Source organism: Pygocentrus nattereri, chromosome 20 (genome assembly GCF_015220715.1).
Source record: "Pygocentrus nattereri isolate fPygNat1 chromosome 20, fPygNat1.pri, whole genome shotgun sequence".
Taxonomy (NCBI): Eukaryota; Metazoa; Chordata; class Actinopteri; order Characiformes; family Serrasalmidae; genus Pygocentrus; species Pygocentrus nattereri.
In genome coordinates, this window is record NC_051230.1 from 27,288,011 (window position 1) to 27,360,099 (window position 72,089).

The 72,089-nt window shown below is 38.2% G+C and overlaps 4 protein-coding genes across 4 annotated transcripts in view; 2 read left to right on the top strand and 2 right to left on the bottom strand.

Moving 5' to 3' along the window:
- The first annotated feature begins 13,827 nt into the window (after positions 1–13,827).
- LOC108411917 (chemokine-like receptor 1) lies at positions 13,828–18,446 on the top strand. Its single transcript, XM_017683718.1, has 2 exons — positions 13,828–13,909; positions 17,320–18,446. The coding sequence occupies exons 1-2, from the start codon at positions 13,903–13,905 to the stop codon at positions 18,270–18,272; spliced, it is 960 nt and encodes a 319-aa protein (XP_017539207.1). The 5' UTR covers positions 13,828–13,902; the 3' UTR covers positions 18,273–18,446.
- Positions 18,447–31,090: 12,644 nt separating this feature from the next.
- LOC108411919 (major histocompatibility complex class I-related gene protein-like) lies at positions 31,091–41,469 on the bottom strand. Its single transcript, XM_017683720.1, has 3 exons — positions 41,319–41,469; positions 34,029–34,289; positions 31,091–31,526 (listed from the first exon to the last, which is right to left on the bottom strand). Exons 1-3 carry the CDS (start codon positions 41,377–41,379, stop codon positions 31,225–31,227), a joined length of 624 nt encoding a protein of 207 aa, XP_017539209.1. The 5' UTR covers positions 41,380–41,469; the 3' UTR covers positions 31,091–31,224.
- A 9,137-nt stretch (positions 41,470–50,606) lies between these two features.
- Positions 50,607–59,138, top strand: LOC108411924 (BOLA class I histocompatibility antigen, alpha chain BL3-7-like). Its single transcript, XM_017683726.2, has 6 exons — positions 50,607–50,684; positions 52,787–53,053; positions 55,791–56,063; positions 56,404–56,697; positions 56,790–56,894; positions 59,037–59,138. Exons 1-6 carry the CDS (start codon positions 50,615–50,617, stop codon positions 59,042–59,044), a joined length of 1,017 nt encoding a protein of 338 aa, XP_017539215.1. The 5' UTR covers positions 50,607–50,614; the 3' UTR covers positions 59,045–59,138.
- Positions 59,139–62,330: 3,192 nt separating this feature from the next.
- The window catches only part of LOC119261872, a 10,474-nt gene continuing 715 nt past the window's right edge, over positions 62,331–72,089 (bottom strand). The window contains exons 2-4 of the mRNA XM_037531891.1: positions 71,287–71,456; positions 70,327–71,091; positions 62,331–62,669 (exon numbers count right to left, since the gene is read on the bottom strand). Of these exons, the coding sequence (XP_037387788.1) occupies positions 62,331–62,669; positions 70,327–71,091; positions 71,287–71,456 (1,274 nt within the window). The remainder of the gene's footprint in view (positions 62,670–70,326; positions 71,092–71,286; positions 71,457–72,089) is intronic.

Sequence of the window (72,089 nt, forward strand, 5' to 3'; positions counted from 1 at the left end):
TTTGTTTTTACTGGAATTCTGTGAAGCTGCTTTGTGACAACATCACTTGTAAAAAGCGCTATACAAATAAATTTGACTTGACTTGACTAGACAAATCTCCATTTGGTGTGAAAAAACTAGTGCAGATACACACAAAACTACCTGAGCAAAACAGTACAAAGCTTATGTGTCTGCATCTTATAGCAACAAAGACCAGGAGCACACTAAACAGCATTGAGCACATGGAGAACGCAGGCCCCTCAACGAGTTTTGCTGGGTCCCTCTTCCAGTGCCAGAACTTTGCATGATGATTGGTCATCAAATGGTAAGTGTCAAGCCTCTAATGAAGACTGACACCACAACCAACCTATAGCAGACATAGGAAGCAAACAAGGGAGGAGACATACCGGACAAGCAGAGGGAAAGAAAGAGAAAGAGGGGGCGAGAGGGCGCGAGAGGGCGCGAGAGGGAGGGGGGGGGGGGGGGGGCAGACACCCCTTTATCCAGACTGGACACATAACAAAAGCTACTTTTATAATGAGAGAATGGAAGGAAGTGTAAATATTGTGACCTGCTTCCATCGTTCTGCGCCTTTACATTCTGATTTATTGCCATCCGATATTTACTGCACGTGTTTACTAGCAGTTCAGTAGTTTTTTTTAATGTTTGTTTGTTTAATATTCAAATAAAGGTGTTTCCAGCCAAGGCTCCAGCAGGAACAGAGCAGCAGTAGGTTTAGATAACAGGAATTTTCCAGGGGTAAACACTGGATCCGTGGATTGAAAGGTTTATGCAGTTCTTATCCACAGCATTGGTTGATTTAGTGTAGTGGTTAACACCTCTGCCTTCTATGCTGTAGACTGGGGTTCAATCCCCACCTGGGTAAGCACCCTACACTGTACCAATAAGAGTCCTTGGGCAAGACTTCCCACACAACACTACCTTCGCCTACCTGTGTAAAAATGATCAAATTGTAAGTCGCTCTGGATAAGAGCGTCAGCCAAATGCCATAAATGTAAATGTAAACAGCATCTCAGTTTCAGACAACTGAGCCAGACAGTTCACTCCAGGCTTAGTGTGTTCTACTAACATAATCCATGTGGGATCTGTTCCCACTGAGTCAGGCAATGATTCAAAATAATAATAAAATAATGAAAATAATGCTTCATTTAAACAGCCCAGAGACTCGAGCTGAGACACAGTGATTTATCAGCTAAATCAAAGCACTGGAAAGAACCCCAAAATATGGCTTAAACATTTACAGATGTTTAATTTGTTTTAGATGTGATGTGTAAATAATACTTTTAAAATATTGAAACTTTAGTATGAAAATGGATATTTTGTAGTTTGTAATATAGACGAATAAAAAAACCCTTCAAAACATTGTGTGTTCTAATACACAGAAATGATGCACTGTTGTATAAGGTGCTTAGTTCTGTGTTATATGCTTTTCTATGCAGTATTGTGTGTGTTGTGTGTGCATGTGACGTGATCGTAGCTAGAACATTCTGTACTGCTTACTTTTGCTTTACTTTTGTAGCCCTACATGTTCATGTCTGTCACACTCATCACTTGCCACATATAGACTGGGCCTAACCATGGCATCAGTCCAGCCTATATAATGGTGACCATCCACTGTTTAATGGGCTGCCCAAATGTCTGGGTACCTGCATAGCAAGAAATTATAATAATAAAATTTTTTAAAAATCAATTTTCCAGACATAAGTCTGCTTCCTGGTCCCAACTCTCAGAAAGGAGAAATAATTTATAATTTGACTAAATTCTTTAAAGTGGATATATTTAATATTTACAGTAATTGTCTTTTTTGCTTTAACTTACTTTGCTTTAACGCGTAAAAAGTTACTGACTTTCAGATTCAGACAAGGCCAAGACCTAGACAAGATCGAGACCAAGACAAGGCCAAGATCAAGACAAGACTGACCTCACTCAGAGATTGAGACAAGACTGAAACTAAGACAGGACTGAGACCAAGAAAAGACTGACCTCACCCCAAGATCGAGACAAGGCCAAGCCTTATATATATATATATATATATATATATATATATATATATATATATATATATATATATATATACACACACACACACACACACACACACACACACACACACACACACACACACATGGGCGGCATGGTGGCGTGGTGGGTAGCGGTGTTGACTCACAGCGAGGAGGGCCTGGGTTCAATTCCCCGGCCGGGCGACCAGGGTCCTCTCTGTGTGGAGTTTGCATGTTCTCCCCGTGTCTGCGTGGGTTTCCTCTGGGTTCTCCGGTTTCCTCCCATAGTCCAAAGACATGCAGTCAGGCCAATTGGACGTGCTAAATTACCCCTAGGTGTGAGTGTGTGAGTGTCTGTCTGCCCTGCGATGGACTGGTGACCTGTCCAGGGTGTATCCTGCCTTTCGCCCGAAGACTGCTGGGATAGGCTCCAGCACCCCCCCACGACCCTGACAGAGAAGTGGCAAATTCGGTATGAATTCACCAAATTATTCAAAAAACAAAGATTCATTGTGTTGCTATGCAGTCATAGTGTTCTGTTAATGAACTAAACTGTATGGCAGAATAATTGTTTATTGACATTATTATTAAACTACTTAATATTAGTACACTATGTTACAATGATTTTGTACTGTTGTGGTACCCAGATGTTTTCAGGGACTTTTTGGAGTCAACAAGCCTTTTACAGTAATACATCACAGTGAAATCATAATAAAGAGCACAGCATTGACGGGAAAACTGATATAAAGTAGTTGTCACGATTGGCCCCTCCCAGTCATCCATGTGCTTTTGTTTTGGTTTCAGTCTTCCATGTGCTTTTGTTTACTTGTCCATGTGCTTTCTTTGTTTTGATTCTTCCTTGTCCTGCCCCCTTGTTTCTTGACTCCACCCCTGATTGTAACCACCTGTTTTCCACCTGTTTCACGTTAACCATCGTTATCCCTGCTGTATTTGAGCCCTGTGTTTTCCCTAGTCCCTTGCTGGTCTTTGTTTGAAGTGTATTGTTTGAATTGTTTGATGTGTAGTTCTGTGTTTCTGTTTATTATGTCTGTACCCTGATCTCTCCATGTTGACTCCTTGACGCTGGACTGTTCTGACCCCAAATCTTGATTTGATATCTCCACATATGCGTCCACCTCATTAACGCTCCTCATCGTTACAGTAGTGCTGTCAAAATTAACGCATTAATTGTTGAGATTAATTTGAAATATTTAATGCTTTAAAAAAAATAACGCAGTTAACACAGCTGGTTGTTTACTTCCTGTGGTGGCTGACTTATGGCGAGGTGACACCACCAAACCCTGTACCAGTGCACAGGGAGGGCTCGGTGTGGGGGTGGATTTGGACCTGGGCTTAGCCCTTGGTTCCTTTTGCTCTCCAATCTCCAGACTGGAGTTAGCCAACAGCTGCTCCTGCAATGACAACTATTTGGGTATGATGCACTTCACTGATAAAGAATGATATCTACAGTTTGCTCTAACTGTGAGTAAAACTGAAATATGAAATCATGCCGAGGCATGTACTGGTCATCTTCTGGGTGTTGCAAAAGACTGGAAAATCATGGAAAAGTTAACTACACTTGTCAGTGCTTGTGATGCCCTGCATGGCCCACAGTCTGAAAAGAACAGTCCCAGTTTCATTTCGTGACAGTGGATTAGAAAGTCTTCTGGCTAAATGTTGCAATTTTGAATTGACACTTCAAAAAGCTGTCAGATATATTCACAGAAACTGTATCATCAGAATCCCTGGTTCCTAAAAAGTGGGATATAAAATCAATCTAAAATAAAATATAAAATGAATAATCAAGGATAAGAATAAGCCATTTTAATCCTAGATTGATGTATGACATCTAAGCTATCTAAATCTGCACAAGCATATGCGTTCATTGATTAAATATCAATATATATATATATATATATATATATATATATATGTGTGTGTGACTTATATATGTAACTTTAGAATGTGAAATGTGTTCTGATTGTAACAGAACTACTACAATAGACACAGAAGGATATTTCACAGGAGAAAGTATTGTTTACAGTACAAACAGTTTTCAACAGTAATGAGAATCACTTTAGTGTTAATATATATTTAAATCAAATATGTAAATAATATGGGAAAATGCCTATGAATATACATAGTAGCATATAGTTGTAGTGCAAGATAATATGCAAACGCTGCATGTGTTAGTGTGTACGCATATCTATACTTTCACATCATAGCTTGAACATTTTCCAGCCACAAACCTCAATGCATCAAAACCACTGCAGCTAAACACAGCTCCTTTTTTCATTACCACATTACCCCAGATAAGCATCAGCTTAGTTGGATATATAAGAATTTCTTATCCGTCTAACAAAACATCCTTTTGCCTCTGTGATTATTATTTTTACATGCTTTTACACAATAGTAAGTGGCAAACTGTCCAAACCATCTCCAAGCTTTGAAGGGGAACTCTTTCTGTGTAATTTGGAGTGGTGTGAAACTCTTCATTCTCTCATTCTTCATTCATTCTAAAAGCTCCATCACAAAGTTATTACATGAAATGTACATGTTACATAGATGCTGCCTTATGTGCGAAACACTGTTTTATGATAGTTTTATCATAACGTTTTGGCTTAAAATGTGTGTTAAAATCGATTTATTTTAACTTATTAATAGTGGAGAGACGCATGAGCGGCAAGTCAAAATAATCCCCAAAGAAAAATGATCATGATTATTTTACCATGATCATTATTGCATATAAAACATATTAGACAGTGGTTTCCAGTCTTGCCTTAGACAGACTGTGATTTCTCTGGATTCTCGGGATCTTTTCAGAATATTATGTATGGAAGATGGTGTTCAGAAATGTGCTTTTTTAATTGTTCTCTCAATTCTCTCATGAAGTTTGCCACAAAAAAAAAGTGAGCCAAGACCCATTGTTGTAAATGTCAAACCAACATTGTTCTCTGGCTAAGGCAAGAGGCCTCTTCCAGGTAAATCAGACCATATATATATATATGACAATGTGTTTATGACAATATTACACAAATACATGACTATTTAGTCCACAAGGAGTGCTATTTAGTATCAAATAGGCTCACTAGAGCCTCGGTATGAAGAGATCAGATCTCTTCATATATTAAGAAGGTGAACCCAGTGCTGAATCCAAAACATTCAGGCCTCATTCACCAAAATATGGAGGTGGAGGTTTTAATATCATACCAAACAAAGCAGTAAGAATATCGTGGCTTGTGCTGTATAATAAAGCCTACATTTTAAAATGAAATGAGTTTTCTGCTTTCACATGCTGACTCAGTGGGAAAGGTTAGTAACCTACAAGTACACTGACCACCAGGCGTTTGTGTACACATGTATTTGTTTTTTTGGGTTTTTTTTTTTTATAAATGAGCCAGTGTTTCAATGTTGGAGCTACTTAACATAGTGTTAAAAAAGGTAGAACAGTGTTACAGTACAAATATCTGTGACCATAAGTAAAGACAATTATATTTTTAAACATTCATTTAAAAAAATCCCTCTTAGCTGCCATGACTACTTTATTAACCTAAACATTAGCAGTTTTAAGGACAGTATTAAGTGGGTAATGATATTGTAATGTAAGGGTAACAAGTTCTACTAACATAAAAAAAGCTATGTTCTAGTTACTACTATGTAATAAGTTTGTCATTATAGTTTAAAAACTTGGTAATAAAATGGTAAAATTAGTCACAAATGTACTAATTCATGTTAATATCATGTTTAATACTGAGTAATAAGTTAGTAATTATAAAGTAACAAACTAGAAATAAAATGGTAACTCTCTGCTAAGTTGGACCAACCCAAAATGACATAATAATGTTCTAGCTTTTAATGAATAATAAGTTAGTTGTTGTGGTAACTACTTGGTAATGAAATGGAAAAATAATTATTCCCTTTATTTACACAATCAAAAATATTAAATGTCTATTTTCCAGTTGATATAAATTATTTTTATCATTGTTGTCCAACACATCACCCCATGTCTTTAAATTCCTTAAGGGAGTTTATAATGTGAGGGCGGCTACCACAGAAACAGTGCAGTAGTCCTGCTGAAATGGTGTAGTTTTAATGCTGTAGAGTATTAATTCATTTTTTTTTCATTTTACCTGTTATATACATAAACGATCAGTTGCAATGAGATGTAGTAACAGACGCCCCCAAACTTCTGAGGGTCAGTGTATGAAAAGTTCATCAGAACCATGAATAAAAGAGACAGTATCATGATTAATTACTCAAAGCTGCAAGACTAAATCACAGAGAAGCTTGTGGTCTTAATGAAGAATACACAACACACATCCCCATCTCTTCATTCTGCCTTCCTGATCTTTTGATTTTCTTTCTGCAGAACTGTAGAATGTCGAATTTCACCAAGTCAGTCATGTTCCTGAAATAACAGAGAACACAAATAGCCGATACGCTGTTATTCATGTTAAAACTGTTTTATAGAGAAATGCATGCTAAATAAGCTGCATATGCTTACATGCAATATCAATAGGCACTGAATTTTCTAATAGGATTGAGGAACGATGTCCTTTAACAAACAGCCATATGTGAAAAGTTACACATCTTCTACAGAAAACACACTTCTTCACATTTACTATACATTTAAAGTTTATTTACTAATTCACATGCATTGTAGATAATATAAAGGTGCATACTCTATAAACCTTTTGTCCATGTACACCATTTAACTATTTTTTTTAACTGTTACCTTTTATTCAGAACACTTAGACAGTTCTGAAAGTATGTATCCTACTCCGTTAATAGCAGAAACCTCTGGGGCATTTCATCGTAATTAAACCAACATGAATGGGTAGAACAACATTAAAGCCTTTAATGAAAAGGGAAAAAGCAGCTATTATGAAGTATGAACTCTTAACTCAAACAGAGGCATTTAAGAGGTGTTTGTGCATGTAAACCTTTCCATTTTACCTGTTATATACATAAACAATCAGTTGCAATGAGATGCTTTCATCAGTCACCTGTTTCTTCAGAAGTGTTGCATGACCTTGATAATAGAAATGTAGAAATTAAGTTCATTTGATTGATAGCATCATTCTGCCTGTAAGGACTTGTTTACTGCCTTTGGAATGTGATGGTTTGATTTTTGTCTAAAGGCTGTTTTGACTAACCCTTAGAAGTTGTACGTAGGGCCTACAGGGACTTCAGTGCAAACTTGTTGAGCTTTAGAAGTGTGTAATAGAAGCGCTGACAGGCCCAGATCATGTAACAACACTGAAAAAAATGATACTTTGGACCAACTTTACTATAACCATAAAAAATTACTCTAATGTGTTACATTTAAATTTATTAATTTTTCTCCAATTATATTTATGATTCAGTCAAAATCCTATATTTAATTTTTTTAGCTGAAAAAAAATACTTGCAATCAAAGTAAAAAGACTACTTATTATAAAGACCACATACTCATTTATTAACTTTGTTTCAACTTTTTTTTTTAATTTAGGAAAAATTATATTTACTATTACATTCAAGTATAGTTTTTACTTTTAAGTAAACTAATTAAATTACTCTCATTTTGTTACATGCAATTTTATTAATTTTTCTCAAGTTAATTTCCTGAGTCAGTACAAACTACAATTTCTTGCTTAATCAATGTATTTTCTTTAATCACAAAACTTACGAAATGTAGGGCAACATATTCACAAACAAAAGCTACATTTGATATGGATAGATGTTTCACTTTTCATCAATTTAAAACAATGTTTGGTTTGGTTTACTCACAACAAATAAAAGACAAGAATATTTTCCCCAAAAGACCATAATATTATTCTTTATTATGTCTTAACATTTACCAACTTTTCTGTAGATACCAAAAGATAAAAAGATAAAAACACTAAAAAATCATAATAATAATAAAAAAATAATCAAATAAGTAAAATATCACTATGATAAAAAAAATGCATTTTTAAGCTAGTAAAGCTCACCACCAACACAACCTACTAAATAAAAAAAACACAGAAACAAAATACACTAAAGAAAATGAATTACAGCCTTTTCAATGTTTCTTCTTTTAAGTTTTTGCAATATTTCTATAACCTTAAGCATATACACCAACCAGTGCAACGTGTGAAACTGTTCTGTACATTTCTCCTTGCAAACTTGAGATTTATTCTATTAAGAACTAAAAAAACAGTTCTAAAACAGTGAAGAGCTGTTAACTTGGCTCTCCATTGGTGAACTGACCAGAACGTATGAATGGTACATTACAAAGTGAAGGCAAATAATAAAACTGAACCAAGTTAAACCAGGTCAAGTGCTAGGAGTGCAATCTATGAACAAAGGTTAGCACTTTTGCTGATTTGTGAATTTAGCATATTCACATTTTCAGTGCCACAATACTTCTACTACAAAGAATTATGTAAACAATGACCTGTTCCATTATCCTAAAATGTATCTAAATACAAGCAACAAACAAAACATTCGGTATCCAAATGTCTTTCTTTGATAAATCCAATATTTAAAGCTTGGCACTAAGACTGCACACTTTGCGTGTCATTTTCTTTGGTTCTATCTCCATGAAGATCTTCTGCAGTGCATCAAAAGTGTATTTAAGCTCACCTGGATGGCTCAAGTTTACAGCATAGATAAGACCAAACAACATGGCACATGCATGTGCAACTGACGGCAACTCATTAAGGACTTCAACACCTTCAATTCCAATCCAAATATCATGTGCTGGCTGGAGAGGATCCTCATCCTCCCTGATGACAAATACTGCCATTGCACACCTCTTTAGCTCTGTTTCAGCTTCCTCCTTCTGAGCAACCTGATGAAAGAGAAAACATTTATCAGAAAGTTGGATCGGTCTCTCTCTCGGAAGCTGGGATAGGCTCCTCTCCCCTCATTACACAATCATGATGTTAGCCCATGGATTATGCTCATATACATGGCCTCAGGTCCTAAACATTTTGCATATTAGCATATGCTTGCTATTGCCTGAATGTACTGTGGAGTTCCGTGTCTCCCACTGGTTCTTAATCAAGAAGTAAACTAAGTATTTCTAAACTAAGTAGGAAAAATAAGCATTCTCCTAAAAATAGACGTTCAAACCCTGTTTAAAAGAGTTGCCTGCAAGAGGTGAGCTTCTCTTTCCGAGCGACAAAATGGCAGACAGCAAACCTGGACGAGGTCACGTGGCATTAAAACCTAAAAATATTGATTTTATATATTTTTGGACAAACTGAACAAATCAGGCTTGAACCAGAAATCATGATTTTATATTAGACCTAACGTTATATAAAACACACTAAATAAACGACACCACCATTTTTCTTGCAAAGACCATGTGGACCGTCACTGACGAACGGCCTCCACGAACCCCCCCCCAAACCGCTAATCACAGGCATCACCCCAAAATATTCTGTTAAACTGAGTCAAAAAGCGCAGTCACATATATAAACACACAACACAAGGTTTAAAAACACACTTGACCTTTTTTTCATTTTCTTTAGCTAGCTAGATGCACACTAACTTACGTTTTTGAAAATACCCTGGTATAGCTAGCTAGCTAGCATTAGCGTTAGCTAGCTAACCCGCTAGCAAAATGTAGAGGCAGTTTGTAAAGTAACACTTAACTGCCTGTCATGACACATGCTGGCTTTATGAAATTCTTTGTGAATTCTTACCTTGTTTAAAACAGCCGTCCAAAACTGACGAGCTTCACTTTGAAAGCAAAGTAATGGCGCCCGCCAAACTCGACGAGAACTGAGCCGATGTGACGTCATGTGGTCACGTGACAAATGTCTGGCTTGAAGTGAAAATATTATTTTAGCAAAATTATTTATTTTACGTTGTTTTCTGAAGAGTGGTGTTTGCTTTTGGGCAAACCGAACAAAACGGGTTTTAACCAGAAATCAATTAGACCAACATACAAATGCACTTCAAATAAATGACATGGGTGTTTCACTTTTTTTCAGTGAAGTTAAACATTTTGAAATAACGATGCCACCGTATAATTTCATTAGCCATTCTGGAACCATAACTTCTTTAATACAAGCTGAACATTGGGGTGGATTGAAGTAAACTTTTGGAAGTGAGTGCATTTACTGACTGCAGCGGATTGCAGATAAATCAGAACATGCACACAAAATTTTGACCAAATATGTTTTGACCTGTGCGATGGACTGGCGACCTGTCCAGGGTGTATCCTGCCTTCCGCCCGAAGACTGCTGGGATAGGCTCCAGTACCCAGTACCCGCGACCCTGATGGAGAAGCGGCTTAGAAAATGGATGGATGGATGGATGTTTTGACCATCCCACCTATACAAGCTTGTTGGAGATGCCACTCCAAAACTATAATGACTATCATAGCCCCCCTCTTCTGGAAAGACTTTCCACTAGATTTGGAGTGTGTTTGTGGGAGTTTTTGCCCATTCGGTCAAAAAAGCATTCGTAAAGAAAGTTGCCACAAACTTTCCTAGCATTTACTTTTCTAAAATGTTATATGCTGCAGCATTAATATTACCCTTCACTGGAACTAAATTGCCCAAACCCTATAAACCAACCTCTTTGTTATTGGTACTATACACTCCAGTAGGTGGCATTCTCCTGTCATTGAACAAATCCAGATTCTAAATATAAAATAGCAAAGAATCATTTCTCTTCATTATCTAGAGTACATAATATCAGGATCATAAAGGATTCAGAGAATCTGGAGAAATCTCTGTATACAAGGGACAACTGTATATGTATGTGTCTGTGTAATAAATAGTGATTCTATGTTAGGGTTAGTTTTTGTTTAACCATTTTCAAACCTCTCCTCGAGGAAGCCCATGATTATATGTAGTTAAAGAGCAACTACTGGGTTGACCAATTAGTGCTGCATTAAATTGTGCTCATGATATAATTGATGATATTAAGAAGTCTCTGTGATGTTGAAATTTCTCTGTTTCAACATTTGATCTCTTGTCTTTGTAGTATTTTGCTTTAGAATTTGACCTCCATGCTTTGCCCATCATTGCATTCTATTTTTATTCATATTCTGCACAGTGTCCCAACTTTTTTGGAAATAGGGTTGTATTATTATATTATTATTATATTATTCATATGATAGCATCATTTCCAACAGAAATTAAACTGTAATTTACAACCCAATAAAAACACAAAATTAAGTCAGGTAAACCATGTCCTGTACCACTACCTGCTTAAGAAAAGCACATAGGTGCCAACAACAGTGGGGTATTGGGTTGCTGTCTCCTCCAAAACTAAAGAAGGGGAGCAACCCCCCACCCACCCACTAACACAAAGCCTAGAAAGCCCCAAAAATGCACAGACAGGCTGAAAACAACTGCCATAGTGAAAATACATTTAACAGACAGTAGGGATTTGAAGTATGCAGAGCTTCAATGGCAAACACAAAATATGTGATGTTTTCAATACTTGTATTGTCCATGTCTTTTAACTAATAATTAGTACAGATCCTCTTTTGTGGTACAACATACACGTATGACCTCTAAGTTTAGAAGAAGTCCTTGTAATTACTGCGTAAGAAGCCTTAGTATGTAAGAAGGCTGGGAAGTTAAGGGGTTAACTCAGACTGTGACTCACTAACATTAACTGTAATGAACTACTCAACCGGAGATTATGGCATTCTAAAACTTATCAAAGGTTTTGAACATCATCATATTTAGGGAAGTTGTGTCAGGGCTGCTTTTAAATGCTTCCAGTGTCAACTTCTTGAGAAATTGACTAGACTGGTTTAAAATACTTTCTTTTTCCTGTCAGACTGATACTGAGTGGTGCAGTAATGTATGTAATGTAGTTTGCTTGCTTGTTTGTGTTTTCAAGGACTGATTTATAATGTCAAAATGATAAACAACAAAAATATTTTTAATTAAATTTTAATTTTTATGTGCTCAGGAGCACTATATGTTAAGATCTTAATGATTACTGAACTAGTAGTAAGCAACTATTAATGCCCTAGTAAACAGAATCATATTTGTAAGCAAGCATAAATATGGCATAGATGTTTTTATATGAAGTTCTCCAATTTGTTATTAACTATTTTTGACTAATGAGTAAAAAGTTATTCATTGTCTTGTTTTCACTACTCATTCAGTGTGGGACTTGTGGACCTCAGTGCTAAATATTGACATCAGATGTGGGTAACAAACACACAGAAAACAAACAAACAAATAAAAGAAGTAAAAAGCATTTTCACTGTGAAATTTCAGCAAAATTGAATAAATCTATTTTTAAAGCATCTAATAATATTAAATGCATTTCTTTAACTTCAGTTATTTTAGTATTTACTTTAATGGCTATTGCTGTTATTGCAATGGTAAAATACTGTAACCTAGTACTTGAACTAGTAAACTTTTTGACTTGCAGTAAAAGGCAGCATTTCTAAGAAATTCAATGACTGGAAATCTACCAATTTTTCCATCAGTTATGACAAGTTCTTCTGAAGTGCTCAAAAAAATCAAGTGATAAAGAGCTAAAGTAAATCATCACTTTGCACTACTCTTCATTTCATATAATTGTGACTTTCTAAATAAAATAAGGACTTTCTAAATAAATAAGGACTTTCTATAGAACACTGTGCTCAGTAGAACTGACTGAACACAACTAATTACTGGCACTGACTTCATAGGACACTGTACACTGTTCCAGTGTTCCACTCCACCTCTTGTTCTTGACTGTGCAGTCTATAATCTATATTCTTTCTGTGCAATAATTCTTAAGATGTGCAATATCATATGACTCTATAAGCTATCCAAAGAATATGCAATAACTAACTGCTACCTCACTTGTCTATTGTCTATTGTCTGTTTAGAATATATAGTTTTATAGTCCTTTTTCTTTATATTTACATTTTTAAATACTTTTTTTCCCCCTTAAATCTGCACTTTATATATTTTAGCCTTATGTTTAATTGTTTTGCATGTAGAAAATGCAGTTGGACTGCTGCTCAATTTTGTTGTACACTGTGCAATGACAATAAAGGCATCTTATCTATTTTTACCTGCTGCAGGTAAAACACGCTTTAACATGTTTCTGTTAAAGTTCTGTAAACCTCATTGCCTGTTTTTTCAATAAAATGTTACATGCATGTAAATGTGCATTTATTGTAGTTTAGCATGGCCATTGTTCATTTCCAGACATTGTTGCATTTATTTTATTATTTATTATTAAAAGGCAGCACTTTTAAGAAACTAAATGGTTGTAATTTTACAGATTTTACCATCATTCAGGAACTAAAAAGTCAACCAAGAACCAATTTCTATGTTGTGATAAAACTCTTTGAGTTAGCTACCTATAAGGGTAAGAAGAGACTGCATTTAACATTTATCATATCTTGCTGTGGTTGGCGAATTTGCTTAGCAAACAGGTGAGTGTATGTGCACTTGGTCTTTTTAGCAGTGCTGCAATGTAAGCCACATTAAGAAGGAGGTTATTTGATGGTAAGTTGAGTCAGCAATAATCATTTATTGTGCTAACTAATTTCTTTTTACAGTTGAATACATGTGCATGTTATCAGCTATTTTATAAAATGTTCTCTGGCTAGCTTTCTACTAATTACACTTTACTGCATAATGTATATACTGCATAATAAGTAATTTAATGTGATATTTTATTTTTTAAAAATTCATAGCATGCCACCACAATGAAATCTCTAGGTCTTATCTGGCCACCCTGTTCTGAAAGTTCTAGCTTTGCCCCTGCTACTGCTGAACTATTTCTGCTGTACTGGCCAGCAGACATGCTGCAACAGGTATAGGTGCGTCACATCTTGTACATGAATTCCGAGAACTAAACCTAGCATTCAGAGGAACAGAGTGTTGTGCAATTCCTCACATAGAAATAGTTTGTCCTAAGCAGCAAACGCACTGGACATCTCAGCAGCACTGGAACAATGAGAGGTAATTCCGTTTTTATCCTAATACAAACCAGAGAAAGGCTACGGAGACCATACAGCAATCAGACAGCAGTACTGCATGCTTTATCTGCTGTGCCTGTTTTGTGAGATGTGCTGTTTCTCAAACTCCTCAATTGAATTCAGATATTTTGTTCAGATTTTAGAATGTGTTTTAAATTCCGTCATGTGGTTGCGAGACAGCAGACTCTATCTTTGTCTTTGGAGCACTTCAGGCAGTAGCTTCTGCTCCCTTAGAACAGTCACATAATATGATCGTTCAGCCCGAGACTGAAGACTCAGAAATTAAATAATAATGTTTGTTCATATAAATAAAGCATTGCCAGTGGCAGCTGAAAGTGCTTTACAGACAGGTGATAACACTTAACATTAACAGAAGAGTATTCATTTAAAATGATATAAGACAATGACAGATCAAATAAAAAAATAAATACCAAGAGGCATTAAAAGTTAAAGAGATATGCTTTTTAATCTTCTTAAAAAGGAGCACTGAGCTTGATTAATAAAAAATTGAATTGAGTTCCACAGTTTAGAGGCAGAATAACTGAGTTTTCTGTATTTTTACAGAAGGTCTTTGCAGAAGGCTACTATCTGCAGATCTAAGATCACATGTTGAAACATAAACAGACAGAAACTTTGTGATCTAAGTTCTAAGTTCTAGGTTCTTTACCACCATTTGGAGCCTTATAAGCTAATAGAAGACCTTCAAATTCTATCCTGAATGATACAGACAGCCAATGCAGTTCTTTTAAACTGGAGTGATATGATCTCTCTTTTTTTATTATTGTTGCGCTGCTGCATTTTGTATGAGTTGTAAGGGATGTGCTTTTATCTCAGGAAATCCAGTAAGAAGAGCATTACAGTGATTCTGCTTGTAAATGATGCTTAAATATGTTTCTCTGTGTCTCTCTGAGATAGAAAAGGCAGAGCTCAGCAATATTTCTCACTATTTTAGTGACCGTGTTTACGTGTGAGATTAAGCCTCAGAGTCTACAATCACATCCAGGTTTTGTGTTTCATCTTTGGTATATGAAGCTAATGAGCTGAGATTCTCATAAAGCAGCTTTACCTGAATTTTCATACCAAGGATTAGTATTTCACTTTTTGTGATTTAATTGTAGAAAGATAAACTGTCAACAGTTTAATTAGCAGAAGGAATGAAAATATAATAGTACAATGTATGATGATTTGGATGAGCTTGCATTTCTAAAATGTATGCAGAAAGTTCACATTCATCTCACAACTTCTTAAACTGCTCCTTTTTGGCAAGGCATCTTATATAGAACATCTCAGTGTACAACCCCATTTCCAAAAAACTTGGGACGCTGTGCAGAATGTAAGTAAATTTAGAACGCAATGATATGTAAATCATGTAAGCCATATTTGCAAAAGACACTACTACAAAGACAATATATCACATATTTATTGTTTTTTGGAAAAATATATGTCTATTTTAAATTTGATGCCAACAACACGTTCCAAAAAAGTTGGGACGGGGTCGGTCATGTTTACCACTGTGTTTCATCACCTTCTCTCTGTAAGCATAACACCACCCAGTAAGCGTTTGGGAAATGAGGAGACCGTCTGCTTCTGAAAGTGAAATGTTTTCCCTTTCTTGTTTGCTACAGGATTTCAGCTGCTTAACAGTTGTGTCTCATCTGTCATATTTTTCATTTCATAACGTGCTAAATGTTATCAGGGGCTGACGGGTCTGGACTGCAGGCCTGCAAAACTGTTGCACCATTTGAGTCCTCCTCCTCTTTAATTCTGAAAGACTCTCAGCCTCTCTGAGATGCTTTTTATACCCAATCATGTCCTGACCTGTTGCCAATTAACCATAGGGTGTTTTTTGGAATGTGTTGTTGGCATCAAATTCAAAAGGAGAATATATTTTTCTAAAACAATACAATTCCTCAGTTTCAACGTTTGATTTGTTGTCTTTGTACTGTTTTCAACGAAATGTAGGGTTTTAATGATTTGCACATTGTTGCATTTTCTTTTTATTTGCATTTCGCACAGCATCCCAATTTTTTTTGGGAAATGGAGAAATGGACCCTTCTACCAATATTAATTAATAATATCCAATAATGGCAAAAACATTCTTTGCTGTCAATGTAAGTTAATGGAAAGAGATTTTGTGGTAAGGAATTTTGAAGTATGTCTGCTGGTCCAGTCATTATAAAATATTCACATAATATAAATGACAGATAGATAGATGTTTTTCAATGGACAGCGATGATACAGTAAGTTTACTTGCAATACCATTATTTTTCACAGCTCTATTTGAGCCTTGACTAATTTAAAAATTATATATATATATATATATATATATATATACACACAGATATATAGATATAGATCATTCTCAGCGCTGCAGTAACACATGGTGGTGGTGTGTCAGTATGCTGGATTAGACACAGCAGTACTGATGGAGTTTCTAAACACTGTGTCCACTCACTGTCCACTCTATTAGACACTCCTACCTTGTCAGTCCACCTCGTAGATGTAAAGTCAGAGACGACAGCTCATCTGCTGCTGCACAGTTTGGGTTGGTCATCCTCTAGTCCTTCAGCAGTGGTCACAGAATGCTGCCCACAGGGCACTGTTGGCTGGATATTTTTTGGTTGGTGGACTATTCTCAGTCCAGCAGCGACACTGAGGTGTTTAAAAACTCCAACAGCCTTGTTGTTTCTGATCCACTCAGACCAGCGCAACACACACTAACACACCATCACCACGTTAGTTTCACTGCAGTGCTGAGAATGACCACTGAAAAAATACCTGCTCTGTGAGGGCCAATAGGGGTCCTGACCACTGAAGAACAGGGTAACAGAGTATCAGAGAAACAGATGGACTACAGTCTGAAACTGTAGAACTACAAAGTGCACTTATATAGTAAGCGGAACTGATCAAATGGACAATGAGCGTAGAAACAGGGACAATGTTATGCCTGATTGGTGTATATATACATACTGCTGTCAGTATGAATACAAAAAACTACAGTCATACTGCCCTAGTAGTACCATAGGTCATTTCTGTAAACAAACATTATACTTTTTCCCTTTGATCCTTTTCTCTTTATTTTTTTAATAAATCATATACATCCCATTTGCTTAGAAGATAGATTGTTTCATTTCATTATAAAATACATAACTAAAAATATAAAAGTCCACTAGATTGTTCAGGTTTTCCCCTTATTGGCAAGATTATCATAGCAATTATATCTGACTGTATAATATAATAAATATATATCAGAACATCTTTGGCTAAGACTAAATTATTTTAGGCTTGTGGAAGGTCTCAAGTCTTTCTGAGCCATGGGGCCAAAATTTCTTTACTGACCTGAAATGAATGCTAGAAAAGTCAGCACTAAAACTGTCTGTGTTTGCCTTACAGAAACAAACTCGACTATGAGTTCATCATGCACAGATGTGAAGTGTGTCTTCTATTCTGTGGCAAATATGATCATCTTCATCCTGGGGATTGCTGGAAATGGTTTGGTGATCTGGATTGCAGGTTTTAAGATGAAGAAGTCCGTCATCGCCACCTGGTACCTGAGCCTGGCCATATCTGACTTTATAATGTGCTCTACCTTGCCCTTTGGTGTGGTCCAGAAGGTTACAGATGAGTGGATCTTTGGGCGCTTCATGTGCAAATCCCGGTATTTCATCAAGCTTCTCAACATGTACAGCAGCATCTTCCTCCTCGTCATCATCAGTGTGGACCGCTGTGTGCTTGTTATGTTTCCTGTGTGGGCTCGGAACAAGCGCACCATCAGAAAGGCGGCTGTGATAGTCGCGCTAACCTGGATCGTCTCAGCAGCGCTTAGCTCACCTGCGGCCATTTTCCGAGACATTCAGCACAAAAAGAAAATAAGATGTGAAAGAACGGACATCAATGAGCAAAGCCATATTGCCATAGTGTCATGCAGATTCATTTTTGGATTCGCGATCCCGTTCCTGATCATTGTCGTCTGTTCTGTCATCATCACGCGAAAGCTGAAGTTCAACCGGATGACGACGTCCACAAAGCCATTCAAGATCATGGTGCTGCTGATAGCTGCTTTCCTCATCTGCTGGTTGCCTTTTCATCTTTATTCCTTTTTGAAAATACATTATAGTGACGCTAATTTTGTCAAAATCCTAAGAGTATTTGGCCTCACTTTTGCCAACGCCAACAGCTGTTTGAACCCGCTTCTTTATGCGTTCATGGGGAGAGACTTCAAGAAGCAGTGTTATACGGTTTTGTCCAACATTGAGAATGCAATTGAGGAGGAGGTGGAGGGCAATGACAGAGTCCAAGGGACAGCTGGCGACACTACCGAGGAAAGTTTAAGTTTAAGTGTTTGAAACAAACAGTTGAAAGGAAAACAACTTCTTACACTTGTAAAAGTGCCTCAAACTGTAGGTACAAAGTGACTACATTTCATGACGAGGACTATGCGTGAAGCTAAAACTGTAAAGGCTTGTAATGGCTTACTGTTGGTGACAGACACATGAAATCAGTAAGGCTTGATTTCTAAAGGGAAAAAAATGGACAACACTTAATATCAAGGGTTGCAAATTAATTGAGACTTCCATATAGAGATTGCTATAAGTAATATCATACTCCTTATTTACATATTAGTTCATTGTTTGTTAGCATTAATTAATGCTCAGAGCCCGTCGGCAGCTCTGCACATCTTCTCCGATGATAGTTTGTTGAGTGATCCAAGAGTGGGTTTTCATGGTTTTGCTTTAAAAGGATCATTTTGGCACCTTAGATTTTAGGAATAAGATAATAGTATAACAGATACTGTCAATATGTACATATACCATTGGTGCTTATATGGGTGATATCCATACATGTTTCTGAATAAGTAGGTTGCCAGTATGCCCAGTAATGAAGATGCTATTGCTCATGGTATCTCTCTAATGCCATATTTGGCTGTCTGATATGTCTTAGGCACATTCAGATTTGGGTCACCAAGGTTTCTCCTGTAATTAACAGTGAAGTGCATATAGGCTGATCTTAATTATGAAGAGTATTGTTAATATATTAATATCAAAGATAATTGATTTTACTGAGGGGTCTCCTAAAGTAGCAATCAAGGCGCATAGAGTATGATGTAAGGAGCCATTAATGGGGAAAATGTAAAGACAGCTCTGAGTATAGTGAGACTTGTGGATTTGAAGGAAAGTAAGGCTCCACAGTGGAGGAAAAATGTATCACAATAGATCAATTAATAGATAACTAACAGGATAAACATATACACACTAGTTAATTCTTGTGTTTCTTATTGCTGAGTCAACACATGCATCAGTTCATCAGCAGTGCAATTAGAAACAGTCGATACACAGTTAATTGATATTTATCAATTTATCTTTAAATGTAGAATCTTAAATTAATTGCATGCTCAACGTTTTGAGCCTCCAACAACAATGAAAGAACTTCACCTTCTTCATCACATTATCTGAATATATCTAAATGTCTTCATGTATGAAGTACATATGTGTGTGTGTGTTTGTGTGTGTGTGTATATGTGTTTGTGTGTATCACTACTGTACTTGATTGATATGGAAAATTATTTTTTTATTATTCAGATTCTTAATGCACTACACTGTATTTATTACTTATTTCTTACTGCATTGTGAAAACCCAATTCCAAAACAGTTTGCCAAATGTAAATAAAAATATCAGTGATTTATAATCTTCTTTGTCATGTACTTAGCCACAATATTTACTGCTTTATCATTGTTTTGTTTTAAATATACAATACGCGCGTGCCCATGAACTTTCTCTCCTCAAACAGCACTTCATTAAAAAACAAGATTCCTTCTGAGATGGATATTACCTCATGGGCTTGGGAATACTCGCCATGATCAATAAACACTGTGGAAGTCATGTGTTAACAATGTGCAGAAATGCTGCCCATTTGCTCCATCTGCAATGGAGTGATGCACAGTGAAAATGTGTGTTGTGGTGTGATGAGCTTTTCAGATTGTTACCATCAGTGGTCTGGTGTTATATGTTTATTAGTGCCCATGGCATGGGTAATGTGCACAACTGTGGAACATCATTAATGCTGAAAGATTTTCTCAGTTTTCCTTCTAGCCAGAAGTCTTTCCATCACATAATCACACCAGACATTTTCTCCTCTTGGGCTCCTACTTATGGATGGCTGTAGCATCTCTGGGATTCAAGCTCACAACATGCACAGTTGTTTAGTTGAAGTTGCTCAGATTGTCCTTAGATGTTTAACTGCTTAAAATCCCAGACTTTTTACATATTAAGGCTTATTATTCCTCCTTGATCTTAGTGAAGTATTTGACACAATAGACCATGTGATCTTACTAGATAGACTCGAAAACATTGTAGGGATAACAGGAATAGCTCTTTCCTGGTTCAGGTCTTACCTCACTGATCGCTATCAGTTAATGTAGTGCTGCTCACTATTAGTACCTAGCTTTCTCATACAAAGCCCCCCCCCCCCCCCCCCCCCCCCCCCCCCCAGCTTTGAAACAATCTTCCTGTTAGTGTTCGGGACTCAGACACAGCTCAGTTTTTAAGTCTAGACTAAAAACTTACTTGTATAGTCAAGCCTTTGGTAATTAGTCTTCCCTGTGAGATCTAGACCTGCCAGAGTCTCTGCTGTCTGTTAATACTGTAATCTACGATCAGTCACTCATTACAGAACTGACTCTGTCTTTTTTTCCTTGATGAGTTGAATAGCTTCACATCCTTTGTGTCTGATGCTTCTGCCTCTTCTGCATTGATCGGGCGCCCATTGCTTGCCAGCTTTCTGGACCGGCTTGACCACCATTGAGCTTCTTGCTGTACAACACTGTGCAGTCCTCACCTCAGATGCTGCTGCCACTGCATAATCATAAACTAATCAAATTAACCACTGCCCCACCTGTTTTTCCCACTTTGTTCTATGCTACTTTATACTAACAATGTGTGCTATCCGGTGTCGACCAAAGGAGGGTGGGTTCCCCTTCAGAGTCTTGGTTCCTCTCAAGGTTTCTTCCTCTTGCCTTTAGGGAGATTTTCCTTGCCACCATCGCCACTGGCTTGCTCATGGGGGCTTGGACCCAGACTTTCTCTTTTCTTTTTCTTTCTGTAATACTGATTGTTCTGTAAAGATGCTTTGTGACAACACCTGTTGTAAAAAGCGCTATAAACAAACTTTGCTTGCTTGCTTCGATGCAAACTGGCTACTCTTAGATTACTTTCAGCCTGGTAGTATTACTTGGTAGTATATTTTGTATTATAACTTATCTTAACTTTGTAAAATTAAAAAAGCTACGTCAATAAGCTTATCCCAGCAGTCATTGGGCAGAAGCAGGATACACCTTGGACAGGTCACCAGTCCATCGCAGGGCAGACAGACAGACATACACAATCACATGCAATTTAGCACGTCCAATTGGCCTGACTGCATGTCTTTGGACTGTGGGAGGAAACCAGAGAACCCAGAGGAAACCCACGCAGACACGGGGAGAACATGCAAACTCCACTCAGAGAGGATCCTGGTCGCCCAGCTGGGGAATCGAACCCAGGCAAATATGATTTTATTGTGTACATTTGAATGGGCATGGGCTAGTAGGTGGTTGACAGAACAGGCATTAAGTAGTCATTCATTCTTGGAAGGGGAGTGTGTTCTGTTTGAAATGAAACCAATGACATCATTGAACCATTTGTCTATTTATACCAGGCATTTTTTTTTATTCATGAATAGTTGTTACTGTAAAAAGCATGACTGTCCAGAACTCTGGCATGATGAAATACTTTCCACTGTTTTAGTTTTTCTCATTTGGTTTCACACTATGACTAAATGGAAATTTTAACTAGTCTGTGATCTGTTCCCTGTGCTCATACTCTACAGTCCTATCCCTTTCCTTCACTACTGATTCAGTGGTGCACTGTTTTCGCAGGAAACTGACAAATAATGCCCATACAGAGCTCTCGGCACACCTGCATGGTTTATGCTGTGGTAACTGCAGACTCCAATCAAAACACAATGTGACTGATCATCACAAGCACACCTCACCAGCATAAACTCGCTTCACCAAATTTTCCACTCAGCTCTCCTTTTTGCCTGAAGCATATGACATTACAAATCGACTCACATATAATGGAAAACATAATTGTATGTACAGATTGTGTGTACATAATTGTGTGTACAGTTGTGTGCAAAAGGTTGAGCACCCTTGTCAAATTCCATCTTTCCATATGAAAATAAGTAAACTCACTGATCGCTATCAGTTTGTCAATGTAAACGGTGAATCATCTGTCCTTGCAAAAGTAAAGTATGGTGTTCCACAAGGCTCTGTTTTAGGACGCACATTATTCACAATATATATGCTACAACTGGGCACCATTATCAGTAAATACGGTATAAATTACCACTGCTATGCCGATGAAACTCAGTTATATATATAAAGCGAACCGGATGATAAAATTAAACTCGCTTCACCAAATTTTCCACCCAGCTCTCTTTATTGCCTGAAGCATATGACATTACAAATCAACTCACATATAATGTAAAACATAATTGTATGTACAGATTGTGTGTACATAACTGTCTACATCTTTCGATATGAAAAGAAGTTAACACAATTTTTCACATTTTAATAAACAAGTACTGATTATTTGCTGAATTTAACATTGAGCAAAAAAACATGGCCTACATGCCCTGTTCAAAGGTCCTAGCGCATTTTATATTTTACATTAAAGTGTGTTCCCTGTAAAGGAAGTGTTAATGTATTTTACTTACAAAATCAACCAATTACTGGTGGTTTATATTTTGCATATGATTATATATAGACGAAGGTAAGAATGTAAATAAGTTTTGCACATTTTTGAAGGTTGAGGATTATCCACAAGGGGGAGATATGAGGTATTTTCTCCTCATTACTCAAAGAGAAAGCTCTCGGTAGCAGGATCTCTAAAATGCATGTGTCCATTGTTACCAAATGTGTGTTAAGGAAACGATCAAAAACATTAAATATCCACCAGATATGACCTGCTGCAACTAACAGGCTAATAGAATCCTGCAATAATATTGAGTCAGTCATTTTTGTATTATAAATTCAGATTTAACTGAATTAACATATTTCATCAACACATTTGGTATATATTATCTAATAATGTTAAATGAGTGTAAATCTAAAGTGTAGATTCCTTCTTTGTCTGAGAGAGATGTTTTTATTGTAGCGCTATGCTGAATTTCACTATAAAAGTAACGATAATCATTAATGATTCATCTACATAGTAATGTACATTATTTGTAAATATTTACTTGCACGGTCAAAGCTTCATAGAGAGCAATCAAAATTAATCGCAGGTCAAGATTTGTTAATCAGTATTCAACAATAAGTGCTGCTACAGAGCTGGATTTAAAATAAAACCTAAATTAGCACTAAAGCTTAATTTAATCTTGTGGGTGTATCTCACCCTCAGTGTACTATTCCAGCTGCTTCAGTTACCTGGAAAACAGAAATGCCCAAACATTCACCATAAATGTTGAGCTGATGTTCACATGAGCACAGTCCAGGTTCTCAAATCCTTCACTCTAATCTTCAAAAATCATCACCTTTTCAAACTCACTCATCCATGTCTTTATGGACCTTGCTTTGTGCACTGGTATGCAGTCATGTTGGAATAGCAAGTTCGGGCCATTGCCGAACTGTTCCCAGAAAGTTTGGAGCATGAAATTGTTCAAAATCTTTTGATCTGCTGAAGCATTAAGAGTTCCTTTCACTGGAACTAAAGGGCCGAGCCCAACTCCTGAAAAACAAGCACACGCCATAATCCCCCTCCACCAAACTTACACTTGGCACATGAGAGAAATTAAGCTTCTATCTTCTGACCTGAGGGTGGTCAACTCCCTCCATTGTTTGTCCTATCTGCTGATCTGAGATGGTCAACTCCCTGCATTGTTGGTATGGCCCTTTGATTGATGATCATAAGGTCACACAATAACCTTCCAGGGTGGCAACCATCAAGGAGTGTTGATGTTCGCCATCCTTGCAGGGAGTCGGCACCTCTGTCCTTTTGATAAGGTAATCATCATCCCCCTGCTTAACCCCCTCTTCATCACCCTCATCCCCCTCGCTTAGCCCTGCTTAACCCCCTCTTCTTCATCACTCTCATCCCCCTCGCTTACCCCCCCTACAACTCATTTTCCTCACCTTTATCCTCCTCCCACAATTTCCAGTGTATATAAGGTCCTCCTAAAATATTCCTAATCAGACTGGCTGTGATAGACTGGCTGTGATCGACTGAGCTGTACCCACATTTCCTGTGTGTCAATAATGTCAATTCTACCCTGAAGGCCTCCTGACTTCTGAATCTTGAAAGCTGAATTTCTAACACACGGTACAGTCAGACAAATACCGTTCTCCTGGCAACCACCAAACCTGGACTTGTCCATTGGTTGCCAGACAGAGAAGTGTGATTCGTCACTCCAGAGAACATGTCTCCACTGCTCTAGAGTCCAGTCGCCGCACTTTACACCACTGCATTCAACGCTTTGTATAGTCCTTGGTGATGTAAGGCTTGGATGCAGCTGGTCAGCCAACGAAATTCATTCCATGAAGCTCTCTACGCTGTTCTTGAGCTGATCTGAAGGCCACATTAAGTTTATAGGTCTGTAGCGATTGACTCTGCAGATAGTTGGTGACCTCTGTGTACTATGCATCTCAGCATCCGCTGATCCCACCCTGTCATTTTACGTGGCTGACTACTTTGTGGCTGAGTTGCTGTCGTTCCCAATTGCTTCCACTTTGTTATAATATCTCTGACAGTTGACTATGGAATATTTAGTAGTGAGGAAATTTCACAACTGGACTTATTGCATAGGTGGCATCCTATCACAGTACCACGCTGGAATTCACTGAGCTCCTGAGAGCAACCCATTCTTTCACTAATGTCTGTAGAAGCAGTCTGCAGGCCTAGGGGCTTGGTTTATACACCTGTGGCCATGGAAGTGATTGGACCACCTGAATTCAATGATTTGGATGGGTGAGTGAATAGTTTTGGCAGTATAGTGTAAGTTAGGTTGATGGCTTCAGGGACATTACAAACAAAACAAGCCCTGAACATCTCCCAAGATGGTGGCATGACCTCTTATATATCAGTGTGCCCCATCTGGCCAATCATGTAGCTGCATGTAAAGGAACAAAACAAGGAAAACACATAGAATGCCTTACACAAGACATACAACAAGTGTATTCCAACCAGGGGTCATAACACTTGGTAGTACACTCTTGATAAAAAAAAAAGCCTTGACTCCTAATGGTTTATGCTGTTTTGGCTGGTCAGAATCCAGATTGAAACCCTGTAGAGACGTTTTGGTATCAAATTGAACACTCTGGAAGAGGAAGCCCCCCAAAAGCCTCAGAAATAAACTGATTTTGAACATATTCATACTGGAGGGGTACATGTAAAATTAGAATGCAATGATATGAAAATAATGCAAAGCATAGGAAGACAGTACAAAGACAACATATCAAATGTTTTTTGAAAAATAAATGCCCATTTTGAATTTGATGCCTACAACACTTTCCAAAAATGTTGGGCCGGGGCCATGTTTACCACTTTGTTTCATCACCTCTACTTTTAACAACACCCTGTAAGCATTTCGAAACTGAGGAGACCAATTGCTGCTGTTTTAGAAGTGAAATTTTGTCCCATTCTTGCTTAACACAGAATTTCTGCTGCTCAACAGTTTGGGGGCTCGTTTTTTGTATTTTTTGTTTCAGGCCAGTTTAGTGCGAACTCTTTTAATATGGAGCAATGCTGTTGTAATACATGCATCATGTGGTTTTACATTGTCTTGCTGAAATACGCAGGGTCTTCCCTGAAAAAGATGTCATCTGGATGGCAGCAGTTTTTTTTTTTGTTTGTTTTTTGTTTGTTTCTGGGCCCATGCAATGATTCCCATTACAGAATCATGTCTGTTTTTAATGCAGTGCCTCCTGAGGGCCCAAAGATCACAGCCAGCAAAATGCAGCAAAAGAGATATTTCTCCAGGTTTTCTGAATCCTATAATGTTATTATATAGAATAGACAATGAAAAGCAAAAGTTCTTTGCTATTTTAACCACTGCCATGTGTTTTTAGCATTACACAACTTTACCAGCCTGTTGTTGCCCCACTTCCAACTTTTTTGGAACGTGGCATTGGCATCAAATAAAAATGGGCATATATTTAAAAAAAAAAAACCAATGAAATCTCTCCATTTCAACATTTATTATCTTGTCTTTGTACTGAATTCAATTAAATACAGCCTTTAAATGACACTGTAATAAACCATTCTACACCACTCAGAATGACCCTAAACTAACAGGCTGTATTATCCTGAGGATTTATATAGTCAGACAGAACATCCTCATTCATTACAAAGGTTCAACAAAATGAGCAGATGAATGATTCATCATCAAGAGTGAACTCAGATCTCTCTCCTTCACTGATCTTCGCAGTGCTTCAACGATCTCCACAGTGATCACTCATTAGACTGTGATTAGATAACGTGGTGAATGTCTCATCTGTGTCTTAATGCTCTAATATTTTCAGTACAGTTGTGAGGAAAGTGGTCATGGTCTTAAAACTATGAAATTTGGTCAGTAGAGGGAGCTGTGCACTCACTGTTCCACCTCAAACTCCTCCAGTGAGCACAGCCATTGGCTTAAGAGTGAATGCTGTTGTCCAAGACCTCTGGAATAATATTGTGTGGACTGATCAGTCAAAGGAGGAACTTTTTGGGAGACATATGTCCTTTTATATCTAACATAAAGCTAGCACTGCATTGCACCATAGGAACATCATACCAGCAGTAAAATATGGTGCTGGTAGTGTGAGGATCTGGGGCTACTGTGCTTCTGCCGAACCTGGATGAACTGTTATAACTCATGAACCCATGAATTCTGCTGTCTGTCAGAAAATCCTGAAGGAGAATGTCTGCTCGTCAATTTGGGACCTAAAGCTCAAGCGCAGTTGGGTTACGCAGCAATGATCGAAAGCACAGAAGCAAGTCCATCTCTGAATGGCTGAAAAGAAACAAACTTAAGGTTTTGGATGGGCTGAGTCAAAGTCCTGACCTAAATCCCATTGAGACACTGTGGCAAGACCTTAAACAGGCATTTCAGACTTGAAAACCGTCTGATGTAGCTGAATTTGAACAACTCTACAAAGAAGTGTGGGTGAAAATTCCCCCACATAAGACTCATCGCAAGTTATCAAAGATGTTTGATCGCAATTGTTACTGCCAAGGGTTTTTAGGGGCAATTACTTTTTCACATGGGTGATATAGGTTTTGAGTAAATCTTTACTTTCATTAAATGTAATTTTTCATTTAAAAGCTTCATTTTGTGTTTACTTGTTTTGTTTGCATCTTATATTTAAATTAGTTGGGCAATCTGAAACATTTACATGTGGCAAATTAGCAGGGGCAAACACTTTTTCATGGCAGTGGCTGTGATTGTGTGTGTTTAACAACAAGCTAAAATTGCTGTTAAAGTTTGTTGAAACTTCTGTTGAAGTTTAAAGTGTTTAAAGTGACAACTTTTTGTTTCAGCCACAGAGTCAGTAATATTTCACTCTGAGAGTAGACCCTAGGCCACTGCTATCTTGAGTTGTTCTTTAGTAGTCTAGCAGTGAAACTTTACTTGCGTCACATGGTATCAGCTGGTGTCAGATGTTGGTATCAGCATGTTTTTATGATCGAGTCGAGTAAATAAGTACAGTATCACGCCAATACCTGACACCAGTATCAGTATCAATGCATCGCTACTACTTATAGCGCAAGTGCTTTACATTGAACAGTGTTAATGACAAAACAGCTGGCAGAGCTTTGGGATTTAATGACTGTATTAGGCTCTTAGTTCAAACAATAATAAAAGTTTATGAAAAAAAATGGCACATCCATTATGAATATTAATCATTGCATCATGTGTCACTTTAAATGGGCATGTCTAATGGTATTCAGTTCAGTGAAAGGATTACAGGGACAATGAAAAAATAGAAGTGTTTCTACTCTTGGGCTTCGGTTCCATGAAAAGAAAATCAATTCTTTAAACTTTGTTAAAAATGTCCAGAGAGTTTGACCTAAAGGAAGTCCAGTCTGAAACTGAGCATAACACAGTGCAGTGATGGGTTTCAGAATGGTTTAATAAGGCGAGTTTAGGAATAGACAAATACATCATATTTAATTTGAGACACTGCAGGATAATTGTCTGAAGCTGCTTCAATGACACTTTCCCAATGGTTATGGTACCAAAAGTGAAAACAGAAAAATGGAATCAAAAAGAAAAATGATTCCTAAATGAAAAGTTAATAAAGAAGGATGTTTGTGTAATATAAGAACTGTTTGACTGATAGTTTCACTCAGGATCATTTCAGAGTAATTCATCACTTGCTTCTTCATCTCTGCCCTAGAAAAAGGCCATTAGTGCACAAAATGCATCGATAAGATTATTATTTTTATAAGATTATTATTAAATGCAATGCTGATGATGTAGAATACAAAAATACCTCAAAATACACAAAATTACATTTTAATATTCATAAAGTATTTTGTGTATTTATACAGTCAAATGCAGTAAAAAGATCGACCCCTTGGGTACAAATATTTGGTGGGCATTCACAGAAACACTGGCTTAATGTAAAAAAAATAACAATGTAAATGCCTGAAAGCTTGACCAAGGCAATGGAGGATAGTAGAACGGTGGCCATTTGTGATCGGAGGAGAAAATGAAACAGACTTTTAGAGGTCATCAGGATTGTGATTGACCATAAAATTGAAAACAGTTCATTTTTTGTTGTTCAGCTTGTAAGGGGCAGTCGTGGGCTGGAGGTTAGGGAACTGGCCCTGTGACCGGAGGGTTGCTAGTTCGATCCCCAGTGCTGACAGTCCATGACTGAGGTGTCCTTGAGCAAGACACCTAACCCCCAACTGCTCCCCAGGCGCTGCGGATTGGGCTGCCCACCGTTCCGGGCAAGTGTGCTCATTGACCCCTAGTGTGTGTGTATTCACTAGTGTTTATGTGGTGTTTCACATTATGGATGGGTTAAATGCGGAGGTGGAATTTCCCCATTTGTGGGATTAAAAAAGTATCACTTAATGTTTGCACCACGAGTCAAAACATCTGTTTAGATGGTTTTATCATTGCTTGCAGTCTCCCTCTAGTGGCTCAGGCCCCTGGACACATGCAAATAAAGTGTCTGGACATTGTTCATTTTCCACACAAGAACTCCAACACCAATGATAATGAGGAGAACAGTCACCAATGCACCAATGATGATACCAATAATGACTCCATCTGAAACTAAATTGGTTAAAGATCATGATTATTATCATAATTAGGCTCATCAATGACTTTCAAAACTGAATATATATCTTATTTCTCTTACCTTTCGGATTAATCACAGGTAGCACAGGTATTGCAGGTATCTCCTTCTCCAGGCTGCTGTGCTGAATGATGCAGGTGTAATTATTCTTTGTCAGCTCCTCAGGTGAGACAGTCAGAATGCTCCTCTTCTGGAAGGTTCCATCCTGGTTGGGTAGCGTCTCTCTGAGCTCCACGCCTTCATTCAGAGCCTCTCCATTCTTCTGCCAGGAGATGTTTACTGCTTTGGGGAAGAAACCAGTAGCAAGACACACCACTGGAGAAGAAGAGTCCTTCTGGAACTGTCTGGGGTTCTGGAGTCCAATCAATCTTTATACTTATGTATCATCCTCAAAATCTTCAAAAAACAAGTAGGTTACCGAAGATAATTCCAGTTTAAATGATTACCAACCCATCATGCTGACATCTGTGGTGATGGATTGTCTGGAAAATCTGTCTGTGGTGTCACAACAATAATCTGGCTCTGAAACACACCAAAACCAAAGAGCTCATTGCAGATCATGGTGTGGCTTATCAACCTGACTGTCCAGGATCTCAGACTCCTACAAAGAACTGTCAGAACGTCTTTCACAATCACAGGCAGTGACCTCCCACAACTTCAGGACATTTATGCATCCCCATGCCGGATAATGTCTATCATCTTGGATGCCTCCCACATGACCTGTTCTTCTGTCTTCTCTCTGGCAAATCCTTTCAAAACATCACAGCGTGCACCACCCACCTCAGAAACAGCTTCTTCCCCAGGCCATCAGCGCTCTTAACAGCTGACACTTATTGACTCTTTATCTTTTTATTTTTATATTTATTTTTATATTTTATATATAGCATTTGGTATCCTTTTTTCACTACACTAATTTGTAACATCACCTAAGTATTAAATTGCCCCATAGGGAACGCGTCAAGGCGTGTGTTTTTTTTTTTTTCTTCAAAATAAAAAACAAAACAGAAAACGGAAGAGGGAGAGAGAAAAAGATGTTGTAGGGATGAAGAAAAGCTTCTCAAAGTGGTTGAAAGACAGCAGGTTGGTCAGTTTATACGCTTTATTCACCTACGTCACCTTTGTCTACCAAAACGAGACTGTAGGGTACGAAAGTAGCGTTGGACCACTGGGTTCTAGCAAAGCTGTCTCACTGCTGCGTTCCCAAATGCCCTTATTCAAAAATAAAGGAATCTAATAGAGGTCAAACCTTCCATCGTTTCCCCAAAGATCTCGTACTTCACCGTGAATAGATTCACACAATCAGAAGAGATCGCCTTTTCAGTTTAAGATGTATGTTACTGTGCTAGCTAAGGCTAGCCATATTAATATTTCCTTTACATTTTTATTTATTTTGTCCTTTTATTTATTTAATTTTCTGTTTTACCTTATTTATTTTATTCCATACTTTTCGCCTTTTACCTTTTTATTTCATTTATTTCTTCCTTTTATTTATTCTGTCTTCTGTTTTACTGTTTATTTTATTTCCATAATTTACTTTTTTATATAAACTTGGTGTTTTAACCCTCTTTCTTTGTGCTTATATTTTATTATTCTAATTATTAATCTCTATTTTATTGCGTTACATTTTAGCCTGTCCACTTATCAGTTTATTCTGAATTATTTTATTTCTTCTTAATTAAATCCTCATTGCTTGTTTTTTGCTCTTACCATTTAATTTGTATTCTGTTTATAAAGTTCCTTATTTTAGCTTGCCTGTTTAAATATTTGATTTTAATTTTAATTTTTTTCAGTCACTTTAAGTTAAGGGGCGGGGTTTTTGGGGGGGGGGCGCCGATAATATGTTTGCATCCACCTCAGAAAGTATGTAGTTGCACCCCTGGTTAACATTATGATTAGCACCAGATGATTGTTAGAAAGGGAATTAAGAGGTGTGATGGTGGAGGATGTAGTCATGTGGTTTAAGTTGAGTTTAAGTGTTGTTTAAGTGCTCGGACACTTTACCTTTCCTCTCCAGAGTGGCTCTGCCATAATCCACATACTTCTGTAACCACTTAATACAGGTATTTTCCAGAAAGATCTTGTGATTTCTAGCTTTGGGTGTCCCCCATCCTGTTTTTATTATTACAACTTTATCGGTAGCTGCAGTCCAGGTGACAGTGGTCCAATCCAGACTCAGGAAGTCTTCTCCATCATAACCATATTGGCTGTATGCTCTTTTGGTTCCATCATCATGAAGCTCACAGCCACACATCCACTGCCACGTATGAATCCCTGCAAAAACAAATATAAGCCCATCACACTGTAATTTTTCCTTTCACTCTTCAGTTAAACATCAGCAGCACTATAAAAAACATTTAATTTACTTTTGTAATTATCTTTTCATTAATATATACAAATTATGTAATATTTATTTATTTTTATAAAATACATTTCATTTTTGCATCTTTATATATACATTTTTATATGAATACACATTTATTTATTATTTTATATTTTGTAATGTTTATATTTTCATAGTTATATTTTTCATTTGTTTTTTTTTAGAACTGGCTATACATTTTGTTCAGTTTTGTATATTTTCTGTGCCACCTGTTCAAGATTGGAAGCAGAAATGGCATCACAAAAGGCAATTTTGATGTCTTGTCTTTTTACAATCACAGCAGGTTGCACATCAAAAATGATACTCAGCTTCCATTTGTGAAATCACTGCATGGGCTCAGAAACACTTCTGAAAAGCACTGTCTGTGAAAACAGTTGCTACATCCACAAATGCAAGTTAAAACTCTAAAATGCAAATAAGAAACAAGGTTCAGAAATGCTGCCACCTTCTCTGGGCTTAGTTCAGTTAAAAAGGACTTGTGAAGTGGAAAAGTGTTCTGTGGTCCAACGAATCAACATTTACAATAATTTTTGGAAATCATGTCCTCTGGGCTAAAGACTACTCAGCTTCTTATCAGTGAACAGTTCAAAAGCCAGTATTCATGATGGTATAGGTGTGCATTACTGCACATGGCATGGGTGACGTGCACATCTGTGAATGATATGCTGAACGATATATACAACATATGCTGCCATTGTGATGATCTCTTTTTCAGGGAAGGCCTTGATTATTTCAGCAAGACAAAGACAAACCACACTCTACATGTTTTACAGCAGAATTGCTCTGTTTTTAGAAAGTCCTTGTGCTAAATTGGTTCATCTGCAGTCCAGACTTGTCACCACTGAAAACATTTGGCGCATTATAAAATGAAAAATACAACAAAGGAGAACCCGACCTGTTGAGCAGTTGAAATCCAGTATCAAACAAGAACGGGAAGACATTTCACTTTCAAAACTACAGGTGATGAAACACAGTGGTAAACCTGCCATTGTCCCAACTTTTTTGGAAAGTGTTGTTGGCATCAAATTCAAAATGGGCATACATTTTTCAGTTTCAACATTTGATATGATTTCTTTGTAGTATTTTCATGTAAAAATTGGCTTATGTGATTAGCATATCATTGCATTCTATTTTTATTTACATTCTGCACAGCATCTAAACTTTTTTGGAAATAGTATTGTCCTAGTTACTGAAAGGTTTTGCCTAATAACCTGATATTTTGATAATTGGAATCAATTAATTTATGCCCAGGATTGATTACTAGGAATGTGAAAGATGCTAAAATGACTCAACATGCAGCACACTATGTATCAGCTTAGAAAAGGTAATAGAGCCATTTCTGAGGCTTTGGGACTCCTACAGGCCAATTTTGAGGAGGCTTTAGCCCCTCCCACATGGTATTTCACACCCTGAAATAAATGTACATTATTCATTTAAACCATGAATTTATTTTCTACATTCATTATTAAACTCTACCATCGTGTTTGAAATTTCCAAATATAACTGTATTTCCCAATGGCTTACAAAAAACTCCTTTAAGAGCACAGTGACAACTCTTCCAGGAAGTCACAGAAGAACCCTGAATAACATCTAAGGAACATTAGACCTTGCTCACCTCAGATAATGTTAACATTTATTCCACCATTAAAAAGAAACTGGACAAAATAGTACCCATGGGAAAGCTGCAGGGTGAAAACTATTGCTAACCCATAAGGACATAAAGGCTTGTCCTATATTTGCCAAAAAACACTTTGCTGATCCCCAAGCCTTTTGGAAAAATGTTCTGTGGAATGTTTACTTCCTGTGAGACATGGGTCCCATTGCATCTGGTGCTCTTATATCTGCAGCATTACTAAATAAAGCATCATACCATCATGCTACCACCACCATGTTTCATGGCTGGTATTATTTGCTGCCTAACTTTTAATTTAGAGTTTCCATTCTTTTCAGTAGAGTCACTTTCAGTTTCTCAAAGAACTCTGCAGACACACCTCCAAAGTTCAGTCTTAGAAGTTGGTTTGACATTTTTTTGGTTTGACATTGAGTCTTTTATATCTTCGTCCTCATACATATGAGCAAAGATCTCAAATTAAGACTCATCAGTCCATAAAACATAACTCCATACCTCAGATCTCCAGTCTTTGTGTTATAGTGCAAATTTTCTTCTTGTCTTCTTCCTCTTTTCTCTAAGGTCTTCACAGCTTCACAGCTATACATCCTTTTAAACCCATAGTGTTTACACGCACATGAGAGAAATGGGTGAGGCAGCTGAGGTAGATAGCTTGTATTTTATTGCTGTTTTGGCTTGGAATTTCATAAATGAAAGGGTGATTTCTGACTTTTGTACAGTCCTGTACATGCACACACATGCATGTATGTATGCACACACATACCTTTAGTGTGATTGAAGTGCTTCATTGCTGTAGCTAAACTGAATTTGAAGTCCTCCTGATAACGATGTGACCTCTGTGTTACCTCTTTCCAGTGCTCTTTATCTGTATTGTTCTTTATCCACTCTCCCGTTAGGATCACTTCCCTGCTGTTACTGTCATAATAGCCGCCTTGAAGTCCATCCAACTGACCAACAGCAGTGAACTCTGGGAAGCTGGTTCCTGGTGTGACTCCGGTGAAAAAGTAGTCCAGAGAGTGGGTGGCTGTAAAGATAAAAAACTCTTTTAAAATGTTTCTCAGATAACTACAACCATAAATCAAAAAATATCATAAAATTTTGAGTTAACTGAACAAATATCAAGTTGACAGAACAGTTTACATATAGTGGTGCTTGAAAGTTTGTGAACCCTTTAGACTTTTCTATAATTCTGCATAAATATGACCTAAAACATCATCAAGTCCTAAAAGTAGATAAAGAGAACCCAGTTAAACAAATGACAAAAAAATATTATACTTTGTCATTTGTTTATTGAGGAAAATGATCCAATATGAAATATTTGTGAGTGGTAAAAGTGTGTGAACCTGTAGGATTAGCAGTTCATTTGAAGGTGAAATTAGAGCCAGGTGTTTTTAATCAATGGGATGACGATCAGGTGTGAGTGGGCACCCTGTTTTATTTAAAGAACAGGGATCTATCAAGGTCTGCTCTTCACAACACGTTTTTGGAAGTCTATCATGGCCCGAACAAAGGACATTTCTGAGGACCTGTTAATGCTCATCAGGCTGGGAAAGGTTACAAAACCATCTCTAAAGAGTTTGAACTCCACCAGTCCACAGTCAGACAGATTGTGTACAAATGGAGGAAATTCAAGACCATTGTTTCTCTCCCCAGGAGTTGTCGCCCAACAAAGATCACAAGGTCACAAAGGTCACAAAGGACCCCAGGGTAACTTCTAAGCAACTGAATGCCTCTCTCACATTGGCTAATGTTAATGTTCATGAGTCCACCATCAGGAGAACACTGAACAACAATGGTGTGCATGATAGGGTTGCAAGGAGAAAGCCACTGCTCTCCAAAAAGAACATTGCTGCTCATCTGCAGTTTGCTAAAGATCACGTGGACAAGCCACAAGGCTATTGGAAGAATGTTTTGTGGACAGATGAGACCAAAATAGAACTTTTTGGTTTAAATGAAAAGTGTTATGTTTGGAGAAAGGAAAACACTGCATTCCTGCATAAGAACCTTATCCCATCTGTGAAACATGGTGGTGGTAGCATCATGGTTTGGGCCTGTTTTGCTGCATCTGAGCCAGGATGGCTTGCCATCATTGATGTAGCAATGAATTCTGAATTATATCAGAGAGTTCTAAAGGAAAATGGCAGGAAATCTGTCCATGAACTGAATCTCAAGAGGTCGGTCGGTCATGGAGCAAGACAATGACCCTAAGCACACACGTTGTTCCTCCAAAGAATGGTTAAAGAAGAATAAAGTTAATGTTTTGGAATGGCCAAGTCAAAGTCTTGACCTTAATCCCATTGAAATGTTGTGGAAGGACCTGAAGCGAGCAGTTAATGTGAGGAAACCCACCAACATCCCAGAGTTGAAGCAGTTCTGTACAGATGAATGGGCTAAAATTCCTCCAAGCCGGTGTGCAGGACTGATCAACAGTCGCCGGAAATGTTTCGTTGCAGTTATTGCTGCACAGGGGCTCACAAATATGTAATATTGGATCGTTTTCATCAATAAATAAATGACCAAGTATAATATTTTTGTGTCATTTGTTTAACTGGGTTCTCTTTATCTACTTTTAGGACTTGTGTGAAAATCTGATGATGTTTTAGGTCATATTTATGCAGAAATATAGAAAATTCTAAAGGGTTCACAAACTTACAAGCACCACTCTACTTAGATGTTCAGTTAATTCAAAGTTTTATGGCAACTCAGTAACTAACTTTAAGTTAATACACTGTTTTCTGTTTACTGTGTCTGGATATGCAGACACTCAAATGCTATTTTAACTTTTACATATGGACCATTATGGGCAGGTTTGAGATTTTATCATTTCATTGCACAAACAATCATGGTGTAAACAGAGCACACAAAGACTTTGTCATAGTTCTTGCTCCTGTGACTTTGAGCAGAGGAAAAGTGCTGATTTTAATGCAGCAAGTTCCATTGATGACTCTCTTGATTAAAAAAGTTATTTACAGTATGTAATACTAGGAGGATCAGAAGAGTCGGGACATTTGCAACCACTGGTGACTTTTTCCCCTGGAATTTTGGGGTTCTTTTCAGTGCTTTGATTTAGCTGATAAATCGCTGTGTCTGAGCTCGAATATCTGAGCTGTTTAAATGAAGCATTAATTTTACTGAATCACTGCCTGACTAAGCGGAAACAGATCTCACTTGGATTTCGGCAGTGGAACACAATGAGCCTGGAGTGAACTGTTTGGCTACATTAAAGGAGGCTAATTCAAATAAGCACTTTTACATGAAGGGTCTGGAATTGATTCCCTGGCCAGGCAAAAAGGGTCCTTTTCATGTTCTCTGGGTACTCCAGTTTCTTCTCACAGCCCAAAAAATATAATCAGGCCAATTGGGGATGCTAAATTACCCCTAGGTGTCAGAGTGTGTGTGTGTGTGTGTGTGATTGCATATGCATGTGTGCGTGTCCTGTGATGGAATGGCGACCTGTCCAGGGTGTCTCCTGCCTTGCACCCAATGACTGCTGGGAAAGTTTCCTGCAATTCCCCTCAGCGACCCAAAAGGATAAGCAGCTTAGATGTCGTGTGTCTACATTTATGCTTTTTTAATGAAACATCATTTTAATTAAATCTGGGTGCTAAAACAGCTTAAATGGGTCACTGATGAGCGATACAGAACAACAGTATCCTTTTAACCAGCACAAAAGAGCTTTTCTGTCATTTCTGTGCAAATTTAAAATGTTTTTAAGCTGCAAAAATGTCTTATTACCAGAGTGTGTCCTAAACAAATGCGTCTATCTTAAAGCTTGATGCAGATTTAATACGTTTCTTTCTGCTGTGGATGGTACAACTTGCTTGCCTGCACATGGAAATAAATGCAGGAAATAGCAGCTAGCTAGCTAGAGAACTAATAAAGTTGTACCTTCTCGCTACTTTTTAAAATTATTTTACATCTATTTCTTATTTTAAATGAATTTTTCTTAAAAAATATTTCATTCCTGTCTGTCTGACTGTCAGAAAAATGGTACAGTTCAGATACATTTTTTGGTCATCAAGGTACAAACAATGGCCTGTATTCATGAAACATCTCAGAGTAGGAGCTGATCTAGCATCAAGTCCAGTCAGAAAGATCATTGGAGATAATAGAGAAATATGATTAATATCAGCTCCTACTGTGAGATGTTTCACGAGTGTAAATGTAACCTCAAACACACAACATGATCTTTCATTTCTTGCTGTGTACCTTAAATCGCCTTTTCCTAGGTAAAAGGTATATAGTTGTAGTATTTCACAACCAAATGTTTTAAAACAGAACTATAAAATACAAATACTGTTTCTTGAAAAGTTGATTTTACTTTTTGTAAAATACAATAAAAATAAGACTTTTTATTTGTTAGTCAGTTTTTGAGCCTTTATTTAACTGACAAAAGTACAAAAAAAAACTTTTAATTTTTGGGCTCACCAGCACAGGATATCATGATTGGTATAACAGGAGAATCCACTAAAGGATCAGTCTTTGCAAGTAAAGATGAGTTGTAGCTTTGTGCCAAACATCATAAGAGAATTGTCAAAAAGTTCAAAAAAAGCTTTATTCAATGCAAGATTGCAAGTGATTTTCTAAATAATTTCTCCAGTCCATGTCGGGCAAGGCTGGAAACCACTGTTGTATGTCCATGACCTTTGAGAACTCTGTTTGTTTTCTTTTTTTATAAGCAAAAGATGCAAAAACCAACATCTGTTATGGTGCAACAGTGCCCACGGCATGGGTAACTTACAAATGTGTGAAGGTGTCATTGACGCTAAGGCCTATATTGAGATTTTAGAGAGACATTTGCTGCCGTAAAGATGATTTCTTTTCTTGGGAGGTCCTTGGGTATTTCAGCAAGACAGTGTCAGGCCTCACATGAAAACATTGGGCATATTTTCTTTGTTCTTTTGTCAGTTAAACAAAAGTTCAATAGAATTAGAAAATTACAGATTCTTGCTTTTATTACATTTTATAAAATGTCCCAATTATTCCGGAAATGGGGTTTGTAAAAAGGCCGGAGTCAGGACAGGGTGTGCGGAGTCAATGCAACTTAATAAAAAGTAATTAAAACTGAATACGCTACAATCATGTTCCCTAACTAAAGGTACTGTAGACGTAACCCTGAAGGTTTAATGCCTTTTATCCTGAAAGTGTAGCTCTAATAGTGATTCATATTAATATTAAACTGCTGAAATCTTCATCATTATCAGTCATTAGATATTAATTGTCACTTTGAACAATAGGTTAATTTAGCGATATCATGCAGCCCTGGGTCATTAAGTTACAGGCCCAGGGCACCAACATTACTCTTTTTTGCTAATGTTTATTTTTCATAGCATTGGTTGCATGGGGTTCTTGCAGCACCATGATGGAAGCATATTAACCATTATCTTGTTTGATTCTTGAAACAGTGTTTTTGGATGTCCCAACCAAGCTGCATAGCGGGTTGTGGTATGCAAAACTAGGACAGTTGGACAGTTTAAGTAGTTCTTGAAACAAATCTTTTGAAGTAAATATTTGTGTTACAAGAAGCTTCCTTAGAAAAATTAACAAATAGAAATTCATTGTATGCATAATTTCTTCTCTACTACTGTAATACTAATAGTTTATACAAAATCCTATTGTTTAGAGATGAAATTGGAGAGAAACATATTGACTCTGTTTTCTTTGCAATGCAAAGAACATAACTTTATTTACTATCCAAAATGATCATTCAACCTGCACTGTTCTGAGTTTTTATACGAGATGTTGATGATGAAAAAATAGTTGCAGGTCTGAAATAATTAAGTTTGCTTATTTATTCCTATATATTGTGATACGACCCTGCCTTTATCCATCCATATATGTATATAAGTTTATACAAAACAGGAATACATATGAGACAAAAATGCAGAACTTTATCTCAGAACTATCTGAAACAATTTCATGACCATTTCATGTAATAACTTGTGAGGGAGCTTTTTGAGGTGAAATGGTTGCAGGATGACAGCTGTAATGTGAAAACTGAACGTCAGTTTAAAATGAAATGTTCTTGTCAGAGGTTATGCAAAATGTTTACAACAGGCGAATGTGTGCTACATCTTTTTGATAAAGATTTTGTAACGATTCTATAGATTTCAGGATAAAAAGACTTTTCATTAGTTCCATACAGTGTGTTGTTTGACTGCTTCAAGGTTTTGCTTCATGCATTGTTAGCTGGTTATTCTGAGTTTTGTAGTTTTTAAATCAATGATCATTATGAGTGTATAGGTTATGATTATTATGAATGTAATTATGAAATGAGTAAAGCCAGCTTAGGGTTTTCTTACTGCTGCTTTCTCGTTGCTCTTACACTTTTCCTACCACATTCCTTTCCCTTTGAAAGACTGAGCAACTGCTGCCTTGTGCAGCCCTGAGGAAATATTCACAAACAAGACTAGGCAAGCTTAGTTTTGCCAGTGTTCAAGGCTGCACGCTGTCTCCTCTGCAACTTTTTGTAAATAACTATAGGGGTGTAGCAGCTATTGTAAAAGTGAGGGAGACAGTTGTCAGTACATGACACCCTTCAAACCCAACACCCCACACTTGAAGGTTCACTAATACTATTAACCCTAAAGTTCCCAAAAATGGACACTGTGTACAATGTACATTAAAATTTAAATTAAGAAATTGTATTTTTGTAATTTGATACCTGCAATGTTTCAAAAAAGCTGGGACAGGGACTACAAAAGACATCTGACAACTAATCAGGTTATTTGGCAACAGATTATTAACATGTTTGGGTATAAACCAGTCTTTCACAGATTGGTGAACCCCTTCACATCTTTACTTCTGAATGAATGCACGGGCAAGTGCAACAATTTAAGAATAAAGTTTCTCAATGTAAAACAGCAAAGAACTCTACGGTACATGATATCATTAAAGCATGCCGAGAATCAGAAATGTATGTACAGAAGGGACAATACTGAAAACCAATAATGGATGGCCATGATTTTCATGGCCCTCAAGCAGCACTGCATTAAAAACAGATATGATTCTGTAGTGGAAATCACTGCATGGGCTCAGGAACACCTCTGAAAACCATTGTCTGTAAACCCAGTTCATCACCGCATCCACAATTGCAGGTTAAAACTTTACCATGCAAAGAACAAACCATGAATAAACATGATCCAGAAATGCTGCCACCTTCTCAGGGCTTGAGATAGAAAGGCAGTGCAAAAATGTTCTGTGGTCTGATGAATAAAATTGAAATTTCTTTTTGGAAATTATGGATGCCGCATTCTCTGGGCTAAAGAGGAGAGGGATCATTGCAACACATGCAGCCCATTTTTGTTGCATTTTGATATTGACCATAGGGGTGGACGATATGGAAAATATCACTTACTGGGGAAAATATTTCACACAATGCTAAAAGACATAATCCATTTCTCAATGTTTTGACACATGTAATTGTACCAAAATCTGTTGCACTTAGATTTTTAAAACGGTGTCTACTCTGTACACCCTATCCTGACTCCAATATTTAATTTTATTGTAAAAAAAAAAAAAAAAGGAACATAACACCACTGTTGTACCTTAGAGGGTCCATTTACACTTTTTTTTTTTATCTTGATGAACAAAACTATTCCTGCTCAGTAACATTTTGACTAACAGTGTTGATGTAATATACTTCATTCAGGTGGAATCAGTGTACACATCTGAATCAAGTATATTTAAAAACACATTTTTCAGTGTTTTTCAGGAACTGGTCAAATCTGTAACACTGACCATAAAATTCAGTGTTTTGAGCATATAACCCAATCACTAATGTTTTTGTAATCACTCAAATCACTATTGTTAGCAGGACAGTTTTTTGCCAACTATACTTTAGTCTTAATATTCTTAATAACGTAATAGTGTTTTTTCCACATTGTAGCAAATGTGCAAAATGGCACAATTACCAGCTCTTACTCTCCCATTTTAAAGTCGAGTCTGTATGAATATACTCTGTTATCTGTGATATGTACATTATTAAGCCCAGAGCTTCGTACAAATGTAATTTCCAGACAAAGAAACTACTGGAGTGCAGCGTTAGCCTGACCTGCTGAAGCGAGATGAAGAGTGAAGATATGGAGCAGTAGGGACTTCATGATGTGTACCATCTCTCACTGCAGACTGGAACCATAATGAGCAAAACTAACTCTTTAATATGGGCAAAATGATCAGTTGACGTCTTCAAACTCTTGGAGATCTTTCTGCTTTCTGCTCTGGAGACTCGGCAGGGGAGTTTGCTCACAGTAGAAATCTGAGAATTAGGCAGTCTAGAGCTCTGACCAATAGCTGCTAAGTGGCGAGCCAATGAGGAAGTTGAGCTTGAAAGTAAAACTGCAAGGGTTGCTTTCATATCTCTGATCCAGCTCCTGCAGCCCGAGTCGGACTGCAGCTGCCCAGATAACTGACCACAATGGTTAGCTTATATAGCCAGCTATAACTCCATAATGCAGTAACATACTCCTGAAATCAGTGGTGCATCAAACTTCCCAGACCTGATTTACTGTGTCAGCAGTTTGTGTGAAAGTAAGTGAAATACAGATATTTTTACATTACATAAGATTATTTTATTTTAAAAAAATTACGTTAGGTGGTCAAACGCTGACACAGTAAAACCCATGAAATCAGGCTAATTAATTTACCTGATCTGTGAAATGTGTCAAGGAGATTGTTTATTTATTGATAAGCTTTTGCATTATGAAGGTGAAAAACAGGAGGTTTTGAGTTTGCACAACTATTTCAGCCATACATACCACCAATAATGCTATATTTGTTGGCAAAATTTATTGATTTTATACAGTTCTAAGCCCTCATATGTTGAAAAAGAAGCCCCCCATCTGGGGAACGAGGCCCCCTCTACCTGGAAAAGGAAATCCCCTACCAGGAAATGAAGATTGATATTAAATACAGTCTGCACAGTCAAATACCTGCTTCTCCTCTCAGTTAATATTCATCTAACATCAGCAGGCCTGTCTGATCTCCGTCTAACATTCATCTTACATCAGCAGGTGAGTCTAAACTTGGTCAAATATTCAATATTATCTGTGTGGTCAGCTGTCTTACAGACCTAGACTTTAAACTTTCACTCTGATAAATATCTGAATGAATTTATGACAGTTGGTGATGGAGTCATTTACTGCAAATATAAAATGATTTTGTGTTGTGATTTGCAATCCTTGTATATCTAAAATCACTGTATATCTAAAATATTTGGACAAAAAAGAAAGCTTTGTTCTAAAACATTAATTAAATGCATTAACTTAATATCAGTAGCTTGTTGTGTGATTAAAATAATGACTATTTAAAGTAATTTAATTTCAAATAACTTAAGAAAATGAATTTTAAATTGAAAAGAAAAAAATTGTTGGAAAAGCAAAATCTTTCACTATATATGAAGGCAAAATGATTTTTGTCCAGCAGCTGTCTGTATTATTTATTAGTTTAATGAGTGAATGACTGTGTTTCTCTGCTTGGTGAGTGAGTGAGTGAATGTGTGTCTCTCATTGGTGAGTGAATGACTGTGTTTCTCTGATTGGTGAGTGAATGACTGTGGTTCTCTGATTGGTGAGTGAGTGACTATGGTTCTCTGATTGGTGAGTGAATGACTGTGTTTCTCTGATTGGTGAGTGAATGACTGTGGTTCTCTGATTGGTGAGTGAGTGACTATGGTTCTCTGATTGGTGAGTGAGTGACTATGGTTCTCTGATTGGTGAGTGAATGACTGTATTTCTCTGATTGGTGAGTGAATGACTGTGGTTCTCTGATTGGTGAGTGAGTGACTATGGTTCTCTGATTGGTGAGTGAATGACTGTGGTTCTCTGATTGGTGAGTGAATGACTGTGGTTCTCTGATTGGTGAGTGAATGACTGTGTTTCTCTGATTGGTGAGTGAATGACTGTGGTTCTCTGATTGGTGAGTGAATGACTGTGTTTCTCTGATTGGTGAGTGAATGACTGTGGTTCTCTGATTGGTGAGTGAGTGACTGTGTTTCTCTGATTGGTGAGTGAATGACTGTGTTTCTCTGATTGGTGAGTGAGTGACTGTGTTTCTCTGATTGGTGAGTGAATGACTGTAATAAAAGGCTTTATTACATATTAGTTAAATTCAGAGAAACTAGTGAGGTCACACTTTATAGTAACTGTCTCTGGTAACTGTGTAGTTACTATTAATGATTTGGGCACTGTTACAGATGGATAACAAGTACACCCTGTGTAATTACATCAGTGTATCTTACTAGTTGTAACAGCCTGTTCTCTCTCATGTAATTACACAAGGATAATAACATAAATGTAAATACATTTGTAATCTGGAACAGCATTTTTTATTTCAGACTTTTTTTTCCACCAGTAAAAGGAACATTACTTAAAAAAAACATTACTTACACTGTATCTGCCAGCTTCCCTAACATTTAGCAAGCATTTTTGTTGATAGTACAGTGACACTGTAACCAGTTTCAGCTTTAAACCATTCTCTAATGTAAAAGTACAGAAGACGCTTTACACTTCCCCCAAAGCAACGTCTATATTACCACTTCATTATTACACTGGAAATGCCCACCTAATTTAAAGTGTAATTTTAATCCATCCATCCATCCTCCACCGCTTATCCGAATCCGGGTCACGGGGGCAGCAGCCTAAGCAAAGAGGCCCAGGCCTCCCTCTCCTCCGCCATCTCCTCCAGCTCTTCCGGAGGGATGCCAAGGTGTTCCCAAGACAGTTGAGAGATATAATGCCTCCAACGTGTCCTGGGTCTTCCCCGGGGTTTGTAGTTGTTATAAAGGTACGTTGTAATTACAGAATGGTATTAATCACTGTGATGTGATTAGGTTACCAACACATGCAAATGTATGTAAAACACACTTCCTTTACCTGCTGGAAAAGACTTCTGATCTGTTGTGTATCCAAAAGATACACTTGTGTAATAACATGAGGCAAAACTGAAGTTGATATACGTGTAATTACACAGCCTGTGCAGCTGTAATCTATCTTTAACAAAGACTAAATCATTAGTGTTTACAGGGTTGTTGCATACGATATTTATGTGTAACTACACAGTTATTAGAAACACTGTCAGGAGATTGTGAGTTCGATCCCTGGTAATGCTACAGCCATCCACAGCTGGGAGTCCAAGAAAGCACAATTGGCCTCGCTCTCTCTGGGTGGGTAGGATGGCCCGCCCTCTCCCCTTATCACTAAACGCGTATCAGAACTGGTGGTTGGTGCTTTCCTCCGAGCATGTTTGGCTGTCCAATGACGTTTTGTTACTGACGTTGTGTTAGTCAAAAAGAAGTGGTGGTTGGTTTCACAGGTCTTGGAGGAAGCCTGTGTTAGCCTTCACTCTCCTAGCATTGGTAGTATTGTGTGATTGGGGGGCAGTCCTAATTAGTGGGTGGAATTGGAGACAACTGAATTGGGGAGAAAACTGGGTAAAAATGCAAAAACAAAATGTAATTTAAAAAAATCATAATATAGTTCGATTTTCCCTCAGAGGCCTGTAATATTCTGAGCTACCGATATCCAGTCAATATGCATGGCCTACATTAGTAATCACGCTGTAGGTCTTGACATGATACATGTAGTACATTGTAGAAGGCCATTCTTAAAAATATGCTTAAAAATGGCTTTGTAGTGTCTTTCTTCATTTGTAAACATGATCCTGAGTGACATATAAAAATAACATCAATCAGCAATAAAAAACTGTATTAGTGTTACATTTTCAAAACACATAGCATTAGGAATATTAGAAACTCTCTATATAAAAAGAAATGCATCACTTTTTAATTTTGGTCTTGGCACATTGGGGCCAGACTAATAAAACTCGGTAGTTTTGTCTAGTAAGAAAGATGTTTTTTCATTAATAAAAAGCCATTTTCACGTTTGTGAAATTAAATCTTTTGTAATTCATTGCAAAATGAAAAACAGGACTGAAACCTAAAATAAAGTGGAATAAAGTCAAACGTAATTAGAAGGTCATATTCCTCTCACTTGGATTAAAAATTAAACCTACTTCAAACACCCAGGAGGAGGATTCATTACACACCGAATTTGATGCTTTTTTAAGTTGAAATTGTGTATTGTATTTTTTACTTTTAAACTCTGCTAAAGCAGCTCATCACTGTTTCTTTTTCTCCAGTCTCAGGACTAAAAACTGGTGAAATGTGTAAAAGGATTTGCAAAGGATAACAAACCCAGTCCTAGTGCGACTCCTAGTGGCTCTATCGACCTTCAATTTTGTAGGTGTTTTAGTTTAACAAGGTTACACATAACAAAGTCATGGGTGTTAGTGGGTTTGAAAGAGCTACTGCAGTTATAACATCCACTTAGTTTTCAAAAAGGAAACAAAATGTCACATTAAACTCGGATCAGCCCAATACACTCTAACACACCACAGGACATTTTTCCACGTCACCTCAGTCCATGTTAAATGAGCTCAAGCCCAGAGAAAGTGGCAGCATTTCTAAATCATTTATATTTGGTTTCTTCTTTGCATGCCAAAGACAATAATTTTCATAATTTTCATAATTCAATAATAATTCATAATCCTGAGTCCATGCAGTGATTTCTGTTTTAATGCAGTGCTGCCTGAGGGCCCAAGATAGTATTGGTTTTTAGCCTTGTCCCTTGCATACAGAGATTTCTCTGAATTTTCAGAAATTTTTAATGATATTATGTGCTGTAAATGATGAAACCCCCAAGGTCTTTGTTATTTTACATTGATAAAAGTTCTTGAATTTTTTTTGTCTAGAAAGAAATAAATTTTTATTAATAAAATACCATTTTCACATGTCTAAATTTAGTTCCTTTGGAATTCATTCCACATTGCAAAAACAAATAAAAGTGAAACATGTAATTAAATTTAAATCAAATTTCTCTTCAGTCATTTGGATTAAAGATAAACCTACTTCAAAAAACCAGGAGGACGATTCATTACTCACTGAATTTGACGCTGTTTTAAGGTGAAAGTGTCTGAAACTCTGAGATGAATGGTATAGTGTAGGGTGCTTGCCCTGGTCAGGGATTGAACCCCAGTCTACAGCATAGAAGGCAAAGGTGTTAACCACTACACTAGCCAACCATACCTTCATCTGTAACACCTAAATTTGCATTTCTTAAAACAAACATTTAAGGCAATGAGAAATCCTCCTCTTGTGGTCCTACAACCGCAATTAGAAGGTTTGTGGTGCTGCTTCATCCAAACAGACCAAACTGTGCCTTTTAAATGTGTTGGCTAATCAACTGAAGTGGGTGAACATACGTAACTTGTTGATCACTTGCATGTGTAACTTAACCTGTGAAAACATTGTAGAAAATATAATTAATTCCACATCAGCTTCTCACAGTCAGATTCCCATCAGAACAGTTCAGGTGTTATGTTTTTGTGTGTTATGATATGAATCAATACTGTCATACTTATATCAAGGCCACAATTTTTCCTGGTGATGTGTTTCATGGATGCACCCCATTTTTTCTCTCTCTCCAGTCTCTCCTTAGGTGTCTTTGTTTCAGAAGGACTCTTCTTTTGTCAGTGGTGTGTCATGCTACAGGTTTCTTCCCCAAAGCAGTGATGATCTCCTGGCAGAAGAATGGAGAGGATCTGCATGAGGACGTGGAGCTACCTAACCAGGTAAGACACTACCTAACCAGGATGGAACCTTCCAAAAGAGGAGCGTTCTGATTGTCTCACTTGAGGAGCTGAACAAACACCACTACACCTGCATCATAAAGCATAGCAGCCTGGAGAAGAAGTCATTCTGTTCAACTCTTTTTACTGTAGGTTTTTAATTACATACATTTTAAAGCAATAATTCCATTCTAATGCAACATACACGTCTGAAGTTGATATTTATTGATCTCTATTTCAGAGTCCAGACCTGTCAGCCCTGGTTCAGGTACTTCAGCAGTTTTACATTTTTGTGCTCATCTTTTATTATTTAATGCTCTTTCATGTCTCAGATCGCACAATCTGACCGAGTCTCCTTATCAACCACCTCCAGCACTGCATCTGAATAAAGCTCTGGGGTAATATATCACACTGATGAAACACTGCTGTATGATCTGTATGCCACTGTACTTTATTAACCATACACTGCTTGAGAGTCAGTGTCACTTCAGTACTTTAATACTGCACCCGAAGGATTTCATTGATAACAGTCTTCATGCATTTCTCTACCGTTATATGCAAACATTTGTGCATATAAAACTATGTAAAGCATAAAGTTATGTTTTATATTTTATGTTTCATGTTAAATAATCATCAGTCATGTACTAAAAGTTGCCTAAAAATGTCATATTGAAGCATGTTCTCTGTAGAGTGTGTTACCATCTTTTTAAATTAGAAAATGAACAAAACATGCCAATCGAGTGGGGGCATTCAAACTTTGTCAAGATGAGTCAAAATGTCGACTTATTGTATTCATTCAGTGATTCACTGAATTTACTGTATATGTAGATGTTTTATAAGCAAATGTGTAAAGATGTAAATATGTAGAAATATGGAAATAGTTCTATTTCCATTTTATTTTCTATGTAAAATATAGAAACAGTGACAGATATGAACACTTATAACTGCCAGCTTGCATTTCTGCTACTACTGACTACAGTGGCTATTCTATTCTATTCTTGAAGGCACCACATTGAGACATGCAAACTCATTAACAGCAATTAGTGAAGTGAAACTAAAGCAAATATCAGTGAAACATGAAACATTCCATAAAACACTAACATGAAAGTGAAGCATTGTGGTGCACTTTGAGAATAAATTACCAGTACAAGTCATGTAGTGGTCACTTTGCTCAAAAGGCCTTTTGAAAATTCTAGATGTCACTGACTGTGAACACAAGCCCCAGATATGTGGTTCTAGCATGACACTAATATCAGCAAAACTTGGTATCAGCTTTATTTTCCACTTTTAAACTCAGCTAAAGCAGCTCATCTCATTTTTTTTCTCCAGTATCAGGACTAAAAACTGGTGAAATGTGTAAAAGGATTTGCAGAGGATAACAAATCCAGTGCTAGGGCAACTCTTTACCAACAAAGGTCACAGATAACAAAGTCATGGGTGTTAATGGGTTTGCAAGAGCTTCTGACACATTATCACCATGTCAGTATCACTGCAGTGCTCAGATTGATCCACCACCCAAATTATACCTGCTCTGTGGAGGTCCTGGATATTGAAGAACAGGGTAACAAAGTACACAGAAAATCAGATGGACAACAGTCTGCAATTGTAGAACTACAATGTCTTCTTATATGGTAAGAGGAACTGATAAAATACTTTTTTTTAAAATACCAAATGTATTTATGATGTGATGATACATCTTAAAAGATATACAGAAAAATACTGACTGCATAATATTACACCTGCATTACAGGCGTGGTTATCTCTCACGTGCTGCTCAAATCACAGAGATGAGGATGAGGAGTGAACTCTCTTCACTTGCTCAGATAAAGGCAGCAGCACAGGTAGTGGTCATGATGAAAGAGCATCTGCAGCTGTAAGATAAGATAGACTATTATCCCACTGGAGGAAATTTGCATTGTTACAGCAGAATACACAGTAAGTAGATAAAAAGCAGTAAGTACACAAAGATGTGCATCATGCAAAACACAAAATATAAGATGTACTATAGAAATAAATAAATAACCAAGCAAGGTGTCTGTTAGCACAAAAATATAAAAAATAAAAATTGAAGTAATAAAAGGGCGGCAATGTGGCGCGGTGGGTAGCGCTGTTGCCTCACAGTGAGGAGGGCCTGGGTTCGATTCCCCAACCGGGTGACCGGGGTCCTCTCTGTGTGGAGTTTGCATGTTCTTGCCATGATTGGCCTGTTCGTGTTTTGGTTTAGTCCATGTGCGTTTGTTTTGGTATCTATAGTCCTGCCCCTCGTTTTGTAACTCCGCCCCTGATTATTTTCACCTGTCCCTCGTTTTCCCTGTATACTTAAGCCCTGTGTTTGCCAGTCTTTGTTTGATGTCTCGGTCTCCGTTTGTTGTGTTGATTCTGGTTTTTGTCATGTCTGTCCCCCGATCTGTCCGTGTTGGCTATATGAACCTGGACTGTTTTGACCACGACCCTGGATTTGCCACTATTATATCTCGCTTATCTCAGCACATGCATCCGCCTCCTCGCTCCCCGTTACAGTTCTCCCCATGTCTGCATGGGTTTCCTCCGGGTTCTCCGGTTTCCTCCTAATGTCCAAAGATATGCAGTCAGGCCAATTGGACATGCTAAATTGCCCCTGGGTGCGAGTGTCTGTCTGTCTGTCTGCAAAGGACTGGCGACCTGTCTAGGGTGTATCCTGCCTTCCGCCCGATGACCGCTGGGATAGGCTCCAGCACCTGCTAACTGCTAAACACTAATAACAGCAGGCGACAAATTTTGAACTCACTTCCACTGCAAACTAAACCATGTCTCAAGTTTCTCCAGAGGGAAATGACTTCTTCTCCACCACAGCCTTACACTCAAATATTGTCAGGAGTGGTGAGTTGAGCGCAGGGCTGGAAAAGCTAGTTGTGTTTCTGGAGGAATCAATGTAAATAAACAGCCAGAATAAAATGAAGATTAACTGAAGTGTAAACATTAAACAGCAGAATTTACATACCAGGTACAGGTAACAGGTAAACTGTTCTGTGAGGGAGACGTTTGGTAAATCAGCAGCTGCAGCACTGTTCAGGTCTACTTTCAGTTCTGAAATCCACCTGGAGAGTTCACCTGATCCTACCAACATGTGATGTTGCACTGCTTCACTAAATCTGGCTGCGTGGGGGCTGGCATTTATAACACCCTGACTGGGTTGCCATATTGGTGAAAAACACTGCAGACTTGTAGAGAAGGCAAATAAAGAGCAAATAAAGATCATTTGGTCTTAAGTGTTAAAGTGTTTGTTACAGCTTGCACTACTTTTAGGATAATTTGACAAACTTTTCTACAGTGAATGAAAAAACTTATTACATCAGAAAAACAGAAAGGTATATTTATGCTGTATAGAAACAAATTAAGTAATAAAAACTTCCTCCATTTGACATCATCTAGCAGAGAAAAAGTCACAGATACTGTAAATGTGACTCTAGCTGATCTACATTATTGGGCCACATGTTCTCTTCCACATCACACCTGATGTCCTCTATTGTTTATACGTGTTAATAAGCATGAGCTTTGCTCATAATGCACTGCCCATTGTGAACAAACAAACTCTAGAAGCGACCCCTTTTTATAAATGCTCAGTGTCTGAGCTGGACTGAGAAGAGGAATTAAACCTATCTGGCAACCCTGCTAATTTCCTCAGTAGTGAGTTTAATTGTATGAGAGAGAACTAAACCAGTTCTGTAAATGTCTGCAGCGCTGATAATGGATTACTGTACAGCGATGAAGAAAAGCCTGGTTATCCTCACAGTTTATATTCAGCTAACATCAGCAGGTCAGTCTGTTTCTGTACATCTATCAGTCAGTCTGTAAACTCTCATATCCTGGTTAACCTCATCAAAGACCTGTATGTGTGAATCTTAAAATGACTGTTTAAAGTTTGGATTGATAACTTTCACCTTCATCGCTTATTAACATCAGTTTGTTATTGATTAGGATGTTGATTTTCTAGATACCTGGTACTGTTTTCTTTCTACTGAGTAAATCATTCATTACAGTGAGATGGTTGCAGTTTGTGCAGATAGAGACAATTGAAAGAGCTCTTATGTGGGATGGACTTCGTGAACTTCATTTTCCACCCTGAAATGAAGATCTCTGTACTTTTGCACTCTGAGCTCAAACAAAGTGCCTGTACATGTGGGGCAGGGGTTTACATTATTTTTACCACCGCTAAGGAACGTTTTCACCTCTCTTTTTCAAAACTCTTCGCACAGTTAAGACAACAACACTTTGTTTGGACCAGACAATGAACAGTTTGCTCTTTGTTAAGGGCAGACTGCATTCAGTGACCACAGTTTCCAAAGGTCTTTAAATCTCTTCTCAGTTTCAGACTTGAACAGAACTGAGAATTTCTGTAGCTCAGCTCACCTACACTGTTACACAGAACATGAAAATAAACTGCATATCAATTTACTCAAACAGGAATACTGTATCAGACAATCAAAACTCAAGTAATGATAATGTTTATAGTGACAAAGTGACAGCTGATAAACAGGCCAAACACAGCTGATTACCGGCTGAGCTGAAGCCCAACACATATATACAAAGGGGGCCACTTTTGGAGTCATTCTGTTCACAGTGGACAGTCTATCATGAGCACAGCACATGACAAAATCTAATATTTCCAGGAGATAGAAAAAACATAAAAAAACATAATTTACTTTTAATGTAAGTCAGTGGAACCAGCCTTTGTTCCCCCAAGTATATTATGGCCATTTCTATTGGTCCATTCTTCATCAAATATACACAATGTGAAGGACAACAGGCATTCCCAAATTATGTGAAAAACTGAAAAATGACAAAAATGGAAATGTGAGGTTTTGTTCCAACAGCAAGGATATACACTAACCCACCACTTTATTAGGTACACCTGTTCAATTGCTTGTTAACACAAATAGCTAATCAGCCAATCACACAGCCTCAACTCAATACATTTAAGCATGTAGAGGTGGTCAAGACAACTTGCTGAAGTGCAGACCGAGCATCAGAATGGGGAAGAAAGGTGATTTAAGGGACTTTGAACGTGGCGTGGTTGTTGGTGCCAGACGGGCTGGTCTGAGTATTTCAGAAACTGCTGATCTGCTGGGATTTTCACACACAACCATCTCTAGTGCTCACAGAGAATGTTCTGAAAAAGAAAAAATATCCAGTGAGCGGTCAGTTGTGTGGATGAAAATGCCTTGTTGATGTGAAAGGTCAGAGGAGAATGGGCAGACAGGTTCCAGATGATAGAAAATGTAACTCAAATAACCAATCAAAATCTCTGAGGAACGTTTTTAACACCTTGTAGAAAGTTTGCCACGAAGAATTAAGGCAGTTCTGAAGGCAAAAGGGGGTCCAACCTTTTACTAGCAAGGTGTACCTAATAAAGTGGCCGGTGAGTGTATATAGCAGCAATTTTCTAACTGCTTTTATTTAACACAAATAAATCTTATCATTGGCACGATGCAAAGCAGAAAAATTTGTTTAGATGAACAAAATGCATGTTTTTCATCCATTTAAACTTCAAGAATACTTGAAACACCTGTTCCACTGTTTACAGCATTGATGGACTAATAACAATGTGAAATAAAATTACAGAGCAAATAACTCTTCATAAGTTCATAGATTCACTTAGAACAGTGCCTCCAACATTTCTTAGTGGTGTTTGGGTGACTGTGATGTGATTGGTAAAATCTTCATGTTATAAGAACTGTAGTCTTTATGTTGTGATGGAGTGAGTTGATTGTGATATTTCTGCAGTGCTTTTGTAGCATTTTGAGTATTAAATGAACTGCTGAGCTGTGTTTCTGCAGAGAGGGGTGTGAAAAGTTTTGAAAAAAGTGAACTTGGCAATGAAACATGCAGTTTTAAAAAGCGTCTGTTGCTCTGTTTCAGTCTCCCACTCTCTGCAGTACATCTACACTGCAGTTACACCAGGAATAAACTTCCCAGAGTTCACTGCTGTAGGTCTGGTGGATGAAGAGCAGATTGATTACTATGACAGTTACATCAGGAAGTTGATCCCAAAGACAGTCTGGATAAAGAAGATTGCTAATAATGATCCAGAGTACTGGAACACTGGGGCACGGGTTCTGCAGGCTAATCAGGAGGTCTTCAAAGTCAATGTGGGTATTCTGATGCAGCGCTTCAATCAGACTGAAGGTGAGTATGAACACATTGAGAGTGTTCTGGCCTTTATTGATAGTGTATTACCTTTTGCCACTAGGCGGCACAATTACTTAGTACTCCTTGCCACTAGGTGATGCAATTTCCTGCTTCTTCTATGGTAGCAGAGCACATTGTGAGCACGGCATTGCACAGCTTACTGTTCTAATAAACATCTCCTTCCACCCTGCATGCAATCATTTATCCAAGCATTGTCTGTATATGCAGATGCAATATAGTAGATGCAATATTATCATGCTAAAGTTTGATATTAGTAATTTATTTGATGTTGAAAATGTGAGTGATTGTATATTATTAAGCCTCCTAGCTGTTAAACATAGCGAGCAAGGCAACTGATTGTGCAGGATGTATTTGCAATAGTGTATGTTCATTTGAACCATTTGTGTGTTGTAGTTTTACTGAGTTCCAAGCGCACTCTTCCATTCAGTGGTGACAACAAATAAATCCATTTAAAGCTCAAGAGTGTTTGGACAAGTTATCTATCTGCCTAGCTGAAGAAGCGGGGTTTTCAAGTGAGGGCAGAATAGTAAAAAGACATTCATCTGTGATTGCAACCTTTGATGAATGAGATCTTCCTGAGCATGTGCAAAATGTCTGCTGAGGAAAGAAAAGACTTGGAGGTGAGGTCCACTTGCTCACGTTCCTGAGCAAATGAAATCATCTAAAAGTTCTCAAAGGTGAATGTCAAAGAAACACGCATTGAGGCTACTTTGGAAGCGCTAAAAGAGGAAAAGGAATCTGAAGCTGCATTGGCAGAGGCAACCGTCTTTGAAGCAGCAGCAGATGTAACCATTTCAGAACGACTCTCTAGGAGTGGTATCACTCAACGCAGTCCACCAATTGATTCGCTGGAAAGAACAAAGAATTATGTTCGTGATCAGATGTCTGGTGTAGCACCAAACAGTGATGATTCACTGTATAATGAAGGTGAGCTACTACTTCAGACTGACTATGTCCAATCAGGTCATTCATTTCCAGTAGACGGGCTCTTAGTTCATATTCCACAGCAGACCAATCCTCATTCAGGTGGTCTCCTGAAAGCTGAAGAGGAAACTGACCTAGAGCAAACACTTAGTAACATATCAGCCTCCAGATCACATGGTCCATGTTTACCTGATCACAGTCTGCGTAATATTGTACATTCACCTGGTGCAGAACAAAAGCAAGGTGCCTCATGTGCTCCTCCCTCAAGTGTAGTAGACTTGGCAAAATACTTAGCTCGATGTGACCTACTCACCGGTGGACTAGAGAAATTCAATGACAAGCCTGAACATTATTGGTCTTGGAAGTCAACATTCTGCAATGCCATTGATGTTTTAGCTCCAAACCATTCAGAAGAGCTTGACCTCCTAGTCAAATGGCTTGGACCTGATTCTGCAGAGCACGTCAAGAGAATAAGATCAGTTCACATTAGGTACCCTGCAGTAGCACTCAATATGGTATGGCAAAGGCTAGAAGAGTTCTATGGGTCGACAGAAGCCATGGAAACAGCCTTGTTTAACAAGTTGGAACGCTTCCCAAAAATCTCCAGTAAAGATCCTTAATGTCTACGGGAATTATGAGACCTGCTCCTCGAAATGTCTGCTAAAGCCGAAGGGTATCTGCCTGGCTTGTGATATCTGGATACTGCACGTACTGCAGGTATACATCCCATTCTGGAGAAGCTGCCATTTAGTATTAAAGAGAAGTGGATGGTACAGGGAAAACTAGGAACACCATGTCAGCTTTCCACTTTTTTCATTCTTCTCCAGCTTATTCGTGCTGAAGCAAAAATGAGAAACACAGCTTTCAACTTACTAGCAGCAACACAGCACTGCTCAAGACAGAGAGGTTCCAAAGAGGAAGGGTACGCAATCCTATAATGGTGCATTAGACAGAATTGGACAGTGCCATCAAGAATGATGAGAGGGGTGTGACAAAGAGGTTTGAAGACCCCAAAAGAAACTGTCCCCTTTACAAGAAACCGCACCTGTTGCGTAAGTGTAGAGGCTTTCGTGAGAAGTCTCTCGAGGAAAGGAAAACTTTCTTTTTTCGTTTGGACAAGTTATCTATCTGCCTAGCTGAAGAAGTGGGGTTTTCAAGTGAGGGCAGAATAGAGAGCTTATATAGTACTGAACACCAGCTCTACAGTAACACCTCATCCATGACTATATAAAAATCTACTCTGACCTGAAATCCAGCCCAGGTACTGACCATCTGAAGAGTTCTTCCAGAAGAGTTCATCTTGAGCTCTATTGTTAAAAATGCACAGTCCATTATGAGCCCAGTGCATAATAAGTAAGTTCTTATTCATACATGTAAAAAGAGCACATCTGGCCAAATTATGCAGCTGTTTTAATATGAAGTCCAGTATTGTTGGTTTCTTTTCATTACTATACAGTAAGTAGAGTTTTGTAGTGATTTAGTGATGTGAGATTTTTTTCATTCACTGTAAAAATAGTCTGTTGCTTCAGTGCTTTTCTTGTGTTAATAAATAATTTAACCTTTTTTCTTAAAATACTTTCAATGAGACACTTCAACTTCTGCTTTTTTTGCACATTTTACAGTGTTGTTTACATGATCCGCCAAATAATCATAAAATAATTACAACACAAACTATGGTCAGTTTGACCAGATGAAATTTCATTTAATGTTCCTCATGAAAAAGCACTCAGTACATGAATCGTTACAGTCATACTTTATTTCTTTGTTTACTATGTTGGTGTTTCTGCAGGGGTACACACAGTTCAGATGATGTACGGCTGTGAACAGGACAGTAATGGAAATAAAAGCGGATATTGGCAGTATAGCTATGATGGAGAAGACTATATCAGTCTGGATGTGGATACTCTCACCTGGACTGCAGCTAACGCTAAAGCTGTTATTACCAAACACAAGTGGGAGGCGGTGGGTGAAGCCAAGTTCCAGAAGACCTATTTGGAGAACAACTGTACTGAGTGGTTACAGAAGTATATGGAATATGGCAGATCCACTCTGGAGAGGAAAGGTACAGTGATCTGTTACATTCAAAGTCACTAGTTAAGTTGAAATATCTACTATATAAGTTGAAGCTACTATATGACATGGCATAAGCATTTATGAAATACCATAAATAAAGGAATGGAAACATGGTTAAAATGTATTGTAAGAATTATAACTAGCCTATTTAATGTGTTCTTGCTCAATCTATGAATGAGAAGACAGTGTTCTGAGAAAAGGCTCAAAGAGTGAATCACAGATGTTTTAATATCTGCAATATTAATATATCTGGTAGTGTTAATATGTTTAACGTGTAAATGAGACCATTAATTATAAAGCACTTTGATTTTCAATTTTACTCTTTCCAGTCTCTCCTGAGGTGTCTCTGTTCCAGAAGGACTCTTCTTCTCCACTGGTGTGTCACGCTACAGGTTTCTTCCCCAAAGCAGTGAAGCTCTCCTGGCAGAAGAATGGAGAGGATCTGAATGAGGATGTGGAGCTCAGAGAGACGCTACCCAACCAGGATGGAACCTTCCAGAAGAGGAGCATTCTGACTGTCTCACCTGAGGAGCTGAACAAACACAACTACACCTGCATCATTCAGCACAGCAGCCTGGAGAAGAAGATGGTGCTACAAGAATTTGATCTCAGAGTTCTTTTAGGTAGAAGAGAACATTTACATGAAGGTAAAGTAACTGAAAGTAACTGTTCAATTGCAACATTTATTCTACTGATGTCCTGATGTAACTCTCAGGTGATTCAGATGGAGGGTCAGATGGCATCTTCCTTGGTGCAGCCGTGGTTGTTCTCCTAATCGTCCTCAGTGGCTGTGCTGGATTTATCATTTGGAAGAACTCTGGTAAGAGCAGAGAGATGGACATATTGAGCCAGAACACAGATTTCTTACACACAGTTCTCAAGAACACCACATTCAGTAAAATGGATTTCAAGTTTTTATCAGCTTGCAGGTGAGTATTCACATTGTGGGATTATTGGAGAAGACTGAACTCTGGTTGATGTCCCATCTGTTTGTTGTGCAACTCTTCCATTGGAAAACATATATGTTTTTTTTTTGTTTTTTTTTTTTTTGGTTTGTTGTTTTTTTTCCTTTTTTGGGAGGTGATGTCAGGTGGAGATACAGTTCTCTGGTGGAGTTGTGCATTTTGGATACTACGAATGTTTCCCTGAGCCTGGTCCACCTCTGAAGACTAGGAAAGCTTTAGTTAGTTTTTTTTTTTATTAGGTATGGAGGAACCAGAGTTTCTCAGAACCCATGAAAAGTATGTGTAAGGACCCTGACAGAGAGGCTGCGTGTGTTTGTCAAGTTACGGCAATTGGCAAGATAGGTGAATATTTATAATAAATTGTAACTATGTATTATGTACTATGTATACAGTTGGGGATTGCTTGTAGGAATGTTACAGTTTAATTCCACAATGTGCAAACACAGTTGGCTGATGGTTCTGAATTCAATTCTACATCTGAAAGTCTACATCAGTCTGATGAAGGGTCCAATCTAAACCCTTTGAGACAGCTTAAAGTTCGATGTAAATGTAGTGTATGCCACCACCAAATTGCTGGAGTGCTTTCATCTGACCATTGTTGAGATCTTATTGTTTGGAACTTGTAGCTGGTTAGGAGGAAGGTCTCCCCAGTTACTACTTGCTATTCATGGTGTAGTGCAGGAGAATGTTGGTTTTAGCTTAAATGAACTTGATTGCTTGTACAGTTTGATGGCCGACTGCATTTGCAGATGATAATTGAAGTACTGCTAGTCCTCTGGAGAATGTGTTGTATTATGTAAGTGGTTTTTGTTATAGGTTAAATCAAGCTCATGCAGTGGCTCAAAACAATTAAGAAAGGCTCAGATAAAAATCCCGTATATTTTTAATCCAAAAGCTACATTTTGAACTAGGAGATCAAGTGTGGGCTTTATAATCTGTTTTAAACAGTCCCTTTCAAGCAAATGTGCTGGTCTACATATCATTGCCATGATTCTTCCAGGGCAGAATTACTTGTTAAATACTCCATATCAGTGGAAGAAGGTACAAGTTAATCATGTTAACTTGCTTATCATTCTTCCATACCTTGGCTTAGTCCCTATTCCATTCCATGGCTTAATACCTTTTCTTCTGAGCTAGATGAAGGTTTGATTTTTACAAATTATGGTTGGACGATTGTGATGGTGTGAATGTTAAGATGACCTTCAACTACCCATTAATACTGAAAATCAAGCCATATTAGCTATATTTCACATTTAACAGAATAGAAGAAACGTGATGATTGTATGTAGATTGTAGATTGTATTGCTAGAGATTGGCCACATTTGTAATTATGTTTGCAAATACCATTGGCATGCATTTCAGTGTTAAGCGAATCAGGTGTTGATTGGAATGCACGGGTGTGAAGCTTACCTGGATGATGTCATCATGTATGACTGTACATAACTGCAAGCAGCTAATTGAACTATCTTTGCTAAATGTGAATTTGGAAATATTACAGTGACTTATTTGGGGGAAAAAAATAATTAGTTATAGACAGGTGAGGCCTGTGGATGCTAAGGTTGAATCATTTGCCTACGTCAATTTATTTAAGTATGGTCATGTATTATTGCCCCAGATTTCCTTAAACCTTTTGGTCTGCAGTAGATGCCAGTAAATCTGGGGTGGGAGCTGTTCTTCTGCAGGTCGACCCTAAGGCAACTGAATACCTTGTGTTTAAGTGACAATAGGAGGCATACTCTACAACTGACAGAGAAGCTCTTATCTATTTATGTGGGTTTATTTGTTGCTCCTGTCACTGTATCTAACAATCATCATATGCTCTATAAACACAAGAGGATTAAGGACCAGAACCAGAAGATCATGCAGTGGAGTTTAAACTTACAGCCATTTAATTTACACACCAGGCATATTCGAGGCAGGGTAACATCAATTCTTTGTATTTAAGTTTAAAAAAAATAAATAATCAGCCATGTTTTTTGTCTCTTCTGTGTCTCCAGGTGATTGATATGAAGTAACAAGAGAAAAGGAGATGCCTTTTGTTAGGACGCTTGAATCACACACTGGAATTTAGCATGTTGGATTTGGATACATTACTGCCCTTGTCCTAAAGTTTAGATATTCCTTTATGATTAAGTTTTTGGTCTTTAATAAATGTTACATACACATCTCTTCTATTACATTGTGTTTGGCCTCCTTTTTATACCTCAGTCTTTAATAAGTTGGCCATAATAATGTACATACATTACACATTTTATAACACATAATTCCATTATGTTGAGCTCTATGTAATTACTATTTTTTCTATGTGTGTGTATACACCAACTGGCCACTTCATTACGTAAATCTTTTTTTTTTTCTACATTCACTGCCCATTTTTCCCTGTTCTTCAGAGATCTGGACCACCACAGAGCAGGTATTATCTGGTTAGTGGATCGTTCTCGGCACTGCAGTAACACTGACGTGGTGGTGTCTTTGTCTGTTGCGCTGGTACGAGCTTTTATACAAGGTGATTAAAAAAGATTCACCCAATTTCAAAATGATTATTTCACTTGTAAATAATTATAGAACAATAATGAATTGTAAATGGTGTAAGTGAGCACAAAGTTTGTGTAAATTTACAAGAGGTCAATGTGAACCTTCTCCATGTAAGGGGGAGTGAGGATGAGGTGGATGTAAGTGTGGAGAAAAGCAACGTTTATTATGAGCAAATCCAGGGTCATGGTCGATACAGTCCAGGGTCATGGAGCCAACACGTAGAGATCGATGGGCAGACATACTCAAAGAACATACAAATATCCAACACAATCCAACATCAAACATTCAGTACAAAGACCAACATACATCCATACAAAGACCTGCACCCACCCAGGGGAAAACACAGGGCTCAAATACAAGAGGGCTAACAACAGATAACAGGACTCCGGTGGGAACACAGGCAGGAATAATCAGGGGCGGAGTCACAAAACAAGGGGCTGGACTGGGAACCAAAACAAAAAGCACATGGACTAGACCAAAACACAACACAAACACAAGGCCAGGACTGGGAGGGGCCAATCGTGACACTCCACCTGTACAGGCAACATCAAAATATGACAGAAACACTGTTGTAAAAATATGGCACTTTGAAATTGGATGAATCTTTTTGAATCACCCTGTATTATGAAACACACACAGTCAGTGCTTAAATAGTCATAAGAAGTCTGGACCTGTGGAAGGTCACCTACACTGAATGACTGATATACTTTACATTCAATGCTCAGCTGCACAAACTCAACCCAACTAAAAACAGCAGTGAGGAAGCTTTGGGGGCTGAACAGGAAGATGCATAAGTTATACTATATTCTATTAAGAACATAAACAAATGAAGGAAAGATGAAGCCCCCAAAAGCAGAATAATCCCTCCCCAACTGTTGTGTCTTATATAGTCTACCAACTATTATCACCCACCCTCAAACTCTGAAAAGGCTGGAAACAAATTTCCTTGAGTAGTATTTTAATTATAGCAACACTTTACAATTCTCCTAGTGGCTACACAAATAAATAAAAAATAAATAAATAAATATTGTGCCCTGAATTTACTTTTTCACTATGCATGGGCAATCATGTAATTCCTATAAGGGAGCTTTTAGAGGTAGGGGTCTAGTTCCTATCACCACCACTGTGAACAAGCACTCTGTAAGTTTCTCTAGAATGGAGTTTTTCACACCAAACCAAACTATACTGTGCTGTATTGTACCTTACTGTGCTATACTATACTATACTATACTATACTATACTATACTATACTATACTATACTATACTATACTATCCCTTGTGTGGTTTTCAGGTCTGTAGGACCCATTTTCAGTGTTTACAAAAAAAAAATGCAATCTTAAACCCCATTTCCAAAAAAGGTTGAGACACTGTGCAAAATGTGAATAAAAAAGAAATGCAACGATGTGCAAATCATTTAGACCCAATATTTATTTGAAAATAGTACAAAGACAGCATATTAACAACATAATTAATGCTTGGTAAATAATGATAAATTATGTGCCCACTTTGAGTTCGATGGTAGCAACGCGTTCTAAAAAAGTTGGGATGGGACAACAAAAGACTGATAAAGTTGTCTAATGCTAAAAAAACTGGCAACAGGTCAGTAACATCACTGGGTAGAAAAGGAGGATGCCAGAGAGGCTGAGTCTTTCAGAAGTAAAATTGGGAAGGGGTTCACCTCTCTGTGAAAGACTATGTGGGCGTACAATTTGAGAGTCTCACTATAAAATAGCAAACAACTTGATATTAAGCATCTACAATAATATCATTTAAAGACGTAGACAATCTGGAGAAATCGCCAGAACTGGCTGGCCATGATCTTTGGGCACTCGGGAAATCGCTGCATGGAATCCAATATCTGTGAACACAGTTTGTCGCTGCATCCACAAATGCAAGTTAAAACTTTAAAATACAAAGAAGAAAGCATATATAAACAGGATCCAGAAACACTGCCACCTTATCTGGGCCAGAGCTCATTTACAATGGACTGAGATAAAGTGGAAAACTGTTCTGTGGCCTGCTGAAGCAACATTTTAAATTATTTTGGGAAATCATGGACACTGCTTGTCCATGCATGACTATATAGTAGTGTGGTTGGTGTAGTGTAGCGGTTAACCTCTGCCTTCTACACTGTAGACTAGGGTTCAATCCCCCACCACTGCAAGCACTCTACACTATACCAATAAGAGTCCTTGGGAAAGACTCCTAACACTACCTTGGCCTACCTGAGTAAAATAATCCAACGGTAAGTCGCTCTGGATAAAAGCGTCTGCCAAATGCTGTAAACATATTAAAAAGAGATGATGAAACAGAGTTGTAAACATTCCCCCTTCCCAACTTTTCTTAGAACGTGCTGCTGCCAATCAAGTTCAAAATGGACCTTTATTAAAAAAAAAAAAAAAACAATAAAATTGCTCAGTTTTAGCATTCAATTTGTTGACTTTGTACTATTTTCAAATACATATACAGTTTAAATGATTTGCACATCATTACATTTTGTTTTCATTTACATTTTGCACAGTGTCCCAACGTTTTTGGTAATGGGGTTGTATTTTTATTATTTCAATGCCAGATTCCTTGGCCTCTGCTTATTTTTGTATGAAGAGCATATAAAATAACACATTAATGACCTCACACTGTACACCCCCTTCACACAATAATGAAACTTACTTTGAGCCAGCTCCAAAAACGAGCTTAACAGCAGCCAGCTTCAGGGCCCCCTTAGCCGCCAGCCACAGGACCCGTTCATCAGCAGCTAGCCACATGTCTGCTCGTCAGCTGCCAGCCACAGGACCCGCTTGTTAGTAGCTAGCCACAGGATCCACTCGTCAGCTGCCAGCCACAGGACCGGCTCGTCAGCAGCCAGCCACAGGACCGGCTCGTCAGCAGCCAGCCACAGGATCCGCTTGTCAGCAGCCAGCCACAGGACCGGCTCGTCAGCAGCCAGCCACAGGATCCACTTGTCAGCAGCCAGCCACAGGATCCGCTCGTCAGCAGCCAGCCACAGGACCGGCTCGTCAGCAGCCAGCCACAGGATCCGCTCGTCAGCAGCCAGCCACAGGACCGGCTTGTCAGCAGCCAGCCACAGGATCCGCTCGTCAGCAGCCAGCCACAGGATCAGGACAGTGTGGAACAAGTGGGTGCATCATCTCCCTCTGTTATATACCCCTGGCCCTAATGGCACTGTTGACGAACAACTGGTGCCATTTAGGAGCTACCACCCATTCAGACCACACATACCATCTAAACCAGCTAAATAGGAGTCATGATATTAAAAGATAAAAACAGAAATCTTCATGGATCATAATGCCACAAAAGGAGGGTTGGACAACATGGACAAGCTGGTGACTGGCTACACCTGCAAAAGGAGAACAATATGCTGATATTTTTCAACATCTTGCACATCTCAGCATACAATGTTTTTGTTATCTGGATAGTGCAGATAGCCCAAACCCGAACAAAGGAAAGCTCTAGAGGAGACGAATCTTTCTATATATTTTTATATGTGATTCTGAATGACTCCATTATGTAGAGTTGTATGTACTGTAAAAATCAGACGTAATGGCAATCATATATTCATCCATTTTTTCAGGTTTTGAATCTGTCTCTGGCCACCCCAGTTGAGGTATGTCCAACAACTTTGTGACGAGGAGCGTTGAGGTGGACGCACATGCTGAGATTTATTTTGGGCAAATCCAGGGTTATGGTCGAATCGGTCTAGGTTCAAATAACCAACACGGAGATATGGAGAGTCAGACATAACTCAAATGCACACAGGGAAAAACACCAAACACTTCAAACAAATCAAACATACAAACAGCACAATCAAACAATAAACATATTAAACATTCAGCACATACATATCCAACAGCACCTCAAACAAAGACCAACACAGACCAGGGCAAACACGGGGCTTATATAACACAGGGATGATGAGGGACAGGTGGGAAACAGGTGGAAACAATCAGGGACGGAGTCACAAAACAGGGGGGCAGGTCTGTGAAAACCAAAACAAAGAAGAACGTGGACGACCGGTGGGTAAATAAGGCACATGGGGGAGTGTGGAGGAACCAATCATGACAAACTTATCTGAGACATAAACATTGTGCAATTGTTCTTTGGTTGTTCTTAGATTTTGGTGAGTGGAAACTTCAAGGCCTTCTGTCTTTGATTTCTTGGAACCACAAAAGATACAGTATAACTTTTAGGTTATCATAAGTACTAAATAAGCTAAATGATGTGTAATAATTCCAATGGTCTTTTGCAATATTCAAGTTAATTCATTTCCTGTTTATATTCTAAATTTCACCTGAAAACAACAACAGTGCTGAGAAATACATGAGTTCCATCACACAACATCAACTCAACCCAGCCAAACTCTGACAAGAGCTCAGAGATTATTTTAAAGCAGATGAACTTCACTGTGATTAAACTTTCTGTGAGTTCTGTGAGTAGAACTTTTGGCAAATCAGCAGCTGCAGCACTGTTCAGGCCTACTTTCGGTTCTGAAATCCACCTGGAGAGTTCACCTGATACTACCAACATGTAATGCTGCACTGCTTCCCTAAATGTGGCTGCATGTGGGCTGGTGGTTAAAAAAACCCTGACTGGGTTGCCATATTGAGTAAAAACAATTTTGCAATCAAGAGAGAAAGACAAGAAACAACACGTAGTGAAATAACTTTGACACAGATAAAAAAAGCAATATTGCAATTGATTAAATAAATAAAGCAAAAACAACAACAAAAAAGTAAAATAATGAAGTTGGTTAAATGTGTTGGCTCCCTGTTTAAGATCAAATGTTCAACTAAAACCGTTCACATAACTGAGGAGAATCCCTTTTAACTACTGAAATATGAGACCACATTTTAAATTCTAACTTAAATGCTTTTTAAAGTGTTTGGGTTACTTATCTAAAAGACCCTACTTTAAGATTGTCTAACTGTAAAAAACACACACTGCTGCATATATTTCTTTATTCTCCAAAATGATGTGTTCAAGTCATCTGGCAACCCTACTCACTTCCTCAAAGAATTGTATTAAAGCAGTTCTTTCTCATATGTTAACAAAGAGCTACACTGATGCAGGACAAACTAGTTCTGTAAATGAAAGGTTAAAGTCTGCAGTGCTGATAATAGATTACTGTACAGGGATGAAGATACGACTGTTTATACTCACAGTTTATATGCAGCTAATATCAGCAGGTCAGCCTGTTTCTGTACATCTCTTTAAACGCTCATTTTCTGATTAACCTCTTGCAGAGTTATATGTGTAAACTTAATTTAAAAGCTTGATTTTGGTAAATTCACTGTTCATCACTTAGGAACATCAGTTGATTTTTATTGTATCAATTGGTATTGATTAGGTTGTTGACGTTCCAGAAATCTGGTTTGGTTCTTTTTCTCCTAAGAGAAAAATTAATTCTTATGTGTGAATTGGTAGATTTGCCATCTTGAAAATAATAAACATCTATGCGCTTTTGGATTGGTCCACTCTCATCATCTGTTTATGTTTATTATCTCAGCACGGCACCTTTATTCTCTTTCTCACTCAGCTGCAGCCTTTGTGCTGGAGTGTGGTTGGTTAGTGTAGTGGGTAACACCTCTGCCTTCTACACTGTAGACTGGGGTTCAATCCCCACCTGGGTAAGCACCCTACACCAATAAGAGTCCTTGGGCAAGACTCCTAAAGCCACCTTCGCCTACCTGTGTAAAATGATCAAACTGTAAGTCACTCTGGATAAGAGCGTCAGCCAAATGCCATAAATGTAAATGTACTGGAGCCAAGGGCCCCATACAAATGAAAACTGGATATACTGTATGTGTTACATGCTGATGTAAACTGTTCCAGATATCCAAAGCCAGCAGAGAAAATACAAAAAAAAGTAAGAATTGCAAAAACATTTATTGTTGCAGTCCAAAACCTGTTTGTTCAGTCAGACCACAGCACTTCACAGCTCTATAATGCTAGTGTTAACGTCAGTGTAGATGGGTCCAGTGAAATAATCACTATAAAAAGTGATCCAAGTTACTAATTCCTTTCCCAAACTGTAATGAGATTACATTACTTATCACTTCCTGGAAAAAAAAAAAAAAACATTCTCATCACTCACTACTTTACATCTACACTACTCTACTAGGAAGGTAGAATGAAGCATGACCTCCTTCTGGCCTACCCAGTTACGGAAAGATTACCATCAGCCGTCATCATCAATAATGCATCGGTTGTGGTTGATGGTTTAAATCTGCCATCAGGATAGTTATTTATCAGTCGTAAGAGTCTATTAATTAGTTACAAGAGTATGTAAGCGTAACCATTTAGCTTAGGGTTTAGTTTTAGGGGTAGGTATAGGTTTAGTTTTGAGGTTAAGATTAGGGTTAGGTTCAGATTTAAGAGAATCTTTTACATTCAACTTCTAGTTCAGCTGCATTCAATGGATATTTAAATTTTAGCTAAATAAAGATTGAGGATGAAAACAAGCAATTTTTTTTTTTTACCAAGGTGTCACAGGAGCTAAGACCCAGACCTAATTTAAAAATATATATCTGGGGGCTCCAATACTGTCTTTCCCCTAACAGGCAAAACACTTTTATTTGAATATTAAACAGATAGTTTAAAAAAATGAACTGCTAGTAAACATGGGCAGTAAAAATTGGACAGCTCTAAATCAGAAAGTAAAGGCATAGAATGATGGAAGCAGTATGGAAGTATATATCACAGTATTATGTTTCCTTCAATTCCTTCTTAATAAAAGTAGCTTCAAATAATGACTAAGGTTCAACAATGAATATTGGGCTGTTGGTTTATGTGATGTTAAAACATTTTGATAAGAATTTGTAACAGGCACTTACAGTTTCTTGATCTCCTGTCATGCCTGGAACCTGCCTGCTGTCCATAGATCTGTTTCTATCTCTGGTATTCTATCTATATCTGCAGTATCTTTGGCTAGAACAAGTGTCATTGATTTGAGTGTTTACCAGAAATAAATAATGTGATCCAATCATGAAATTAACCTTACTCACACTGTGTGACGGTCATGGTTTAAACTTCAGTATCAGAAATGAAAAAAAAAAGATGGTATAATGACATCTCACAATAAGATCAAACTAGCATTAACGCATGGACATGATGAAGAATGTCCTTTGCATAAGGCTTCTTATTCCCAGTCCAGGAGACTCCATGCTCTGCATATTTCTCTCCTCTGCTTATGAGGGTGAATCCTCCCATTACTGGCAACCTCTTTTAGCATGAAGATATGCTTACAGAATATGCAGTTATGGAATAAGGACGTGCTCTTGCGACTTAAAGATGAACTCACAAGATAAGTCTTACAGTCCAGAAAAGGCTTTGGAAATAGAACAATGGTACAACTATCAGCCATTGGAAATGATCAAATTAGAAACTTTTAATTTAAAAGCAGTCAATATCAGCACTTTCTCCAAAAGCTGAGGCATTTGAAGAATTTTGTTGTATTGTTAAACAAGTGTGTTATGGCTGGAAATATGAAATATACAAATATTCTATAAGAATAAGAAAAGCTTAATCACTGAATTTTTAGCATTTAATTGTTGTTGCTCCAATATTAGGCTCCAGAGATTTATTATTTAACCTGACCACTCAGCTGAAAGACCCAAGTTCAGATTGACCAAACTGATTTAGTGTGTCATTTGTTTGTTTGTTTGCGCAAACTCTGAGTGAGGAAAGTGAAAGTAAATTAAATGCAGGTTACTGTCAAAAGAAGAGATCAAAATCCATGAAAGATTTCATAAATGCAGCTTAGTATATCTGACTTTTATTCAGGTCTATTTCCATTATCATGTGTAATAGCAGAGTATTTAGGTTAATTGGTCAAACACTGACTCAGTAAAACCCATGAAATCAGGCTGATCTGTGACATGTTTTACAGCAGTGTTTTTGTTTGTTGGTCATTAATTGACAAGCTTTTGCACTAAGAAGCTGAAAACAGGAGGTTTTGAATTTGCGACACTATTTCAGACAAATTAGCCATCAGATTAACATGCTTACAAACATTGTTTGGTATTCTTTATTGGTATAATCCCCCCTCCCTTACCTGAGTAAAAAGCCCCCCACATCTGGGGAAAGAAGCCCCCACCTGGGAAAAAAAGCCATCACCTAAGAAAAAGAAGCCCCCCTACTTGGGGAAAGAAGCCTCAAACCTGAGGAATAAAGCCCCCCAGTCTGGGGAATGAAGCCACCTCTACCTGGGAAAAGAAGCCCTCTGCCTGGGTAAATTTAGGGGTTACGGTTCTGACAGACAGCTGTCAATAGAAGGACCTTATAAATGATGATTTTATATAATTAATAATATAAAGCTTATTACTGTCTCTGCTAATGTCTTGACTCATCCATGTCTTTACAGACCTTGCTTTGTGCACTAGTGTGCAGTCATGTTGGAACAGGAAGGGGCTGTCCCCAAACTGTTCCCACAAAGTTGGGAACATGAAATTGTACAAAATCTCTCGGTCTGCTGAAGCATCAAGAGTTCCTCTCACAGGAACTAAGGGGCCAAGCCAAACTCCTGAAAAACAGCCCCACACCATAATCCTCCTCCACCAAACTTTACACTCAGCACAATGCAGTCAGACAAGTACCGTTCTCTTAGTAACCACCAAACCCAGACTCGTCCATTGGATTGCCAGATGGAGAAGTGTAATTCATCATTCCAGAGAACACGTTTCCACTGCACTGGCACTTTACACCACTGCATTCTACACTTCTGCAAAAATACAGTACAAGAGTGCATATTAAGGTTGTATTGTAAACTTTTACCAGCTGTATAGTCACTAAATAACTGGATTTGCTATTTACAGTATTTACAATCTCACTTAAAGGACCATTGGGTTACATTCATCCTGAAATATGAATAAACCTTATTAATAAAACTATTATCTCTTTGTAACAGGTTAGCAGTATAAAACAGCATGGGACATGAAAAGCTGTGGAAATGGCAAAAGGAGTAGGAGGACATGGGTTTAACCAGCCTTTAAATACTGCTGGTCATTAGAACTGCAACAAAAACAATTTGTTTACTATTTTCCCTGTTATGATACGAGTGGGTCAGCTTAGACACTTTCATCAGCTTGAAGTGCTCTTGTTTTCTGGGCTAACTTCAGCCTGATGTATCCTCCATTTCGCCCAAAATATTCAGAAAGAAATATTTTTCAAAACAAAAACTTGGTGAAAGGTAGCAGTGTCCAAAGCTAAATGAACGACTGAAGACCTTACATGGAGGTAATAAATTAGTGTGTGTTGCACTGGTGTGAGTGGATCAGACACAGCAGTGCTGCTGGAGTTTTGAAACACCACAGTCTAACTGCTGTGCTGAGAATAGTCCACCAACCAAAAATATCCAGCCAACAGCGTCCTGTGGGCAGTGTCCTGTGACCACTGATGAAGGACTAGAAAATGACACAAACACAAACTGTGCAGCAGCAGATGAGTTGTCGTCTGATTTTACATCTACAAGGTGGACTGACAAGGTAGGAGTGTCTAATAGAGTCGACAGTGCGTGGACACAGTATTTAAAAAAGCCAGCAGCACTGCTGCGTCTGATCCACTCAGACCAGCATGACACACACTAACACACCACCACCACAAAAGTGTTACTGCAGGGCTGAGAATGATTCAACGCCCAAATAGTTCCTGCTCTGTGGTGGTCTTGTAGTAAAACAACTTAAATTGCTACATATTCGTTAGTTTTATACAACTAAAAACTATTTGAAAGAGTTTTCTTTCACATTTCAGTTTGTTATACACCTTTGCAAATTTTGGGCAAATTATATTAAAAATATAGAAACCAGCCATTAGGGGTGTACTTTGTGTACTTCTGGTGCCGGTCCCAAGTCCGGATAAATGGTGAGGGTTGCGTCAGGAAGGGCATCCGGTGTAAAACTTGTGCCAAAACTATCATGCGGATCACAAATATGATTGCCATACCGCATCGGTCGAGGCCCGGGTTAACAATGATCGCCTCTGGTGCTGTTGACCAGCAGGGTGCCGGTGGAAATTGGACTACTGTAGGTCGAAGACCATCAAAGAGGAGAGGAGGAAGGCAAGTTAGAAGGCAGCGAGAGAGAAGGAAAGGCAGGAGTGTGGAGGTTAGAGTAGGGACTCTGAACATAGGGACAATGACTGGTAAAGGCAGAGACCTTGCAGACATGATGGAGAGAAGGTAGATATTCTGTGTGTCCAGGAGACCAGATGGAAAGGAAGCAAGGCCAGGAACATTGGAGGTGGATTCAAACTGTTTTATCATGGTGTAGAGAGGAAGAGTAATGGAGTAGGGATAATCCTAAAGGAACAGCTTGGGAAAAGTGTTCTGGATGTAAAGAGAGTGTCAGACAGGATCATGAGCCTGAAGTTGGAGGTTGATGGTGTGATTTTGAATATGGTCAGTTCATATGCACATTTACATTTACATTTATGGCATTTAGCAGACGCTCTTATCCAGAGCGACTTACAAAAGTGCTTGTCATTACTTCAGAATATCTCATGTTAATAAAGGTCGACATAATTTTAAAGAGCTTTGCTCTAAATTGCTACCTGAAGTTATCTATGCATTGAGACCTAAACAAATACAACAAGTAGAAAAATACCTACAACTCAACACAGAGTCTACACAACACTAAACCTGCTGGAGAAAAAAAAAAGTTTGTAATATAGTGAACAATAAAAGAGGTGAAGATCTTTAATAGACAGTGTTAGTGATTAGATAAGTGTAGTGTAAAGAGATGGGTCTTCAGACGTCGTTTAAAGACAGCAAGTGATTCTGCTGTTCGGACACTTAGGGGAAGTTCATTCCACCACCTTGGTGCCAGGACAGAGAACAGTCTGGAGGCATGTTTTCCTTGTGATCTGCAAGATGGTGGGTCAAGTCGAGCCGTACTTGAAGCACGAAGGTCTCTGGGTACGGATCTAGCTTTCACCATTGATCTCACGTAGGAAGGAGCTGGACCATTTTTGGCTTTGTAGGCCAACATCAGGGTTTTATATCTGATGCGAGCTGCTACAGGAAGCCAATGAAGGGAACGCAGCAGTGGAGTGACATGGCTGAATTTAGGAAGATTGAAGACGAGTCGAGCTGCAGCATTCTGGATCAGTTGCAGGGGCCTGATGGTACGCATTGGAAGACCAGCCAGAAGGCAGTTACAGTAATCTAGTCTAGAGATGACTAAAGACTGAACGAGTACCTGTGTGGCCTCTCTAGAGAGAAAAGGTCGAATTCTCCGGATGTTGTAAAGGAGAAATCTGCATGACCGAGTCAGGTTAGCAACATGAGCCGTGAAAGAGAGCTGGTCATCTACAACTACCCCAAGACTACGAGCTTCTGTAGATGGAGTAATCAGGGTGTTCTCAAAGGGAATTGAGAGATCACACCGAATACCAGAAGATCCCGGGATGTAAAGCATCTCCGTCTTGCTTGGGTTCAGCTTGAGGTGGTGGGTTGTCATCCACGATGCAACGTCTGCCAGACATGCTGCGATCCGAGGCGAGACCTGTGTGTCATTAGGAGGAAAAGAAAGGATGAGTTGTGTGTCATCAGCATAGCAGTGATATGAAAAGCCATGGGAAGAAATAACATGTCCGAGTGAGCGGGTATAGAGAGAAAATAGGAGAGGACCCAGAACTGAACCTTGAGGAACACCAGTGGAGAGGTTGCATGGAGTGGATGTTGAGCCCCACCATGTTACCTGGTAGGAGCGCCCCTCTAGGTAGGACTCAAACCACTTCCATGCTTCCTGAAATGTTCCTGAAATGCCAAGGCCAGAAAGGATAGACAGAAGAATCTTGTGATTGACAGTGTCAAAGGCTGCAGAGAGTTCGAGAAGAATCAGAACTGATGACAGTCCAGCTGACCTTGCTGCATGGAGTTACATCAATTTTTGTGAAGACACCTGTGTTCCCACCAGGCCTTGCATAAAATATAACGACAAGCCCTGGTTTAATGCCAGACTGAAACAGTAGCGCTGGTCTAAAGAAGCAGTGTACAGGAGTGGAGATCGGGCTCTGTACATTCAGGCTAGGAACACACTCAACAAAGAAATTAGAGCTGCAAAAAAGAGCTACTCAAACAAGCTGAGTAGTATGGTGTCCACAAATGAGCCATCAACTATCTGGAAGTGCCTGCAGAACATTATCAGCTGGCTGATGAGCTTAGCATCTTTTACTGCAGGTTTGAAAAGGCTGGCTCCCCACACACGATTCAGCACGGATTTACACCTTCCTGTCACTCAGCCATCCATTCAGCCTGCTCTGAAGATCTGCAAAAAGAACGTGCAATGACTCTTCAGGAGACAAAAAGTTAGGAAAGCACCAGGACCAGATGGTGTTTCACCCTCCTGTATGAGGGTCTGCACTGACCAGCTCACACCAGTCTTTACAGCACTGGAGCTGTGTCATACCTTACTGCTTCAAACGTTCCACCATAGTACCAGTTCCCAAGAAAGCAACCATCACAGGGTGGAATGACTATAGACCTGTTGCATTGACCTCT

Excerpts from the sequence above, each read along its gene's own strand:
- LOC108411919 (XM_017683720.1), bottom strand. The coding sequence starts at position 41,379 with ATGGTACACATCATGAAGTCCCTACTGCTCCATATCTTCACTCTTCAT. Across the intron at positions 34,290-41,318 it reads TCTTCATCTCGCTTCAGCAG|CCACCCACTCTCTGGACTAC; the intron begins GTCAGGCTAACG and ends TTATCTTTACAG. Across the intron at positions 31,527-34,028 it reads GCACTTCAATCACACTAAAG|GGATTCATACGTGGCAGTGG; the intron begins GTATGTGTGTGC and ends TTGTTTTTGCAG.
- LOC108411924 (XM_017683726.2), top strand. The coding sequence starts at position 50,615 with ATGGATTACTGTACAGCGATGAAGAAAAGCCTGGTTATCCTCACAGTT. Across the intron at positions 50,685-52,786 it reads TATTCAGCTAACATCAGCAG|TCTCCCACTCTCTGCAGTAC; the intron begins GTCAGTCTGTTT and ends GCTCTGTTTCAG. Across the intron at positions 53,054-55,790 it reads GCGCTTCAATCAGACTGAAG|GGGTACACACAGTTCAGATG; the intron begins GTGAGTATGAAC and ends GTGTTTCTGCAG.